The sequence below is a fragment of the Aegilops tauschii genome, chromosome 3, assembly GCF_002575655.3.
Source record: "Aegilops tauschii subsp. strangulata cultivar AL8/78 chromosome 3, Aet v6.0, whole genome shotgun sequence".
NCBI classification, from domain to species: Eukaryota; Viridiplantae; Streptophyta; class Magnoliopsida; order Poales; family Poaceae; genus Aegilops; species Aegilops tauschii.
Window position 1 is genome coordinate 300,240,628 of NC_053037.3, and position 72,089 is coordinate 300,312,716.

Here is a 72,089-nt window from a genome sequence, read left to right on the forward strand (position 1 = left end):
TTTTTCGCCACGTACCGCGCGCGCGACTGTTGTGGGATTTGATAGGATCGTTCGGGTCCACAGGTTAGTCACTCGGAAGCAACCTCATATAAGGCGTCGGACTGGGGTTTTTGAACAGTACGTTCCCATTCTTCCTCTTCCTTCACCGTTTTCTCCATCGCATCTGCTCCCGCCCCAGCGTTGCCGCTCTGTTCGAGCTCCGTCCACTGCGATGGGGAAGGAGAATATGGTGGCTTTGGAGCGCGTGAAGAAGGCGACGGCGAAGGCGAAGGGGAAGAAGTCCAGCCGGGGCGGATCTTCGTCGAGGTCCGGTCTGCCGCGTGGCTGGATCCAGGGCGATTGGATCCTGTCGACGATTTGTCAAGATGACATCGACAATCTGGCCGAGGAGGGATTGATCCCCCACGGATCCGCGCGGCTCCCGGAGGACGAGACTGAGCCCCGACCACAGGAGGGTGAGTGCGTCCTCCTCGCCACTCACGTCGACCGCGGGTATTCTTTGCCTCCTCATCCTTTTTTCCCAGCTTTCCTGAACTTCTTTGGAGCACAACTTCATCACTTTTCCCCCAACACCATCGTGTATCTTGCCGCTTTCGTGTCTATGTGCGAGAATTTCTTGGGTTGTCAACCACACTGGGCCCTCTTCAAGCACATTTTCACGTGTCGCTCTCAGTCGGTCAAAAAAGCTAATCCAAGTGATGAGAAGACAAAAGTGATTCAGATGTGTGGGGGTCTTGGGATCCAAATGAGGGGTAAGAGCTCTTTCCCAGCCATAATCCTTCCCGAGTCAGTCTGAGGATGGCAGTCGACCTAGTTTTACTACAAAGACCAGCTGACTCCAGGTCAGTCAACTGGACTCCCCTCCTTTTCCATGGCTCGAGTAGAGAAGCCCTCCACCTTGAAAGTGACCCCGGGGGAGAAAGCAGAGGTGAAGGTGCTGGTTGAGCGAGTGGACCAGCTCATCCGTGATGGCGTGACCGGCATGGATCTGTTGGAGGTCTTCCTCAGATGCCGTATTCAGCCGCTTCAAGCTCGTGACCATCCGATGTGGATGTATTCGGGCATTGATGATTCCACTCAGATCCACCTAGAAGAGGTCGACGAGGATACGGTGGAGAAGTGGTTGAAGGGTATCACTGGCAACAAAGATAACCCCAGGGGGGCAGAAGAGTCCCTCCACTTGACAATTCGTACGAAATAGACAAGGTCCAACTCTGAATTGCCGAGTGTTATCTTGATTTATCATGTAACTGCTTGTAGTCAACCGACTGACTTTTGTCTTGCTTGTTGTCTTCTAGGCTCTTACTGAGATGTATTCGATGCCCAACGGAGAGCAGGAGCAGGACCCGGAGGGGGAGGCGAGTGGAGGCGAGAGCGGCGAGTGGCATTCTGATGGTGAAGAGGACGAGGAGAGCGACGACCAGAATGATGAAGAAGAGGTCGACTCACCTCCCCGTAGGGAAAGGCGATCCAAGCTCACTCACGATCCGGCAAGCATCCGCGGCAAAGCGACCGCGTAAACCGGGCAATCGTCAAAGCGCCCTCGGACGTCTTCTCCAGCGCCGACTGAAAAGGCACCGAAGCAACCGAAAGCTGCGCCATCAAAACCGCTGAAAGCCTTGCCCAAGATCAAAGTGACCATTCCCACTGTTTCCGGGTAATAGTTGGACTTGAATTCCTTGTTTAGTATGAACTGGGTCATGGTCGACTCACTGTTATAGACATGACCGACTGAACCTTGAAATTTGCAGTGCCGCTACCTCCGAGACTTCCGCTTACAAGAATGAGGACGAAGAAATGGAAGATGCCGTCACCTCCAATCCAGGTATGATTCTCATAATATTGTCCTTATTTACTCAGTCGTTTTATTGGTCGGTTGAATTTCTGGCAATTGATTCTTTTTGCAGCTCCTCCCCATGTCATTGACCTTCCAGATGATGACGAAGACGTGCCACTGAGGTCCCAGGGGAGAAGAAACAGGAAGGCGTCAGGTGGAAAGACACCTCAGTCCGCGTCGGCGACCGAAACAGCGATCCAGAAGGTGTCAATGCCAATCAGACTTCTATAACTTTCGTCGTACCACTGACGAGTGCTGAGCCTTCAGCGTCGACTGCTCAAACTCCAGCCGATCCATCTTCGCTCTTTACCACACATCACGTCCCAGAGGACCAAGTGCGTGCTGCCAAGGAAGCCATACGCCAGGTGGGCATCATGATGGAGCAGATGAAGATGGTCCGGGAAGCCAGCCAAGCGGCTTACGACGCCAGCTCAGCCCTTCAGAGCAACGTCCAGGTTGGTTGATCACCGACTGACTCTTTAGCTTGCCACTTGTTCTGTTAGGATATGCTACCTGGAAACTTCCTTTTGAAAAATCTTTTCATCTGTCTGCGTTTCGCATTTGTACACCCAGTGGGTGTTTTTGATTTGTCACTGAGCAAACTTGTATCTTGAGCCGACTAAGTTGTGTCGATTGGATCTTTGAACTAGTGGGGGCACGCTGAGTGCACCCACCGGGTGTAGTCCCCGAGACTATAGTTGACTGCGGGCAGTCGACTGTAGTCTTAGAATTGGAATTTTCTCACTCGGCCTGGTCGGACCATGTCGAGTGGAACCTGAACCAGTGGGGGCACGCTTAGTGTACCCACTGGGTGTAGTCCCCGAGACCGTGGTCGACTGCGGGCAGTTGGCTATGGTCTGAGAACAACTTGCCTCTCTTTTTTTACACTCGGCCTGGACAGACCATGTCGAGTGGAAACTGGACTAGTGGGGGCACACTGAGTGCACCCACTGGGTGTAGTCCCCGAGACTACTGTTGGATGTTTGATTCGGCAGTAGTCTTAGAATTTGCTGAATTTATCAGACCATTGCTCTGAAGTAACCAGTCTTTCTATCTGTCGATTGACTGTCCTTTGATTACAGAAATCTTGTGAACTTGGAGCTCGTTTTGCTGACCTGGAGAAGAAACAGATTCAACTCAACCTCGATCTGGAGCTGGCCAAGACAAATCTGCAGAAAGCCAAGGATGAAGCTGCTGGTAAGAAAAAACTCGTCGACTGATTTGTCTTTGAACCGGATTTTATTCTGCTTTTTCTGAACCGAGCGTTGTTTCTTTCAGAGAAACTGAACCAAGCTCTGGCGAAAAAGGACCAAGATCTTGCGGCCGCACAGAAAACAGCTGATGAGAAAACTGCACTCGCTGAACAGAAGCTAGCTTCAGTCGACAAACTGGAGGAAGAAAACACCAAGCTGAAAGCTGCCCTTGATGAAGCCAATAAGGAAGCGACTTGCTTGAAGAAGGACAAGAACAATCTGAACAAGAAGATGGAAGGCATTGCTCGCAAGAGGGACGATCTGGACAATTATCTAGGAGGTCTTGCTAAGAAGTTGTTCATCATGCTTGAAGGTATTTTCTTCGACCCGGCTGACTTGTTACTGTTGACTCGACATACAACCATTGACTCATCTTTGAATTGTGCGTGCAGAATTTTGCCAGAACTTCGAGGAAGAGCCTGGGCGAGTTGAGACAAGCTTGGACCCCATCCGCTCTCTAGTGAAGGACGAAGCTACCATGAATGTACTCCGACTGGAATCTCGCATTGCTGGTGTTGTCGACTATCTTGCTCGACTGAAAGTCGCAATGTCGCGGATCAACACAGCTCTCTGGCCAAGGGCGACGCTCCAGAATGACCTCGAGTCTCTGATGACTCGGCTTAATGAGGTTTCTGGTCGAGTGCAGGAATGGAAGAAGTCTCCTGCTCGGTGTGGCGCTGACGTGGCTCTGTCCTTGGTTCGTGTCCACTGCAATGAAGCGCGAGAAGAGAAGCTGGCAGCGATCAAGGTTGCCAATACCAAGAAGCACGACTTCCAATCTTTCATGGAGACCTTCATTGCTTCTGCCACTCGGATTGCCGACGGAATCGACCTGGACGAATTCGTTGAGCCTGCTAGCCCTCCTCCTGCGGAGTGAACAAACTTTTATGCCTCACCTTAAATTTGCCTTGGAATGCCGAGTGATTTTGTAACCGTTAAACTCCTTCGGGCTTGATGCCCGAGTACTTTAATCCGTGGTCCGGAACCTTAGGATTTATCTGAATTTGGTTTATCTCCGAATATGCTTGTGATTGCTGTCGAGTGGAATTTGTCCTTCACTCAGAATAACTTTTGTACTTGAGATGCAGCTCTGAGGAGGAGATTCCAGTCGTCCTGCATCTCGACGACCTTGCAGATAAGGATGGAGCGTATGTTATACTTGTGGCGTAGCTCTGAAGAGAAGGTTGCAGTCGACATGCACCTCGTCGCCCTTGCGGATAGGGATGGAGCGTACATTATACTTGTGGCGTAGCTCCAAGGAGAAGGTTGCAGTCGACCTGCACCTCGTCGCCCTTGCGAATAGGGATGGAGCGCATGTTGTACTTGTGACGTAGCTCCGAGGAGAAGGTTGCAGTCGACCTGCACCTCGTCGCCCTTGCGGATAGGGATGGAGCGTACGTTGTACTTGTGACGTAGTTCCGAGGAGAAGGTTGCAGTTGACCTGCACCTCGTCGTCCTTGCGGATAGGGATGTTTTTCAAACTTAGGCAAGTACTGGACTGCAGCTAAGCCTCCGAGTAGGAGGGTTGCTCACCGCTCGGTAGGATTTTTCAAACTTAGGCGAGTACTGGACTGCAGCTAAGCCCCCGAGTGGGAGGGTTGCTCACTACTCGGTAGGATTTTTCAAACTTAGGCGAGTACTGGACTGCAGCTAAGCCCCCGAGTGGGAGGGTTGCTCACCATTCGGTAGGATTTTTCAAACTTAGGCGAGTACTGGACTGCAGCTAAGCCCCCGAGTGGGAGGGTTGCTCACCACTCGGTAGGATTTTTCAAACTTAGGCGAGTACTGGACTGCAGCTAAGCCCCCGAGTGGGAGGGTTGCTCACCACTCGGTAGGATTTTTCAAACTTAGGCGAGTACTGGACTGCAGCTAAGCCCCCTAGTGAGAGGCTTGCTCACCACTCGGTAGGATTTTTCAAACTTAGGCGAGTACTGGACTGCAGCTAAGCCCCCGAGTGAGAGGCTTGCTCACCACTCGGTAGGATTTTTCAAACTTAGGCGAGTACTGGACTGCAGCTAAGCTCCCGAGTGAGAGGCTTGCTCACCACTCGGTAGGATTTTTCAAACTTAGGCGAAACGGATTCGCAGCTAAGCCACCCACTGGGGGATTTAGAGAAATAAAAAGAAAGGAACAACAATCATTTATGAGATCGCAAAACTGTGTCTTTGATAATCAAACTAGAAGGTATTTCTTATTACAACTCAACAGTCTGAAAACTTAAGTGTAAAAGGGGCGGAGTAGCTCCGCATTCCAAGCGCGTGACTCGTCTTTCTTGTGCTCGACGTTGTAAAGGTGGTATGCTCCGTTGTGGAGCACTCTGGTGACGATGAAGGGACCTTCCCAAGCAGGAGCAAGCTTGTGTGATTTCTGCTGATCCACTCAAAGAACCAAGTCTCCCTCTTGAAATGCTCGACCCCTCACGTTTCTGGTGTGGAATCGACGTAGGTCTTGCTGATAGATGGTCGACCGGATCAAGGCCATCTCTCTTTCCTCTTCCAGGAGATCAACTGCATCTTGCTGTGCCTGTTCTGCTTCATCTTCTGAGAAAAGCTCGACTCGGGGTACGTTATGGAGCAAGTCACTCGGAAGTACAGCCTCAGCTCCATAGACTAGGAAGAATGGAGTTCGGCCAGTCGACCGATTGAGAGTCGTCCTCAATCCCCAAAGCACTGATGGAAGTTCATCGACCCAGGCGCCTGCTGCGTGCTTGAGATCACGCATTAGTCGGGGTTTCAGTCCTTTGAGAATCAATCCGTTTGCTCTTTTAGCTTGTCCATTCGACTGGGGGTGGGCGACTGAAGCATAGTTGACTCGAGTACCTTGGGAAGCACAGAAGGCTCTGAACTCATCAGAATCGAAGTTCGACCCATTGTCAGTGATGATGCTGTGCGGAATAGCATATCTGAATGTTAACTCTCTGATGAAGCTGACAGCAGTACTGGCTTCAAGGTTTTTGATAGGCTTGGCTTCAATCCATTTGGTGAACTTGTCGACTGCCACGAGCACATGAGTGAAGCCGCTCCTACCAGTCCTCAGAGGTCCAACCATATCCAATCCCCAAATAGCAAAGGGCCAGACAAGTGGAATGGTCTTCAGGGCTGATGCAGGCTTGTGAGACATGTTGGAGTAAAACTGGCAACCTTCACATTTGTCGACTATTTCTTTTGCCATCTCATTTGCTCGTGGCCAATAAAATCACGCTCTGTATGCTTTGGCCACAATGGTCTGAGAGGACGCATGGTGACCACAGGTCCCCGAGTGGATGTCAGTGAGGATCACTCGACCTTCTTCTGGTGTTATGCATTTCTGGCAGACTCCATTCACACTTTCTCTGAACAACTGTCCTCTTATCACAGTAAAGGCTTTAGATCGACGGACGATCTGCCGAGCCTCTTCTTCATCCTCTGGGAGTTCCTTTCTAAGAATGTACGCGATATACGGCACTGTCCAGTCGGGAGTGATGACCAAAACCTCCATGATCAAGTCGACCACGGCTGGGACTTCGACTTCAGTCGGATCAGTGGCACTCTTTGGTTGTGGGGGCTCTTCAGTGAAAGGATCTTCTTGAACTGAAGGTGAATGAATATGTTCCAAGAACACATTGCTGGGAATGGCTTCCCTCTTGGAACCTATCTTTGCCAGATCATCGGCTGCTTGATTTTTTAGTTGGGGTATGTGATGGAGCTCTAACCCCTCAAACTTCGTCTCTAACTTTCTCACTGCATTATAATAGCCAGTCATAGCTGGGCTTCTGACATCCCACTCCTTCATCACTTGATTGACCACTAAATCTGAGTCGCCATAGACCATGAGGCAACGGACGCCGAGTGAAATGGCCATACGCAACCCGTACAGAAGTGCTTCATATTCAGCTTCATTGTTGGAGGAGTCAAACTGAACCTGGAGAACATAGCTGAGTTTGTCACCTCGAGGGGATACCAATACCACCCCAGCACCGGAACCATTCAGCATCTTGGATCCATCAAAGAACATGGTCCAATGCTTCTGTCGGATGTGGGGTTCCGGCAAACCCTTGAGGTTCGAACACTGGGGTGCGCGCGAAGTCTTTCCCTCCTACCGATCTACGCCCTAGCTCGCAAAGATCTCGCGGACGAACTCGACGAACTCGCAACACAGAGAGACACGAGGTTTATACTGGTTTGGGCCATCGTTGTGGTGTAATACCCTACTCCAGTGTGGTGGTGGTGGATTGCCTCTTGGGCTGATGATGAACAGTACAAAGGAAGAACAGCCTCCTGAGGTTGAGGTGCTCTTGTGCTTGTCGAACTTGTGTGGGTGAGGATTCGATGCCTCCTACTGTGGTGGCTAGACCTATTTATAGAGGCCCTGGTCCTCTTCCCAAATATCGAGCGGGAAGGGAGCCAACAATGGCGGGCGAATTTGAAGGGGGACAGCTAGTACAAGTTATCCTGACAAAAGCAGTCTTCGCCTGCGAAAAGCTCTGGTGGTGACGCCGTCTTGGGCTCCACGATGACCTCCGTCTTGCCGTCCTCCTGGTCTTGGTCTCATTGCACCAATATAGCAACCTTTGCCTGATGCCTCGGTACTCTTCGCCTGCGCTGGCCTCCTTAGCACCAAAGAGGAAATAAGGACGCTGCGCGCGCTGGCGCCCGCCTGGTGCCGTTCGTCATGGCTCACGTCACGAGAGCCTCGTGAGGTTTTGCCCCGCCTTGATATCTCCGCTCCTCGCGAGCCTGCCTGGTTAGGCTACTCTAGGGGAGGTCTTGCATCGTCCGCCTCGCGAAGCTTGGACCCTCGCGAGGGTCTTGGATGCCTTGTTGATGAAGATGGGCCGTACGGCCTGCTGGCTTAGCCACGCTGTGGGCCGCAGGCAGGCAAGTCTGGGGGACCCCCGTTCCCAGAACACCGACAGTAGCCCCCGGGCCCAAGGTGCGCTCGGGCTTGGCTTCGCGGCGAAGCCAAGGGTCAAGTTCGGAGCACCGCGGGCCCCAAAAGCCTGCGGCCTCGGTTGACGCGTGGCGGTTTATTGGACGTGGGCGTCTCCATTTCCCCACGCTGCCTCGGCGACTACACGACTTGACAAGTCCCTGCGACATGCAAGGAAAACCATCATTACCTGCGATCGTGGGAGACGTCGGTTGGCCTTCCCTTACTATAAATGGGGAGTGGGGCGGAGCCCCCGCTGCTCATCTCTTCCTCGCTCGCTTGCTTCTTCCTCCTTGCTCCACTGCTGACAACAATGGTGCCCATCAGAAGGTTTTCTACTGAAGAGAAAGGAAAGGCTCCCCGTGATGATCCGGGGCCTCTTCAGCCAAAGAAGAGGTCGATTCATCGCCGTGATGAAGCGGCGATGCAGGTGGTGTCGAGGCCTTGGTGTGAGCGGCCTCCTCCGGGGTACCCGCTACCCTTGTACGCCCGAGCCGATGTCTCGGGAGGACGAAGCGACGAGCAGCGCTGCCCACGCCGTGTCCGGAGCGCCGTGCTCCGGCGACGCGCGCTGCCGTGCTCCGGCGACACGCGCCGCCGCCCCTGGGGTCCATGCCGCGGACTCCTCGCATGAGTTGGTGCTGTGGGCGACGATGCCTCCAAGCTCCTGGATCCGCTTCCCGCGGTTCTTCTCCGACGTGATGCCGCCGAGGGGGCCTCTTGAGCTCTGGCTGCAGCACGCCGACTACAGCGCTCCAGCAACTGGAGCGGAGATCGAAGCGGTTCCCGCCGGCAAGATCTTCATGACCCGCGGCTGGGGGGAGATCGCATGGGTCTGCCGCGCGAGGGGCGCCCTCGCGATCCACTTCGAGTACGACGGTGCTTCCACGCTCTTCTTCAAGGTCTTCGACGCCGAGGGCCGCCGCCTGGAGTGCTTCCCCAGAGAGGAGCACCAAACTGACGTCTGCTCCGCTCGCGGCTACTCCAGCAGCAGCAGCCCCCGGGAGTCCAGCAGCTCTCCTGAGCTTTACGAGACTCCGAAGACGAGCGACGACAGCTATGTGCCCTGAGCTCTCGCCGCGCCCGGAGCAAAGCTGCGGCGTCCGGCCGTCGCTGATCTGGATGGGGTTGGCGCCAGTCTCCCGTGGCCCACTGTTGATGATGGCGTCCGCCACGGAAGGATGTAGATAGGATTCCCCTTAGTGTAAGCTTTTGCTTCCTGCAAAGAACCATGAATCACCCCGTGGGGGCATGTAAGGATCTGTAATGTCTTTTGTGCTTATCTTCCTTGTTATGAAAACTTGGTGAACGCATGTCCCGTTAAGGCTCGGTCCCCCCTTTCTTTCCTCGTGATAGCTTGTTCCCCTACGCTGACAGGTCCCGGTCCCCAAGCAGGCTACAACCGTCGCTGGTATGCCAGGTCACGTGCCGTGGTCAAGGCCAGGAGGTGTGCGGCCCGAGGTCTAGTAAGAGCCCCTGAGGCGCGATGCTCAGGAGGTCCCCCTTAGCGCTCAAGCAGCCATGGTGAGGCGAGAAAGGGAGTCGACGTGGCCGCAATGGGGTTGCGGCAAGGCGCGAGTGACCGTTAGGCCCGGACATGTAGCCGATCCGAGTGCGGGACTTATCTCGTTGATTTCGCGGCGATTCCTGATGTTGCGCCAGGGATGCGCGCCTACTTGTGTGGCATAGCCAGACTGGCCCATACGAGTTCCCTCCCCTCATGCTCTCCTTAGTGCTCTACGTCCTCAGGTCCCGGCCCTCGAGCGAGCTCAGCCGCCGCTGGTATGCCAGGTCGTGATGCCGTGGTCAAGGCCAGGGGTGAGGGCTGGAGAGCCAGTAAGAGCTCCTGAGTCGCGATGCTCAGGAGCCCCCCTTTTAACGTGCAAGCGAATTGCACGAGAGAAAAGGAGACTCGTTGTGCCGCCTGCTATCCTTCTCACGGGATCCTTGTGAACTGGCACAAGAAGAAACACGGTTTGCTGTTACAGCTGTTTGCCTGCCGTTGGTTGCTCTGGATGGGATGAAGGCACTGAGGGCCTGGTGAGGTGACGTGTGCGGGGTGGGCCGTGAGCCAGAGCTCGACCGCTCAGGTTTATCGACGTGACAGGGACGGACCCATGCATCAGTGCCATGCCTGTGTGAAGGCCCCGGGGGAGGCGATGATTGGGCAGGTGGAAGCAGTTGGCAGGTTAAGCATGGAGAGCAGATCAACTTGGATAAATGCAGGAAGGTACATGCCACTGGGTCCGGCCCGAGCGGCCTGGGGATGATGCAGCCCGAGGGGCGCCCCCAGCAAGGTAAGCTAAAGACATAAGCAAAAGGGATACATGCCACAGGGACGGGCCCATGTGGCTTGGGAATAATGCAGCCTGAGGGGCGCTCCCAGCTTAAACAAACTTGGAAGATGTCACCTGGTTCTATAGACGAAGTAGAGTTGGTGCAGCTGAAGGCGTGCGCTGAAGAAAGGACCCCTCATGAGCCACCAGGACCCTGAGCCTCGGGAGGCTCTGGGGGCTCGGGAGGTTCCCTGAAGACCGTCTCCATCTCCTCCAGGATGGCATGGTACCTGGCCTCCTGAGCCGCCTGGACTCGCCGCATGTTGCGCTGATAGGCCGACGCCACGCTCGGGAAGCCGAAGGGCATGCGAACGCAGCTGTGTGGTGGACCTTCGTAGCGGCCCACACGCGATGGCCAGAAGCGCTCCTGAGATGCAGCCCTGTTGAGCCCGGGGACGTCGATGCAGACACACAGCCCAGCATCCTCGCCAGGATGCGGAGCTGCGCCTCGTGAGCGGCGGTCGCCGCGCATGGCCCTTGCATCTTGCAGTTCCTAAGTGGTCTTGGTGATGAACTCCTGGGTGGTGGGCACTCCTTGCCCTGTGCTCTCCTGAGGGACACGTGCCGTGAAGCACGCCTCCAAGTGGTTCCCAAGCGCCTCCCTTGAGAGGTTGGCAAGGTCTGAGGCCCTCCAGAAGAGAGCCCCCGAGCCCTGCCCGAGAGGGGCGCCGGGCGTGCCTTCCTATGCGATGGAGGGAGGCGCCCCTGGAACGGGCGCTGATCCTGACGAGGCTCCTGCCGCGACGCCATCTTCCTGAGGTCCTGCGCGGCGCGGCTGCTTCTTCTTGGGGATGGCCTCCGGAGGGCCTTCACTTCTTCTGTCGGGGTCGTCGATTGCTGCGGCTTGGAAGGCGCACTCAAGGGAGCACACCGCACCCCTCACTTCACACGGGACCGTGATGATTCCTCCACTTCCTGGCATCTTGAGAACGTTGTAGCCATGATGAGTGACTGCCATGAACTTGGCCAGGGCTGGATACCCGAGGATGGCATTGTACGGCAGGCGGATGTGCGCGACGTCGAAGTCGATGACCTCGGTGTGGTAGTTCTTGCGCTCCCCGAAGGTGACAGGCAGGCGGACTTGCCCTATCGGTGTGGTGGAACCGTCGGTCACTCCTGAGAAAGGTTTGGTAGGCTCGAGCTGTTCTTATGGCACTTGGAGGTTGTCGAACGTGTCGACGGACAGGACGTTGAGCCCTGCGCCACCGTCGATGAGGGTCTTGGTGACCTGCACATTGCTGATGACTGGGGAACACAGCATAGGGAGGGCGCCAATGGTGGCTGCGCACTTGAGCTGATCCGCCGAGTTGAAAGTGATGGCGCATTGGGACCACCTGAGTGGGTGCGTGGCTTTGAGCTTGGGGAGCACCGCGTTCACCTCGCGAGCGAACTGTTTGAAGATGCGCTGAGAGGCTGGGGCCTGGGCACCGCCCAAGATGCAGGCGATCGCACGCGGGTCCTGGAAGCCCCCAGCTCCCTCGTCCTAGTGGTGGTCGTCGTTCCTTCTTGGTGGCGGCAGCGGGGGAAGACCGGTGTTGCCCTGGGGGCGATCCTTACGAGGCGGGTCCCTCCAGGCGCCCTCGCGAGGTTGGTCCTGCCAGCGGTCCTCACGAGGCCGGTCACGCCACTCCTGGCGCGGGCCACGATCGTCCCAGCGTCCGCCTCCACGTCCTCCTCTGCGGCCGTAGCCCCGGTCATTGCGCTCGGGGCGTCGACCGTAGTGTCCTTCCCGTATAGCTCTGAGCTCTTGACAGTCGTTGGTGTTGTGCGTGTTCAGGTTGTGGAAGGCGCAGAACGGTCGTCCGTTCTTGGATGACTCGGGCTGATCTTTGCCCCGCTTGGTGTCGGTCTCCGCTGCGGGCACGACCGCCTCCTTGCGCTTCACGTCCTTGGCCTTGGCCTTCTTCTCCTCCACTCCTGCGGCTGGCAGCTCGAGGAGAGAAAGGCGCCCCTCCTCAACTCTTACGCACTTGGTCGCCAGGTTGAACAGCTCCTGAGAGGTGCAGAGCTCCTCGTGGATGGCGAGCTCTTCCTTCATCTTGACGTCACGGACACCGTCGGAAAATGCGGAGATGATGGCCTCGTCTGTGACCTTGGGGATCTTGAGGCGGGTGTTGTTGAAGCGCTGGATGTACTTCTGGAGGGTCTCTCCTGGTTGTTGCTTGATGCGGCGTAGATCACCCGCGGTCGGCGGGGGGTCGCGAGTGCCCTGGAAGTTGGCGACGAAGCGGTCGCGCATCTCGTCCCAAGAAGAGATTGAGCCGTGCTGCAGGTTCAGGAGCCAGGAGCGGGCTCCATCCTTGAGAGCCATGGGAAACCAGTTCGCCATGACTTTTTCGTCGTCGTTGGCCGCTTCGATGCTCAGCTCATAGAGCTACAGGAACTCCGCGGGGTCGGCGGTGCCGTCGTAGCGAGGAGGCAGATCCGGCTTGAACTTGCCTGGCCAGGCGACGCTACGCAGCTCGGGGGTGAAGGCGCGGCAGCCAGCCGTGGTTGCCGGGGCCCGCTTCGGAGGTGGAGCTTGGTCTTGGCGGGGTCCGCGCTACGCCACTGCGGGTGGTGCGCGGTCTTGACGAGGTGGCACGGGGAGCGCAGATGCAGCTTCTCGCGGCCGCGGAATTTCTTGGCAGATTCTCTCTTCGCGCGCGGGCGCCGGGCGTGGTGGATCACGCCGCAGATCCGCGCGCCTTGGTGCCAAGGCTCCATCTTGGGGCTGAGGCGGTGGAGGCATGCCATGAGCCCCGTCGCCCGCGGCTGGTTGAGGGGGAGGCAGAGAGTGGGACGGCGCCGGAGAGCCCCCTGCAGCACGGACGAGCTGGGCGACGCGGTCGAGCCACTCCTCGTAGAGGTCGTCGATGGCGCGGTAACGCAGGAGCTCGTTCGCCGCGAGGAGCGCGGTGCGTGTGGGACGAAGAACCGGCAGGGGTCAGTGATGGAGTAGCGGTGTGGCCGTCCTGCCGCACCGAACGACGAGGTGGCCCGCCGACGGGAGCCGTCTGAGCGACGCGGGCGGTGAGGGCAACCCGACGCTCAGCTCGAGCATGGCGAGCGTCCGCCATGGAGACGATGGAGCGACGGAGCGACGAACTGATGGAAGGGAAGCTACGGTGCACCCCTACCTGGCGCGCCAAATGTCGGATGTGGGGTTCCGGCAAACCCTTGAGGTTCGAACACTGGGGTGCGCGCGAAGTCTTTCCCTCCTACCGATCTACGCCCTAGCTCGCAAAGATCTCGCGGACGAACTCGACGAACTCGCAACACAGAGAGACACGAGGTTTATATTGGTTCGGGCCACCGTTCTGGTGTAATACCCTACTCCAGTGTGGTGGTGATGGATTGCCTCTTGGGCTGATGATGAACAGTACAAAGGAAGAACAACCTCCTGAGGTTGAGGTGCTCTTGTGCTTGTCGAACTTGTGTGGGTGAGGATTCGATGCCTCCTACTGTGGTGGCTAGACCTATTTATAGAGGCCCTGGTCCTCTTCCAAAATATCGAGCGAGAAGGGAGCCAACAATGGCGGGCGAATTTGAAGGGGGCAGCTAGTACAAGCTATCCTGACAAAAGCGGTATTCGCCTGCGAAAAGCTCTGGTGGTGACGCCGTCTTGGGCTCCACGATGACCTCCGTCTTGCCGTCCTCCTGGTCTTGGTCTCGTTGCACCAATATAGCAACCTTTTCCTGATGCCTCGGTACTCTTCGCCTGCGCTGGCCTCCTTAGCACCAAAGAGGAAATAAGGACGCTACGCGCGCTGGCGCCCGCCTGGTACCGTTCGTCATGGCTCACGTCACGAGAGCCTCGTGAGGTTTTGCCCCGCCTTGATATCTCTACTCCTTGCGAGCCTGCCTGGTTAGGCTACTCCAGAGGAGGTCTTGCATCGTCCATCTCGTGAAGCTTGGACCCTCGCGAGGGTCTTGGATGCCTTGTTGATGAAGATGGGCCGTACGGCCTGCTGGCTTAGCCACGCTATGGGCCGCAGGCAGGCAAGTCTGGGGACCCCCGTTCCCAGAACGCCGACAGCTTCGAGTGAATCTGAGTCGGAAGTTGCTGTTCGATCCATTCGGCAAGGAAATCTGCTATTGCTTGGGACTTGATAGCTTTCTTTGCCTCAAACTTGATATCCAAAGGAAGGAGTTCAATCGCCCACTTTGCCACTCGAACAGTCGCATCTCTGTTATTCAGGATCTCTGACAATGGTGCGTCGCTGACGATTGTAATGGAGTGATCAGAGAAATAGTGAGCAACGTTCTTCGTGGTCATGTAAATTCCATAAACAAGCTTCTGATAATGTGGATATCTTTGCTTGGATGGTGTCAGAACTTCAGAAACATAGTATACTGGGTGCTGAACTTTATAGGTTTTTCTTCTTATTCCCGCTCGACCGTGAGTACTGTATTGACAACTTGTCCTGTGGCTGCAATATAAAGCAGTAAAGGCTCTTTGCTGATTGGGGCAGCAAGCACCGGTTGGGTGGAAAGCAGAGCTTTGAGCTCTGCAAACGTTGCGTCAGCTTCATCTGTCCACTCGAACTTGTCAGACTTCCTCATCAGTCGGTAAAGAGGCAAGGCCTTTTCACCGAGACGAGATATGAATCGACTCAAGGCGGCCAAACAACCAGTAAGCTTCTGGACATCATGTACACGCACAGGGCGTTTCATCCGGAGTATAGCACCAACTTTCTCTGGGTTAGCATCGATCCCTCGTTCAGAAACGAGGAAGCCGAGTAACTTTCCGGCAGGAATCCGAATGTGCACTTTGATGGATTAATCTTGATATCATACCTTCTGAGGTTGGCAAAGGTTTCAGCAAGGTCAGCTAGCAGGTCGGAACCCTTACGTGACTTGACCACAATGTCATCCATGTATGCTTCCACATTCCGACTGATTTGAGTGAGCAGACACTTCTGAATCATCCTCATGAATATGGCTCCTACGTTCTTCAGGCCGAATGGCATGGTGACATAACAGAAGCATCCGAATGGAGTGATGAAAGCCGTTTTTATCTCATCGGGTCCACACAGTCGGAACTGATGATACCCGGAATAGGCGTCCAGAAAAGACAATCGCTCACATCCCGCAGTCGAGTCGATGATTTGGTCGATGCGGGGGAGAGGAAAATGATCTTTAGGACAGGCCCGATTGATATGCTTGAAGTCAATGCACATGCGAAGTGAGTCGTCCTTCTTGGGGACCATGACAACATTGGCGAGCCACTCGGAGTGGTAAATCTCACGGATGAACTCAGCTGCCAAGAGCCGAGCCACTTCCTCACCAACTGCTTTTCTCTTCTGTACGGTGGACCATCGAAGATGTTCCGTGACTGGTTTTACTTTCAGGTCGACTCGCAAACGATGCTCAGCCAGTCCCCTAGGTACACCCGGCATGTCAGAAGGCTCCATGCAAAGATGTCCCAGTTCTCACGGAGGAACTGGATGAGCGCTTCTTCCTATTTGCTGTCGAGTGAAGTGGAAATATGAGTAGGAGCAGCACTAGGATCGGTCGGGTGAATATGAATCGGCTTGGTTTCACCGGATGACTGGAATGCAGAATCAGTGGTAGGCTTCTTGGAGCACAACAAATCACTCGGATCTGCGTTCTTCCGGTATTCTTGCATTTCGACTGCTGCTATTTGTGCATCGACGATTTTTGAGCCCTTCTGGACGCACTCTTCTGCCTTCTGCCGATTGCCAGTGATAGTGATCACTCCTCTGGGACCAGGCATTTTCAACTTGAGGTACACGTAACATGGTCGAGCCATGAAACATGCATAGGCAGGCCTACCCAGAATAGAATGATAAGCACTCTAGAAATCCACTACTTCAAATGTCAACTTTTCTTTGCGGTAATTCTTGGAATCACCGAAAACCACATCAAGGGCGATTTGGCCAAGTGATTCAGCCTTCTTGCCAGGTATAACGCCATGGAAACTCATATTGCTTTCACTAAGCTTGGACATCGGAATGCCCATTCCCTTTAAGGTCTCAGCATACAGGATATTCAAGCCACTACCACCATCCATCAGCACTTTAGTCAGTCGAGTGCCTTCAACAACTGGGTCGACCACCAACGCTTGCCTCCCAGGGGTGGCTATACGTGCTGGATGGTCAGACTGGTCGAATGCGATGGCAGTCTGGGACCACTTCAAATAACTTGGTGTTGCCGAAGCAACCATGTTCACCTCTCTGTTGATAACTTCCAGTCGACTTTTGCTTTCAACATCAGCAAAAATCATCAGAGTGGAATTGACGTTGGGAAAACCATCATTATCTTCTTCCCTATCCTCACCCTTTTCCGGCTCCTTTTCCTTCTCCTTGGGTTGTTTCTCTCGGAACTGTTGGATCAGGAGCCGACACTGTCGAGTGGTGTGTTTAGGGTAAAGGAGATTACCCTCTTCATCTTTTTTGGTGTGAATGTGGCATGGTAAATCCAACACATCATTTCCATCTTGATCTTTCACTTTCTTGGGGTTCCACGGCCCTTTGGGCTTCCCCTTGAACTTTCCTTGAGCCACAACTAAAGCTTCACCAGGAGCCGCTGGTTCGGCCTTGCGTTTCTGTTTCCGATTGGAATTCCCTCCTCCGGTTTCTTGGGCGACTGTTTTGTGCTTGCCACTCCGGAGTCGGTCTTCCTCTTCACCATTAGCGTACTTGGTGGCAATCTCCATCATCTGACTCAGGGACATATCTCCTGTCCGACCGAACTTCAGATTCAATTCTCGATACTTAACACCCTCCTTGAAGGCACAAACTGCTTGGTGATCTGACACATTCTCCACTGTGTGGTGCAATGTGATCCATCTCTGGATATAATCTCTCAAGGTCTCATTCGGTTTTTGCACGCAGGACTGCAACTCTGTTAGCCCTGCTGGTCGTTTGCATGTACCTTCAAAGGTTCTAACAAACACTCGGGCAAGTTCCTCCCAACTATATATGCTGCCAGGTGCTAACTGATTCAACCACGCTCTGGCTGAGCCTTCCAACATCAGAGGAAGGTGCTTCATGGCCACTTCATCATTGCCACCACCGATCTGTACAACCACTCGGTAATCCTCAAGCCAAGTGTCAGGCATGGACTCACCAGTGAACTTGTTGACTCCAGTCGCCAACCTAAAGTTGGGAGAAATCACTGCAGCCCTGATTGCTCTGGTGAAACACTCTAGACCTGAAACGTGCACTCTGCTGCCAGTCGGATAATCTCTGTCATGGCCTTCTCTGTGTGCTCTGTTCCTGTCAACCAGACCTTGAACGAGGATAGATCTCGCATCAAAGCCCAGCTCTCTGGGGTCGACTGGAATTCTTCATCCACCACTGTGAGGGTGTCTGTCATCGTGCTGCCGTGGCACATATGACCCACTCCTCGGGGGAGGCGTGGGCACTTGATGACGGTCATCGTGGTCGAGTCGGTGATCATACTGCTCACGGTTTCTGTACTGATCTCGTCGGTCTCCACGTCCCTCACGCCGCAGGGGCGATCTTGGGCTATGAGCCGACTGAACTGTGTCTGCCATCATAGATCTGCTATGAATCCTATTCCGCGACTGAGATACTGCAGTGTTCTTCTCTCCCGCTGTCCGGAGTAAAGCCCGGATCTGCATCAAACCTCTGCCAGCTTTCGACTGGGAAGGCTGAATCGACTCTGCTATTTAGGCTGCAGCTGTGAGATTCTGAATCGGAGTTCGGTATACCTGAGTTGGAGGCGGAAAAAGCTGTCGTCGACTGGACTCAGGAATCCGCTGCCGAGCACGCTCGGCGAGTGTGTGCTGGAGGTTCTCCAGTCGAGTGCGCTCAGCCAAGTTGGCCAAGCGCACCTCCTCCAAGGCCCGGGCCTCGGGGGTTTCTCTAGCGATAGGAGTGTGAAGTGCATCCATATTGCGGCGGCGGAGCTCTTCCCTCTGCTGCGAAGAAAGAGGCTCGGGGCGGTACTCCTCGTGAGCGCGCGACGGATCGCCACCACCATCACCACCGTCGTTGCGGGTGAAGCCAGGAGGACTGCATGGTCCATTGACCATCAAAACTTTCACCGCGGGGTCACTGCTGTCGCACTCGGATGCAGTGTCGACGGAGCCAGTCGAACAGGCCGTAGAGAGTTTCGTCGGGCTCGATTGCCGCGACTTGTGGGGTGGCCGACTGGCGGGCCACCGCGTGCCTCACCCACCGCTGGAGCCGTGACCGATCGGAACGCTTGCGCCGGCGAACAGCGGGGAGCGAGGACGCCACAGGAGCCGACCGATACTGAGTCGACGGTTGCCGAAGAAGGACACCGCGGATGCACGCACGAAAGTGCGTCGCCCCGCGGACGGGGAGCGCCTCGACGTCGAGTGGAGCCTCTTGAAGCCAGGCGGAGTCGTCGGCGACGAAGACGAGCGCGCCGAGACGGATCTCACGGCCCTCAGCCAATCCACCGCCGGAAACCATGATGATGGGAATCAGAAAAATCGCAACTTCACCAGCAAGTCGCTAAGACACCTGCCCCAAGGTGGGCGCCAACTGTCGTGGATCTAAGACTGACAGTAGAATGGGGGGTAGGTATGAGGAGGCAAGATCCTATCCATGGCGAAGTTGTACACACGAGTTTTACGAGTTCAGGCCCTTCGCGGAGGAAGTAATAGCCCTACGTCTTGGTGCCCGGAGGCGGTCGACTGGATTATATGTGTGTGTGTTACAGGGGATGCGAACCCTTGTGCTAGTGGAGGGGGTGGCTTATATAGAGTGCGCCAGGACCCCAGCCAGCCGACGTTACAAGGAGTTCAATGTACATAAAGAAGGAGCGTTACAGGTAACGTCCGTAATAAAGTGCTATAAATGATCATTAAGTCTATGAGTAAACGCCCGACCGTTGCTGTGCAGACTGACTTTAGATCTTCTGTATGTCGAGTGGTTTCTGTTACGTTCGAGTGACGGTGATTCTTCCGAGTGGAATGTTTCTGGTCGAGTGGATGATGGTACCCTTCGAATGCTTCTGACTTTAGGGTGATGTCCTTGGGGAGGATGTCTAGGTCAGGCCTATAACCCTACCCTAGGTACATAGCTTCATCAGCCACCGCCAGGGCCTTCTAGTGATTTGTCCTCTGTAATGTTAATATGCAATCTGATATTCTGAAATGTAATGTTCAGTTAAGAGTTTGGTCCAACAATTGCTACATTTCGTAGTACTGTTCTCAAGCATTCTTGGTTTCGTTAACTGTCTTATCTTCTAGTATATGTTCTATTCTGCAATGTCGTGCTCAGTTAACTGTTTTGGTTCATTTGGTCTGTTGTCTAGACTGTTTGGTTCAATTCTGCAATTTGATTTTCATTTGTTGTGGGTACAATTTTGTATCGTTATGCATGCAAGAAATAAAATCAAATTTGGCTGTACTCAATACATATTCTACTGATAGTATGGCAACTCTTAGTTAACCTGATCAAGATCTTCCTTTTATGTGTTGCATGGAAACAATGGGAGGCATTGCGGTTTACCATCAAGGTTTCCTCATGCATGGTCCTTTCGCTAATAGCACATTATTGTGCAGTTGCAAGAATCATTCTAATATTTAGGTTTCTTACAATTTGGTCTTGCACATGTAGGTCATGTTGTCAAAGGCTTAGACCCATTGTCCGACCCATTTTTCATATGGGAAATGAGATGTCCATGAATATCAGTTAAGTCAAGAAACTCAGAAAGATTGTTAGGATAAAGAAACTTGCGACGAATAACAGCAAGATCTTTGTTTGCACAATGAAGAAGACATCAGTCACTATAGGATGGTACTAACTCTTTTACCTTGTTTTTACCACTTGTGTCATTTCAAAATTTATAACAGCGATTTATGCATATCTTTGTTTTCAGTACTTTTCAAAGCAGTTCACCGATGATTACCTCTCAAACCACCTGCATGGTCAAGAGGCGAGGAAGGTATTCATTCAACACCCACGATACAATATTGAAGTCTTCCTGAAGAGGATGAATGTTGGGCGGTCAATTATCCATAGCCACTGGCCTGAAGTTGCAAGGACATTCAACATCACTGAAGGCTCAATATTCGCCTTCCGCTTCTGCAGTTTCTCAAATGAGACTCATCTATCTATTTAGCGTGTATAGTGCTACTTTCCAAAGGTTTTCGATGTTGCATGTGAAACTTGGTGTTGTTGTGTAATGGCGTAGCTAGCTATATCCCTCTTTGGTGTAACTGAGTGCTGAAGCTATCTGATGTAATTTGATTATGAAATTTTGGTTGCCGTTATACGAATATGAAATATCGGGTGTGTTCTATAAGAAATGTCAATTTTATTACTACATGGATTATCAATAATAGGCTAATTACCCTACTTATTGGGGTTTTCTATTGCAGACGGTTACTCTGACAACACCATGGGCGATGAACTCAAACAACCTACACGGTTTCTAGAAAGTAGGCGTGTTGGATCAACTAACAATCACACACGGCTTCCGACAGAGAACTGTTTGTGTTAGGCCACCTTGCACAAACGTTTCTGCACAAAAAATTGTGTGTGATATATATACGAACGGAAACCTTTTTCTGGGATTCACTGTGTGGGATGTACATACGAACGGCAACGATTGGGCTTCGATGCCTCACCCGATCGCACACGAGCTCATTTTGCCCCGCGTGTGTGGCCGGAGGTCCTATCCCCGATGGTTTCTAGGTCGTGTGGGAAGGACCCCCGTATCGCACACACTCACTACGCGACGGTTTAAAACTCCGCCGCGGAAAGGGGGTAAAAACCGTTTGTATAGCATGTCTCTGTACTAGTGATGGACCAGAAGCCTCCAAATCTCGCTAGAACTAATAAATTGCATGGAATTGGATGAACCTATTTTTGTGGGTATTTAAAATTTTGAAAGAAGAAAACAAAATAAGATTATAAACATGAGAGGGGCTCCAAATTGTGGCAACCTTCTCATGCTACCTAATGGGCAAACTGTCGGCTGGCCAGCTCTTCATGATTTGGAGGTGGATTTAAGGTGAAACACGATGAATACGAAGAATAAAGAGAAACACTAAAGAGGAAAACACTGACAAGAACAAGGTTCAACCCCAATCTTGCCTAAATCAGAAGCCAAAGTAAGATACGTGAGATCCAACAAATATGACTGCTCCTCCTCCTCCTCCTCGTCTACCATTCCATCGTCTTTTGAGAAGGCTGGTGACATATCCCTGTTTCGTGTGTGCTCTGTGAGGATGAGCTCTAGCTGCTCCTATTTGTTGTGTCCACTGATGCCAAGCACAAGGTACCAGGATGTGGTGCGATCCGTCGGCTGCTCCTCTAGGCGATGGCTCGGGGGTGGGTTGGTGGTTTGGTCAGCAGCAGCAATGGTGTGGCGGGAACAAGGGCGACCAGTTGAAAAAGTGCGGCTATGGAGTGGGATGGTGCTATACGGCTTGACCCATCTTGGCGTCGTCGTCATTGTCACATCAATGGCTTGCAATCTATGGGCGACGACTTGACACAGAGGACATGGTTGTGCGGCGGCGGTGGTGCAATTTCTAGCCTAGCGCATGTAGCTGCTCGGGTCGTGAAAAAGTGGTGGCGATAATGCATGAGTGACTCCGATTTTGTGGTGCTTCTTGAGTACCTGGTCTCGAGCTATAGGGTGAAAACACTAGGTCTGACCCGAGTGGATTATACCTAGCAATGTTGATGTTTTTGCCCCATTACATTATTGAAGGCATTGTTGGGATATGTTCGGGCTTGTTCTTCAGGGTGAAAACCAAGAATAGCCTTTCATGGTTGGATCTGGTGACAACGACACTTGAGCGTCGATCCCTTCCCAAAGCGTTGTTGTTGAGGAACATCATTGTCCTTGTGGTGTCAAGAGATAGTTCATGCGGAGATGGTCGTTGTTGTAGTTTGTTGATCGCTGTCTTAGTCACTTTGGGGATTTTTCTTTTTCCTCGCTAAGGCATGGCTTTGGTCTTGTATGACTTTGCTTTTTGTCGATGCATCTCTCTCTGCGCACGCGCGTGTGTGTGTGTGTGTGTGTGTTGGTGTTAACTGTGTGCATCCTAACTATGAAAAAGCCATGTGTGTGCTCATGGTGTTTGTATTCACTTGATGTTTCATTTGAGTAAATAAAATCCACCCTTTGTCGAGAAAGGAAAATAGATTGTTGGGGGTAGTTTTTTCTCAAATCCATAAGGGGAGAGGTGGCCTTGAGAGGATAATTCTTCCCTGATCCACCAAAAGGAGGGCTTGAATTGAGAAATCTTCTCCCAAAAGAGGTCTTGATCTCTAAGGGAGATGTAAGCAAAGTTACCTAAAGGTATTTGTCTCAACTTTCCTTTTTTCGAGGGTACGCAAATTGCGTACCGTAGCTTTATAGAAGAGGAGAAAAACAATTTACAAGAGTGTTGAGGTGTTGCCAACAACCACAAGTTGGCCAAGGCCACACAAAACTCCAACTCCACACACTAAGCTAACTCCTCACAAAAGATCGCTAACTCCTCTCCCTCCGGCCATCACCCACATGTGAAGCTCATCGATTATCTTGTTGACTAGTTCTAGAACCGAAGATGGAGTGCCAGCCGGGCGAAAAACTCGATCATTTCTTTGTTTCCAAAGATGCCAACAGACTAGTATCACGAAAGAGTCGAAAGCTTTCCGGTTCTCCTTTGCTATCCTCTGCTGGGCGTTTCCCACCAATGCTCCAAAATGTCGTTGGCATTGGGAGCTAAACTAGGCCCAAGTCTTGTCCTGGACAACGCCATGTGCCAAACTTGTCTCGAGATGACGCATTTGACAAGGAGGTGGTCGACTGCGTCTTCATCCTGATCACAAAGGTAGCAGGGGGAGATGGCGTCTTGGAGCCCATGTCTTAGGCGCCGATCGGAGGTCCATATCCTATATTGGATAGCCAGCCACATGAAGATCTTGCAGGTGAGCGGCGCCCAGCACTTCCAAACCCATTTTGCAAATGTAACATTGATTGCACCCTTGAACAACATCCGATAGGCAGAAGCGGAGGTGTAGACTTGCTTCGAATTCCATGGACAAAATGCCTCGTCCTGTAAGCTGGGGTCCAACCGAGCGGCCAGCACATGATCCCAGAGCCTGATAAACTGAACCAATCCTTCCGTAGAAAGGTCACCCGAGATGTCAGACGTCCACCGATGGTTAAGCAAGCCCTCTTTCACAGTTCTTCTGTTGACCGTCTGCGTGCGAACTGCACCCCACACATCCGGTGCAACCTCCTTGGCCGACACAGCTCCCATCCATCTATCTTTCCAAAAGAGCGCGGTGGCCCCATCGCCAACTCTCCAGTGGACTAAGCTGTCAAAGACAGCATGAACTTGCGGGTCCTTGGCCATGGGAAGTCCATGCTAGGGGCGACTCGTATCAGTGCGCCGCAACCATTCCCACCTCAACCTTAACGCCAAGCCCTGACACTTTAGATCGATCAACCCGAGTCCACCCAGTTCCTTGGGCCTGCAAACTCTCTGCCAAGCAACCAAGCACTTCCCTCCATGTATCTCCTCAGAACCCTCCCAAAAGAATGCACGGCATCGTTTGTTCACTTGCTCAATTGCCCATTTTGGGGTGTCCGCAATGATTAGGTGGTGTGTCGGCCGCGCCATGACCACGTCGTGGACGAGAACCAGCCGCCCAGCTCTAGTAATGAGACCCTTCTGCCAGCCCGGCATGAAGTTAAGCACGTTGTCCACCACCGGCTGCCATTCCGAGCGCGTTAGTTGCCAAATGGACAGTTGGAGGCCCAGATACTTGCAGGGAAAGCTCTCCAAACACCAAGGCATCGCCCCTTGGACAAGATCCTTGTCTCCGTCTTCCTCTCTGATCAGGATTGCCACCAATTTCTCATAGTTGATATGCTAGCCCGAGGCATTTCCAAAGATGTGCAGAGCCTCTCTGACAAACCGAAGATCAGAGGTAGTGGGCCTGATAAACAGAACCACATCATCCGCATAGATAGAGAGCCTTTGCATCGGCGTGCAACCCGGCATATTACTCAGCACATTGCACTCCTGTGCTCTGGTGATGAGAGATGTGAGCACGTCCATAGCGATGACGAATAGGAGTGGTGAGACGGGGTCTCCCTGGCGTAAACCTTGAGCATGCAAGAATTTCTGACCGGCATTGCCGTTAACTACCACGCGGGAATGTGCCGTGGATAGGAGTGTAGATATCCAAGAGAGCCATGTTTCCAAAAAACCCTTGGCCCAGAGGACTTCGAACAAGAAAGGCCAAGATAAACTGTCGAAGGCCTTCGAGATGTCCAGTTTAAGCATGACTCCTTTAGCTTTACGTCGGTGAAGCGACCGAGCCACTTGCCTGACAAGCAAGAAGTTGTCATGCAAGTTCCTTCCTTTGATAAACGCCGACTGGTTGGATTGTACGAGCTCATTCATGTGCGGTCTTAGTCTGTTTGCTAACAACTTGGAGCCAATCTTTGGCAAGCTATGCACCAAGCTAATGGGCCTGAAATCTCCCACCTGACAAGCTCCCCGCTTCTTAGGGATTAGCGTGATAAGCGCTTGGTTGAGGCGCCCAAATCCGTCGCCATTGCCAAGAAACAAGTGGTGCAGAGCAGCCATCACATCTCCCTTGATAGTACTCCACGAATTTTGGAGGAACAAGCCAATGAATCCATCCGGACCGGGCGCCCAATCCGCGGGCATCTCTTTAATGGTGGCCCACACTTCCTCCTCCGTAAACAAAGCGTCCTGGTCATCCAAGTTGATGGGTTGGATCCCAAAAAAGTCCAAGTCCACGGTGTTGTCGCGCCTCCTCGCCGTTCCCAACAGATCTTTGTAAGCCTCATAGAAAAGCTGCTCTTTCCCAAGCTGATCTGTGATCAAGTTCCCATCATGCGATATCGCCGGTATGAAATTCTTCATCTTTCTCCCATTCGCCACGAGGTAGAACAGCTTGGTACTAGCATCGCCCTCTTGAAGCCAGCGTATCCTAGATCTTTGGCGTGCAATCGTGCGCTCAAGTGAGGCAAGACCTAGTGTGGTCAACTTCAACGTCCTCCTAAGCCACTGTTCACCATCCGAGAGCCGGCACTTTTCCTGCGCCACATCCAACTGGAAGATGATCCAGTTCGCGATCGCAATCTGCAGCTTGATATTGCCCATCTTTTTCTGCCCCCATGAGGTCAAGTATCGCGCCGTGTTCCTTAGCAAAATATCCAAGCCTTTGAAAGGGTCATGCACGGCTGGGTCGCACACCCAAGCCTCCCTCACCGCGTCCTCATAGCCCTCGAGCTTGGTCCAAAAAACCTCGAATCTAAAGCGCTTCTGCGGGTGCATTTTCTCCTGAAGGGTAAGATGCAAAGGGCAATGATCCGAGGAGGAAGTGGAGAGAGCTTGCAAGAGGCAGTCCGGATGCGCAAGCTCCCAATCCACAGAAACTAGGGCCTTCTCGATCTTCGTAAGGGTGGGGGAGTCTCTTTCATTGCTCCAAGTGAAGGCTCTCCCGTGCATGTACAGCTCCTTGAGACTGTTGCTGTCGACAAACTGGCGGAATTTATGCATCATGCGTCTATCAATGAGCGAGTTATTCTTATCTGTGGCTTGGAGGATCATGTTGAAGTCTCCAATAACCAGCCAAGCGCCCGAACAAAGCGATCTCCTAGCCTCTAATTCCTCGAGGAAAAGCATTTTGTCCTGATCCTCCCGGGGGCCGTAAACCGTGGTGAGCCACCAGGGCGTACCATCTGTGGGCTAAATGAAGCCAGTAATGAAGTTCATGTCCCGCACGCAATTCGTGATGCTCACCAACTCCGATTTCCAAGCTAATAGGACTCCTCCCCTAGTGTCAGAGGCTGGTAAGTAGTAAAACCCATCATACGCTGGGCCCAGGCATTGCATCACCGTGAAAGTATCGATACAGGCGAGTTTAGTCTCTTAGATACAAAAAAACGAATGGTGAGCCGTATCCGCAAACTCCCAAAGCGCCTTCCTCTTGACCGAACTGTTGAGTCCCCGCACGTTCCAACACACCAACTCCAAAGCGGGAGACGACATGATGTCGGTCTAGAAACTCCGTAGCAAACTGCTCAAGCGAGCAGAGTCACCCTCGAGGCTTCCTCCATCCCAAGATCAAACGGGATCACTTTCCCAAAGATCGCTGCCATTGCCCTGAGCTGCGGTTCCTGGATAGGGAATCAAACATCTGCCGCAACTGACCCAGATCCTCGTCCGTGACCGCCAGTCCATCCGGTGTGATACCAAGTGCCTTCAGGAGCACAGTCTCCGCTGTCGTCGTGCTGGTTTTTTTGGGTGCGCAAGAAGACGAGGATCGCGTGTTCCGACGTGGTGTTTCCTGTGCAACACCCTTGCCACGGACAGCTTCAAGTTCTTTGAGGAGCGGAGGGGCGAGTTTCTTCAGCAGCCCAGTGCAGAACGCTTTGATATTCGCAACCGCAATTTGCTCCTTAAGAGGCAGCAAAAGATCAGCATGGACGTGCATGGGAATCTCACCATCCATGCAGCTGTCACGTTCCACCAGGCGAGGCGCCTCCATGCAGCCAACCAGCACCCGGCCCATCTCTGGCTCAGGATCGGTGCCAGCCCCATCCGGTCGGTCCGGCCCTACCACAGCACGCAGCGGCGCATCGGACGAAATTTCCTCCACCGGGGCCCACCCGGGCGGAGGCACACCTTCCTGGACCGAAGCCCCCAATAGCCCCTCCTGACGAGGCACATAGCACTGCCCCTGCGCAGGAACCATGACTTGACCGGTCTCCTCCGGAGTCATAGGGACAACCGGGCCAGTCCCCTCGGTCGCAGTGGCACCAACCTCGGGATTCGCCGCTTCCACCAGGACCAAATCAGTCGTTTTGTCCTCATTGCCAACCTCGGGATTCGCCGCTTCCACCAGGACCGAATCAGCCGCTTTGTCCTCTTTGCCAACTGTAGGGGGCAGCTCCTTGCCCAGCGCAGGGGATAACGTACGAACGGCCTCTGCCACTACCAACTCCTGGCCCGCGGTCCCTCCACTGTGATCTTCTGTGGCCAATCCTGTCGTTGGTGCGATCTCCACCGCGGGCACAACTCCAGGGCCAGGATCTGTTGCGGCCACCATAGCAGGCGCCTGACTGGCCGCACGCATCGCCGGCGGTGCAGAACGCGGCGGCACACTAGCAACTCCCATGGTCATCGGAGGAATGCTCTAGTCGGACGGACCAACACGTCCCAAGAGAGCCTGTCGATATGAGCCGCCCGGAGCGCCACTCACCGGAGCGCCACTCGCTGGAGCGCCACCGCGAGCATCAATGTAACACCCCGCATGTAACTTGCCATATTTGTAACTCCGACTCTTGCCATTTTCGGCTATGTGTTATGATATTCCCTTCGTGGTCGGGTTTTGTTTTTCGTTTTGTATTTTTTTCATGTCATGCATTTCATATCATGTCATCATGCGCATTGCATTTGCATACGTGTTCGTCTCATGCATCCGAGCTTTTTCCCCGTTGTCCGTTTTGCAATCCGGCGCTCCTATCTCCTCCGGTGCACCCCTCTTGTTTTCTTTCGTGAGCGGGTGGCAAACATTCTCGGAATGGACCGAGGCTTGTCAAGTGGCCTTATTATACCACCCGGAGACCACCGGTCAAGTTTCGTTCCATTTGGAGGTCGTTTGGTACTCCAACGGTTAACCGGGCATCCGCAAAGTCCATTTGTGTGTTGCAGCAAAACCCCCTCTCAAACCAGCCCAAAACCCACCAAACTCTCTTCCATGCTGTAGGTCGTTCGATCACGATCGTGTGGGCGAAAACCGCACCTCATTTGGAGCCTCCTAGCTCCCTCTACCTATAAATATGTGAGACCCCCCGTATGCAAACACAGTCCAAACCCTAACCCTCGTCCCTCTCCGCCGCCGGACACGTCCGGGCGGAGCCGGACGCGTCCACCTCCACCGCCGCTGCCACGTGGCACGTCTCCGTACGCCGCCGCCGCCGAGGCCCACGGGCCCGCCCGCGGCCCTCCCGGCCCGTCGCCGCGCCTCCGCGCCGCCGCCTCGCCTCCCGTCCGCCGGCCCCGGCCACCCGCGCCGCCGCCGGCCGTGCCCCTCGCCGCCGCCCAAGGCGCCGCGCCGCTCCTCCCGTCGGTGGCGACCGACGTCGGCGCCGTCGCCCCTCCGGCCGCCGACCTCCCCCACCGTCTCCTTCCTCCTCGTCGCGCCCCGCCGGCCACCTCTCCTCCTCCGGCGCCCGCTCCGGCCGAGCTCGAGCTCCGACTCCGGCCAGATCTGGACGAGGCACTGTAGCGGTTGACTTTCCCCGACCCCCCTAATTTTCCCTAAGTCTTTTGATTTTGATGATAGTGCCCATGTTCATCAGTGCATAACTCCTTGTATGTAGCTCCGTTTCGCGCGTGTAATATGTCAAATTATTTGCCTCGTGATGTTATCTTTCCAAGGGTGTATGCCATGTATTTTTGTGATCTCTATGGTGACTAGCACAAGCATGCAAAGTAGGCTCCGTAATATTTCCGATTTCAGGGACTTAGTAATTTCTCTAAGTCCTTGTCTGCTGTTATTTTGTTGCCATGTAAACTTGATGCTACAGAGAGATCCATGCATATTTTGGAGATGTTCAGTAAGGATGTTTTGTATATATAGTTGTAATTGATCCATTCCTGCAATTGTTTGCAATTATGGAGTGCCATAGCATGACTCAATCTTGCTCTACGTTTGCTGTAAAATATTTCTGGCAGATTCTTAACATGATATGCAATTTTGCCAAGCTTATTGTAGTTGATCCATACATGCTATGCTTTTTTTCTTGCCATGGATAGCTTCATAAACATGCCATCTTGCTGTAGGTATGCTTGTTTTGTCATGCATTGCCTTGTGGTGAGTGCATCAAGCTCACCAAGAGGCCTTCATATTATTGTTTTCTGCCATGCTCTGTTTTCTGCTAAGTCTGAAACCTGTTAACGAAACTTGCTATGTTTACATGCTTGCCATCATATCTTCTGGTCCTTTTTGGCTTATGGTCAGTAAGGGACTTTTGTCATATGCATTTATTAGAACACTGCCATGCCTTGCTTTGCTATGTTAACTTCCTGTAGCATGTTGATTTCGTGCTCTGAACATTGCTACCTGATGCTGTTTTCTGCCATGTCCAGTAATTTCACAAAGTCTGTGAACCTGTTATCTTTTGCACTTTTGCCATGCCTTTTTGAGCTTGATATGTTGTGATCTAGCCGTAGCTCAGTGTTCATCTTTTGTCAAGCATCTCCTGTAGATTACTGTCATATTCTTTGTTGCTGTGTTGGAGTGCTGTAGCATTGTTGCTTGTTGCATTTTAAGTGCTATCATGCTGTTAATCGCTGATTCGTGTCATTCTTGTTTTGCTTGCCATTTGCAAACCGTGCATCCGTTTCCGGTGATCTTTATATCGATTTCGACCGAAATCATCTCATCTTTCTAGTGGCATGCTTGGTTTGCCAAGTTACTGCCTTGTTCATCATTTTCCTTCCGGAGCACGCATATGCACCGCATACCATATCTTGCATATCATACATGTTTTGCATCATGTTGCTTGTACATTTCTCGTGGTTGATTGTGGTTCCGTTGCTTGTGTTCTTGTCTTGGGTAGAGCCGGGAGACGAGTTCGTGAACGAGGAACCTGTTGAGTACGCTTACGAGGATCAAGCTTTCGACAACTCTCAGAACCTTACAGGCAAGATGACCACCCCTCGAAATCACTTCTATCTTTGCTTTGCTAGTTGTTCGCTCTATAGCCGTGCTGCGCTACCTATCACTTGCTATATCATGCCTCCCATTTTTCCATGTCAGCCTCTAACCATCCTTCCCTAGCAAACCGTTGTTTGGCTATGTTACCGCTTTTGCTCAGCCCCTCTTATAGCGTTGCTAGTTGCAGGTGAAGTTGAAGTTTGTTCCATGTCGGAACATGGATATGTTGGGATATCACAATATCTCTTATTTAATTAATGCATCTATATATTTGGTAAAGGGTGGAAGGCTCGGCCTTATGCCTGGTGTTTTGTTCCACTCTTGCCGCCCTAGTTACTGTTATACCGGTATTATGTTCCTTGAGTTTGCGTTCCTTACGCGGTCGGGTGATTTATGGGACCCCCTTGACAGTTCGCCTTGAATAAAACTCCTCCAGCAAGGCCCAACTTTGGTTTTACCATTTGCTACCTAAGCCTTTCCCCCGGGTTTTCGCGAGCCCGAGGGTCATCTTATTTTAACCCCCCCGGGCCAGTGCTCCTTCGAGTGTTGGTCCGAACTGAGTAGACTGCGGGGCCCCCTCCTGGAAACTCGAGGTCTGGTTTTACTCGTAGGATGTCTCATCCGGTGTGCCCTGAGAACGAGATATGTGCAGCTCCTATCGGGATTTGTTGGCCCATCGGGCGGCTTTGCTGGTCTTGTTTTACCATTGTTGAAATGTCTTGTAAACCGGGATTCCGAGACTGATCGGGTCTTTCCGGGAGAAGGTTTATCCTTCGTTGACCGTGAGAGCTTATGATGGGCTAAGTTGGGACACCCCTGCAGGGTATTATCTTTCGAAAGCCGTGCCCGCGGTTATGAGGCAGATGGGAATTTGTTAATGTCCGGTTGTAGAGAACTTGTCACTTGACCCAGTCAAAATACATCAACTGTGTGTGTAGCCGTGATGGTCTCTTCTCGGCGGAGTCCGGGAAGTGAACACGGTCTGAGTTATGTATGACGTAAGTAGGAGTTCAGGATCACTTCTTGGTCATTGCTAGATGACGACCGTTCCGTTGCTTCTCTTCTCGCTCTCTTTTGCGTATGTTAGCCACCATATATGCTAATTGCCGCTGCAGCTCCACCTCATTACACCATCCTTTCCTATAAGCTTAAATAGTCTTGATCTCGCGGGTGTGAGATTGCTGAGTCCTCGTGACTCACAGATTCTACCAAAACAGTTGCAGGTGCCGACGATGCCAGTGCAGATGATGGGATCGATCTCAAGTGGCAGTTCGATGAGGAACGTGGTCGTTACTATGTGTCTTTTCCTGATGATCAGTAGTGGAGCCCAGTTGGGACGATCGGGGATCTAGCATTTGGGGTTGTCTTATTTTCATCTGGATTTTGACCGTAGTTGGTCTATATGTTTGTATTTTGGATGATGTATGAATTATATTCATGTATTGTGTGAAGTGGCGATTGTAAGCCAACTCTTTATCCCATTCTTGTTCATTACATCGGATTGTGTGAAGATGACCCTTCTTGCGAGAAAACCACTATGCGGTTATGCCTCTAAGTCGTGCCTCGACACGTGGGAGATATAGCCGCATCGTGGGCGTTACAATCAAGAACACCACGCGACCACGGGAGAACTCGCCATTCACCACTCCCCGAGAAGCTGCCGGAGTCCTCTGGCAGGCCGCTCTGGCCGCTGCCATCAGAGCTAGGAGGGCGAAGCCAACCCTCCGGACCCGCATGCTCCCTGACTCTGTCAATGTGGATGAGAGTCTTGTACTCCAGAAGCTGGCGGGACGACGGCCGGCGATCCGCGGGGTTGCCAACCACCTCAGGCTCCGGCACCCACAGCCGCTTGGCCGCCGGCACCTCATCTGGATTGACGCACCATGCCCGCAGCTTGAACAGCGAGAGATCGTCCCTGTTGGTTGTCTCTGGTCCTAGACTGTCCAACAGGCAGCCAGTGCTGAGGAGCTCTGCTGCCGTGTCCCACGTCCAGACGTGGGAAGGGACGCCCTCAATCATCAGATCCACCTGGGAACGCATCACCTTGGTCATCACCAGCGCCTGTCGAAGCCATGGCCTGAAGAAGATCTTGAAGAAGCCATGCTCCACCGAGTCGGCTGTTAGCGCCTTGTTGCGAAGATCCGACACCGCGAAGACCACGAGGAAGTCTTCCGGATGGTACTTGTGCACAGAGAACGTGTGCCTGGGAATGTCTAACTGATCAGCGATGGCTTCTGCCGCATCTACACAAGAAAGCGCCGGCCGCGAGCCACCGACGTAGGCCACGACTGCCAGACGGAGGCGCCGCTCCATGTCGTCCATCTCCGGTGAGTGCGAGATGACACAGACATCACCGGCCGCAGCTGACTGCGCCAGCCAAGACCCCATAGGTACGGTGTCCACCGCGACTGACGAGGGCCGCCCCTGAGGGGAGACCTGCCTAGTCGCCGGCGACAACCTGCGCGCAAGTCGTGCTGGCGGCAGTTGCTGGCCGTAGCGCGCCACCTTGGCCATGGCATCACGCCGAAGCTCCTCCTCCGGGCGCGGACTCCTTGGGCGCATGCACTCCGAAGAGATGTGCCCTTCCAACCCGCAGCGGATGCAGAGTGGCTTAAAGGTGCAATCTTCCCGGCGATGTCCTTCCCTGAAGCACTTAAAGAACAGGCCGAACAGAACTGGCGGGATTTCGCGCCGCTCCTGAGAGGACGCCGGAGAGCGCGACCTGGGACGGGCCGCCACCGCGAGCTGCCGCATCTCCAACTTCCTTCGGCGCCAGAGGGCCTTGCGCGAGGGGCCAGGCTTCCTCCATGGAATAGCAGGGCCCGTGCCAGCGGCCGGATCCGGAACCTCCCCACCAGCCGCAGGGCGCGCGCCGGCGGAGGAACCCGCGGAGATCGGCGAGGCGGAGAGGCCAAGGCCGGAGACCACGGGCTGCAGCCGAAACGAAACCGAGGCCGGGCTAAAGGCACCAGAGGCCATGCGCGAGCGAGGAGAGGGCACCGCCTTGGCGGAGGGGGTGGGCGCCGGGACCGGAGTGGTCGCCGGGGCCGGAGTGGCCGGTGGTCCCTTTCCTAACCTTAGATATGAGAAGGAGTATAGTGTGTATATATATAGGGCCTGATGAGGTGTTCCCGAACCGCCGAGCCAGCAGCGACAAAAAAAACCCACGACCACGAACTGCCAGAACTTCCCCCGATCCCCGCCGACGGCCGCACCCACCTCTTCCCACCAGCCTCCGCCAGCGCCGGCGACGCGACCGCCGCCCACCCGCAGTATGTCGCACCGCCGCCACACCACCCCCGCCTCCAGGTCCGGCACCACCTGGCTCGCCGCCAAGCTCTCACCCGACCCCGACCGGCCCCTCCCCCCCGTGGCGCGACCTACCCAGCACCCCCCCCCCCCCCCCCCCCCCGCCGCCGCGGCGACCTCCCTGATCTGTGCCGCCGCGCGACCTCCCGGACCTCCCGCCGCCGCGACCAGACCCCCGACCTCCCTACAACCGCCACGGCCGCACCCCACCTCCAACCGCATCGCCGGCAACCACCGCCCCTCTTCCAACCGGCCTCCAACCACCTCGCTCCCCCTCCACCGCCGGCAAGGCTTCTCCTCCCCCTTGCTTCTCGGCCGGATCCAGTGGGAATGAGGCGCCGATCGACCAAGCAGACGCGGCCTCCTCTGCTTCCAACACGGGGACGCCCTCCCGCCCGCGCGCTGTTGTCAAATCACCGGTCGTCACCTGCTGCTGCTCCTGGGTGGTGGTGCGGTCTCCCTGCTTGGCCGCCGTGGGGAGCCTGCTGGATGGCTCACGCGCCTCCCCAACTGCAGCGTCAAGGCCGTTCAACACCGCAACCCAAGGCCGTTCAACGTCACAACCCAATGTCGTTCCACTCCCATGATCTCCCTCTTCTCTGACCCTGCCGAGGACTGGAGTGCAGCGCCACTGCCTCTGGTGCTTTTCCACCTCCTCTGAATCCCACTGGTGGAGTTCCCCTTTGAACAATGCCGCAAATTCCGGAGGAATTTGTTCCATTTAGCAATTTGTGTTATGATGTTTTTGTACTTGCTGTTGTAGCTCAACCCTGCCCAATGACGTTGCCGGCGGCCTCCTCCCGCGACGAGCTGGCTCTGATCGCACGGCCATGGCAGGCTCCCTTGCAGAGAGTTGGCTCTGGTCGTGGTCGAGGCCGCTGTCGCTTTTGGACGTTGTACACCAAGTGCAAAGATGTTTTGTGAAAGTTCTAGTACAGCTATACGGCGGCCGCCCTGAAGTTCTACTATGGATGTATGCCAAGTTCTACGACGGCTATACGCCGGCTATCACGCCAGTTTGCATGACTTGCTGCTGCTGGTTATATACTTTCAACCTTTTAGCTTGCTGTTTTGAAGTCTCCCTAGAACATTCTTCTAAACTTGTGATATGAAGCTGCTACTTTTGTGATCGATTGGATATATACATTCGATTTCTCTTCTCCCAGGCATGTGTAGCTGTTTGCTTGTGCGGACACAACTCACATAGTCTCCCAAATCTCCAAAAGAACCAAAGTTCAGTTTCTATCAAGTTACAAGTTCAGAGTTTATTTCTTTAATATCTGAAGAAGACTTGTAAACGATTATACCGTTCACTGCTCAAAAAGAAGACTTGTACTTCTCTCTGCTCGTCTCTCCCCGTGAACCATGATGTCTAGTAGTTTGTGAAGAATGATGTTAACTACAAATGTATAGTAGTTTATGAACCATGATGTTAACTGAATTTCTTTGCAGCTCGGCGTATTGCTGCTGGAGCTGGTGTCCATGCAACAGCGTGCGTCAGGGACTCCTTCCTCGTTGACACAGACGGAGGAGCGCACAACCTTGGCGCTGCAGAGCATTATACGTTGTTGTAAAGTTGGCTCACTTATATTTGGAATAAGGAAAAACGGCTGAAGGTCAAAAGAAATTTTTCGAGAAGGTCAAAAGTATGTTAAAGTATATTTTCTGGAACACCAACACTCTCTCGACATCAATGTTGGCAAGTTTTTGCACTTGCGTTCTGCAGAACAAAAGAAAAGTTGTGGCTTTGTTGTTCCATGCCGAATTATTAAGCTAATTGATGGACGCAATGTGCCGAGAACAAAATTTGAAGAAATTAACTGAAGATCGCGTTGACTCTTAATGGATCCATGTATGCGTGTGCGCCACCGAAGTTCAACTATGGACTGGAGAGCCGGAGGAGATGGCGAGCGTCAGCGTGATGGAGGATTGTGGGCCAACTCAAATGCCATGCACGGTCTTGCGTTAGTGTGCTTTGGTGTGTGCGTTCTTAGTGTGGTGTGACCGCTTGAGTGTGTGTTTGTGTGTGCATTATAGCAAGCGTACTTGCTGTGTGGTACCCCTTGTGTCCTTGCTGGGTGTGTGATCCCACGTGTGTGATTTTAAATAGAAACTTTGTCCTTGAAAAAAAGCAGAAATTTTAAAACAGAGTCTACTTTTAACATGTACAATTTCAATTTGAAAAAAAGCCACACCTAACAAAGTCCACGATTCAAAATTTTGGAAGTTCATATATAACAATTAGGTCAGTGTGTACACACACACACACACACACACACACACACACACACACACACACACACACACACACATATATATATATATATATATATATATATTAGGATTTTGAATAAAAAACACTATTAGTTCACGAATAAAGAACAGAGAAGAGAAGGAAGAACAAAGAAGAGAAGGAAGTTCGATGTTTACGACAAATTATCGAGATTTTTTTCATTACTAAAAGGAAAATAAAACCTAAAAAGGTGACTTTCTCGTTAAAAAACTAGAAGTTCAAATACAAATAGTGGAGAGGTTCAATGCTTATTACTACATTAGGATTTTTCCGTTACTAACAAATAACCCAAGAAGGCCAAATTAAAAAATAGAGCAACTCAAAAATTATAGAGAAAATGTAATTTCCCCGTTCTACAAAAAAACCTAGAGGTTCAGATTTTAATAATGGGGAAGTTCAATGCTTATTATAATATCAAGAAGGTCAAATTGAAAAAACCAAGCAATTCAAAAAAATTATAAAAAAAGATTTTCCTTCTTTTAAAAATAAGACCTAGAACTTCAACTTCAAATAATTGAGGAGTTCGATATTTATTACATAGCTAGTACTTTTCCTGTTACTAATGAATAACATCAAGAAGTCCAAAGCTAAAAAAAATGTGAAGTTGTTTAATGTTTATAAAAACTGAGATTTTCCTCAATGCTAAAATATTAAAACCAAGAAGTTCAATTTCAAAAAACGAAGTAGTTCAATGTATATAAAAAAACTAAGGTTTTCACGTTACTAGAGAATAAAACCAACAAGTTCAATTGGAAAAAGCGGAGCAGTTTCATATTTATTTGAAAATAGAATTTTCTAATTACTAAAGAATAAAACTAATAATTTCAATTTCAAATGATGAAGAAGTTTGATGTTTATAAAAATACACAATGAAGTTCAAATAAAAAAGGTGTGATTTTAGGTGAGCCAAATTTTTGTGCGGATGTGCTTTGCATGTGCTTGTGCGTAGTACATTGAATAGAACAAAAAAACTATTTTGGGTGCCTTCTAAAATGTTTGTCCTATTGCTTATGAGAATTGACCCAAAATTTCCTATTGTTTTTGCACATGTTGGATTCAAGGGAAAATGTGTATAAAAAAGGTGTGATTTCAAAAGTTCAACTGTAAGGAACATCGAAGTTCAAACCAAAAAAATGTAAACAAAAAAACATGGAATTCAAAGAATAAAAACTATGGAGTTTTATGAAAAAACATTAATAGCATGCGAAGTTCATGTTTCAGAAATTTCGAAGTTCACGTGTACCACGTACAGAAGAAAAATGATCAAATGAAAAAAGTGACCGCCTAGGCATTTCACCGAAAAGCAAAAAAATGCATAAAATGTCGCGACAAAATTCTATAAGAGGTTCAAATTTAAAAACCGAAGCAGGTCCACGTTAAAAAATGAAGTTTCTAATATCTAAAAGACAAATTTGGAAGTTCAAATTTTTTGAGCGAGAAGTTAAAAAAAAGTTCAAAAATCTTTATAACGGATTTTCCCCGTTTGTAAAAAAATCAGAGAAGTTCAAATTAGAAAGAGAAGCATTTCAAAAAGATTGTATAAAAATTGATTTTTCCCATTCTATAAAAACTAGAAGTTCAAATTAAAATAACAGCGCGGTATCATTGTTTATATAAAAAAGCATTTTCCCCGTTACTAACCAATAAAACTAAGAAGTTCAAAACTTTTAAAATGGTGAAGTTCGATGTCTATAAAAAATTCAGAATTTTCATATTATTAAAAAATAAAACCAAGAAGTTCAAAATTTTAAAACAAAGAAGTTCAGAAAACTCGATTTTCCTCGTTACTAAAGAATAAAACTAAGAAGTTCAAATTAAAATAACAGAGAAGTTCAAGTACTGCTAGGAATGCATTTCAGGTGAGAATAAAAGTATAGAAAAATAAAAGCTTAAAAGGATTGTTGAAAAAAGTTCTAGTACTCTGTCCGGGGCATTTCAAAAATTCTTGCGAGAGAGATTCACTTTGTATTTCCATGTTCGAAAACACAACAAAATAAATTGTTTTTTGCGTTTTAAAATAATTCTCTCAATCCACAAGGAAGTTCAGTTATTATTTTGGAGCAATTTGATTTCAAAAAGAAAATAAAAATTCAAATTATAAAAATGGAAAAAGTTCATGTACTACATGGTGTGTGTTTAAATATGAGAAAAAATAATTAAAAGGCAAGGTCCAAATTTTTTTTGTTATAAGTTCAAGTCCTCGGTCGGAGAAAGTTGAAAAAAATATTGTGATAGAGGTTTGTACAAAAGGAATATCATTTGTGTAACACTGACGAATGGATGAGAAAAATTACAAACGAAAATACGTCACATAAGTTCAACGTGAAAACAACAGGAAGTTCAACTACTACGTTGAATGAATTTCAGATGAAAAACTTTTAAAACCGTCGCGAGTATGAAAAATGATCAACGCAGGAAAGTTGCGTAGTTACAGCAGCTTTCCATTTGTATATCACATGCTCAATTCCAGTGAGTGGATGGAGAACTACGAGAAAAAACACGTGAAAACAGAGTGAAGTTCAAGTAGACATGGCGAGAAGTTCAAGTTCTTCACACGGTGCATTTTCGAAGAATCTGTTTCGCGATGAAGGCAGAACGAATGATCTCGCCATTTTCAAAATTACTTGAAAATGGCTAGGAATCAGAGAAAACCATCAAAATGAAAAAGTTTCGCATTTTCAGTAGTTTTTCAACGGTATATTATTTTCCCCATTCCGATAAATTTTATAGAGATTACGTCGAAAATACGTTTTTAGCCATTTTCAAAATTGACTTAAAACCGTAAACAATTGAGAGAAACAATATACAACAAAAAGTTTCACATTTCCTCAGGCTTTCCAATGCCATATCATTTGCTGCATTCGGACATACGGTTACAAAATTAGCTCGAAAATACAAACTCGATGCAACTTGGACCGTTTTCTAAATTACTTTTAAGGGATAATTAGATTTATGCCCCTAGTTGTGTCCCACTCGTCTGTTTTACCCCTAATTTCCAAAAGTCACCGGTTCTGTCCAAGTCACTTTGCTCCTCTTACGCTTTTGCCCTTTGACCGTTTGACCATCAGTTTGAAAACTTCATAACTAATTCATACTAAATCAGAAAAATGCAAATAAGAAACCAAAATGTTCAAAAAAACATCACCTATATGTCAGTGTCATTTGCATTCATGAAAAAAGTGTTGGAAAGTGCACATCCAAGTTTTAGCTCTTTTGACACCACCGTGAATAGTAAAATCTAAAAAAATTCAAAAAAATCAAAAAAAAATATGGTGGCAAAGAACGACAAATGTTCTAAGTGCTTGTCAAGTTTCATCAGGGAACGACATTCGTGGAAGTCGTGGCAAAAAAATAATCTATTTTGGAGTGCTGATTGTTTTTTTTGCTGAGGCACCCACAAATCTCATTCCCTCATGAAACTTGGCAAGCACTTCAAACATTTGTCATTCTTTGCCACCAAATTTGTTTTTGATTTTTTTGAATTTTCTAGATTTTACTATTGATGGTGGTAGCAAAAGAGCTAAAACTCGGATGGGCACTTTCAAACACTTTTTTTCATGAATGCAAATGACACTGACATATAGGTGATGTTTTTCCGAACATTTTGGTATCTTATTTGCATTTTTTTGATTTAGTATGAATTAGTTATGAAGTTTTCAAACTGACGGTCAAACGGTCAAAGGGCAAAAGCATAAGAGGAGCGAAGTGACTTGGACAGAAGCGGTGACTTTTGGAAATTAGGGGTAAAACAGCCGAGTGGGACACAACTAGGGGCATAAATCTAATTATCCCTACTTTTAAACCATTCAAAATTAGAAAAAACTTTAAACATGGAAAAGTAGCAAAGTTTCATAAGCTTTCCAACACCGTATCATTTGCCTCAATTTGATTAGCAGTTTAGAAATGACATCAAAAATACGAACTCGACTGTTCGGTTTGCGGAATTTTACGATTTTCTAAATTACTCTTTAACCGTAGGGAATTAGAGAAAACTTTCAACATGTGGAAGGAGCGGTTTTGCAGTAGCTTTCCAACAAAATATTATTTTCCTCATTCCAACAAACAGTTTTGAAATGCAATCGAAAATACAATTCATGTTTTTTGTATGAAGAAAAAACAGTTTTCAAAACTGCTCTTAAACCGCTTATATTTTGCCAAAAATTTAACTTGGGTCATGATACTCGTGTCCATAGCTTTCCAACGGTATATCGCAAGCCCCATTTGGGAATGTTTGCGGAAGTTCAACCTAGCACTAGGGGAAGTTCAGGTCGAACAACTCAGGCAATAAAATTGCAACAGAGGCATGTCTCATCACGACCCGAGAGCAAATCCGCCAATAAGCGAGATTCATGTTTAATACGGGCATTTAGTTGCTAAAAACATTTGTAGATTAAACTTACATTACATAGAACATGACTGACCAAAAAAATTCACGCGGGGAGACACAGTTGAGAAGATAGCCCGAAGGTCGGGTTCCTACACAGGGAAGTTCACGCGTGTAACTCAGGAAGTTCATGTTGTGATCAGAATAATATTTTGATCCTGTGATCAGAATAGTGTTTATATATATATATGTATGTATGTATCTATATATATATATGTATGTATATATATACACACACACTAGAGCTGAACGGGTACATGGGAGGAGAGATACACGGGCACTTGCCCAAAAACTGTGCGCATATAGTACTACCGGACAGGGGGCAGGCAGTGTGGTGGTGCAAACTTCCAGGGCGCCCAGGTGTCTGGTTGTTGGCGACAGCGCCCGACCGGACAGTCTGGTCCAGACAATACAATAGTGGATTTTGTGATAGTCTTCCATACAAAATGACCGGACTGTCTGTTGGTCTGTCTGGTTGGAATATGCACATTTTGAGTTTCTTCTAGTGTTTTCTGGATTTTCTGGCAGGGTTCATTCGGTGGCATTTCTGCATTGCCGGATTGTTCACTATAGGGGACGGACTGGCCGGTAGTTAATTTGGCGCCGCACTTTCGGACAAAACATCCAAATTACCGGCTCTTCTGTCAGGTCATTTTAGGGTCGCCTAGTATTCACCGGACTGTCTGGTCAGCCGGTGGGACTGTCCGGTAGTGCAGTTTTTGCACATCTCTTCTTCCTTGAATTCTTCTCCGGGTCTCAACTCCTTGCTTGGGAGTTGGAATTCGTTCCTTGCATTTTTTGGTACCCAGGCATGCATCGAGTGTCTTCTTGAGGTAGAACCTATGTCTCATTCAAATATAAGGATAGATCAAACATGAGTGAAGTTAGCATGGTTCATATAGCTTATTCATAAGCTCTTATGAAGGTTTAGTTGGTCTTAGCAGCAAATCCATGGCGAAGTCGGTGGGATGCTCCACATCAATAGGTCAATGATATGTGAAGGAGGGAGAAGAATGTGTGTGTTGCAATAGGAAGAACAGTGCGACTGTGGCAGCAGTTAATAGTTGGGACGATGATACGCGGAGGAGTGAGAAAGTAGTTCAGCTTGCTCTCATAGACACATTCTTGTCATTTTTTTCTAGAATACGCACGAGTGTGTGTATCATATATTAAAGAAGGAGTGGGGGAAAGAGCCCCATCCACATAACTTTCTTACAACGTATTACATGCAATAACCCACACCCTGAGGGTCATCTACATAGCTAACTAACTACTCCCTCCTGCCCACCTAGCTAGGCCTCCGAGGAAGGTGGCGAAATCACCTTTGAGGAGGCTGATGTCTACTATGCAACCTTCTTCTTATAGACTCGTGTTGGGCCTCCAAGCGCAGAGTTTTGTAGGACAGTAGCAAATTTCCCTCAAGTGGATGACCAAAGGTTTATCAATCTGTGGGAGGCGCAGGATGAAGATGATCTCTCTCAAACAACACTGCAACCAAATAACAAAGAGTATCTTGTGTCCCCAACACACCCAATACAATGGTAAATTGTATAGGTGCACTAGTTTGGCGAAGAGATGGTGATACAAGTGCAATATGGATGGTAGATGTAGGTTTTTGTAATCTGAAAATATAAAAACAGCAAGGTAACTAATGATAAAAGTGAGCGAAAACGGTATTGCAATGCTTGGAAACAAGGCCTAGGGTTCATACTTTCACTAGTGCAAGTTCCCTCAACAATCATAATTAGATCATATAACAATCCCTCAACGTGTGCAACAAAGAGTCACTCCAAAGTCACTAACAGCGGAGAACAAACGAAGAGATTATTGTAGGGTACGAAACCACCTCAAAGTTATTCTTTCTGATCGATCTATTGGGCTATTCCTATAAGTGTCACAAACAGCCCTAGAGTTCATACTAAAATAACACATTAAGACACACATCAATCAAAACTCCAATGTCACCACAAGTATCCGCGGGTTTGATTATACGATATGCATCACACAATCTCAAATTCATCTATTCAAACCAACACAACGAACTTCAAAGAGTGCCCCAAAGTTTCTGCCGGAGAGTCAGGAAAAAAACGTGTGCCAACCCCTATGCATAAGTTCACAAGGTCAGAGAACCCGCAAGTTAATCACCAAAACATACATCAAGTAGATCACATGAATATCCCATTGTCACCACAGATAGGCACATGCAAGAAATACAACAAGTGTTCTCAAATCCTTAAAGACTCAATCCGATAAGACAACTTCAAAGGGAAAACTCAATCCATTACAATAAGGTAGAGGGGGAGAAACATCATAAGATCCAACTATAATAGCAAAGCTCGCGGTACATCAAGATCGTGCCAAATCAAGAACACGAGAGAGAGTGATCAAACACATAGCTACCAGTACATACCCTCAGCCCCGAGGGTGAACTACTCCAACCTCGTCATGGAGAGAGCCGGGATGATGAAGATGGCCACCGGTGATGATTTCCCCCTCTTGCAGGGTGCCGGAATAGGGTCCCGATTGGTTTTTGGTGGCTACAGAGGCTTGTGGCGGCGGAACTCCCGATCTAGGTTCTGTTCTGGGATTTTGGATTTATAAGAGGCGTTGGCGTCGGGAACAAGTCAGGGGGGCCCACGAGTCAACCACAAGGTCGGAGGGTGCGCCCTAGGGGGTGGAGGCGCCCTCCACCCTTGTGGATGCCTCGTGGCTCTTCTCTGATATCTTTTCGTTCCAGTATTTTTTATATTTTCCAAAAATATTCTCCGTAAATTTTCAGGTCAATTGGACACCGTTTGATATTCCTTTTCTATGAAACTCAAAAACAAGGAAAAAAACAGAAACTGGCACTAGGCTCTAGGTTAATAGGTTAGTCCCAAAAATCATATAAAAATAGCATATAAATGCAAAACATCCAAGATAGATAATATAATAGCATGGAACAATCAAAAGTTATAGATATGTTGGAGACGTATCAAGCATCCCCAAGCTTACTTCCTACTCTTCCTCGAGTAGGTGAAAGATAAAAACAGAAAATTTTGATGTGGAATGCTACCTAACATATTTATCCATGTAATCTTTCTTTATTGTGGCATGAATGTTCAGATCCATAAGATTCAAAACAAAAGTTTAATATTGACATAAAAACAATAATACTTCAAGTATACTAACAAAGCAATTATGTCTTCTCAAAATAATATGGCCAAAGAAAGCTTATCCCTACAAAATCATATAGTCTCGCTATGCTCCATCTTCATCACACAAAATATTTAAATCATGCACAACCCCAATGACAAGCCAAACAATTGTTTCATACTTTTGATGTTCTCGAACTTTTTCAACTTTCACGCAATACATGAGCGTGAGCCATGGACATAACACTATAGGTGGAATAGAATATATTGTGGTTGTGGAGAAGACAAAAAGAAGGAGATAGTCTCACATCAACTAGGCGTATCAACGGGCTATGGAGATGCCCATCAACAGATATCAATGTGAGTGAGTAGGGATTGCCATGCAACGGATGCACTAGAGCTATAAGTTTGTGAAAGCTCAAAGAAAAACTAAGTGGGTGTGCATCCAACTCGCTTGCTCACGAAGACCTAGGGCAATTTGAGGTGTTCCTGTGCTTGGTGGGTGTGAGGATGGAGTGGATCCAGTCCAAGATGAGTTGCCTCCTACTGTGGTGGCTAGTCCTATTTATAGAGGCCTTGGTACTCTTCCCAAATATTGAGTGGGAAGGGATGCCACAACGACCAATTTGAAGGGGGACAGCTAGTACAAGCTATCCTGACTAAAGGTGGTCTTCGCCTGCCAAAGGCTCTGGTGGTGACGCCGTCTTGGGCTCCACGGTGACCTCCGTCCTGCCGTCCTGCTGGTCTTGGCCTCGTTGCACCTTTGCCTGATGCCTCGGTACTCCTCGCCTGCGCTTGCCTCCTTAGCACCAAAGAGGAAACGAGGACACTGTGCGCGCTGGTGCCCGCCTGGTCTTGGTCGTCATGGCTTACGTCATTGGAACCTCGCAAGGTTCCCCTTGCCTTGATCTCTCCGCCCCTCGCGAGCCAGCTTCGTGAGGCTACCCCCGAGGAGGTCTTGTGTCGTCCGCCTCACGAGGCTTGGCCCCTCGCGAGTGTCTTGAGTGTTTGCTGGTGAAGACGGGCCGTACTGGGCCGCGAGTGGAGCCACGCCGTGGGCCGCAGGAAGGCAAGTCTGGGGAGCCCCCGTCGCCCATCTCTTCCTGCTCCGCTCGCTTCTTCTCCCCCCACTGCTAGTAGCGATACCATGGCGTCAATTCGAAGATTCTCGGCCGCGGAGAAGGGACAAACTCCCCGCGACGAGCCCGGGCCGCTTCCGCCGAAGAAGAGGCCGGTCAACCGCCGTGACGTAGTCGTGAGGCAGGAGGTGACAAGGCCTTGGTATGAGCGGCCACCTCGTGGGTATCCGCTGCCTTTATACGCCCAAGCCGAGGGCTCAGGAGGAAGAGGCGGCAAGCGGCGCCGCCCACGCCGCAGTTGTGGTCGCCGCGCCGCGGTGGCGCACGCCGTCGCCCCAGGGGCCCGCGCCGTGGATTCCTCGTGCGAGCTCGTGCTGTGGGCGGTGATGCCTCCGCGCACTTGGATCCGCTTCCCCCAGTTATTCTCCGCCGAGATGCCGCCGAGGGGGCCCCTCGAGCTATGGCTGCAGCACGCCGACTGCGACGCCCCAGCGACCGGAGCGGAGGTGGAAGCCGTCTCCTCGGGCAAGATCTTCATGACCCGCGGCTGGGGCGAGGTTGCCCGGGTTTGCCGCACGGAAGGCGCCCTCGCCATCCACTTCAGGTATGACAGCGCCTCCACGATGTTCTTCAAGGTCTTCGATGCGGAAGGCCGCCGCTTGGAGTGCTGCCCCGGAGAGGGCCGCCTGAACGGTGCCGCGGCAGAAGCGGGGCCTGCCGCCCACCTCACCAGCGACTCATCCAGCAGCAGTGGCGTCGCTTGGGAGTCCAACGACACTCCCGAGCTCTACGAGACTCCGGAGATGAGCTACGACAGCTACGTGCCTCCGAGCTCTCGCCGCGCCCGGAGCAAGGCCGCAGCGTCCGACCGCCGCCGTCACTGATCTGGATGGGGCTGGCGCCGGCCTCCCATGGCCCACTGTTGATGATGGCGTCGGCTGCGCTGGCGTGTGTAGATAGGGCTCCTTGAATTCCCTTTCTTTTGTTCCCTGCGAGGAATCAAAACGAACCCCGTGGGGGCGTGTAAAGAACCTGTAATGTCTTTTGTTAATATTATCCTTATTATGAAATTGTGCGAGCGTGTGTCCTGTTTTGGCTCAGTCTCCCCTTTCTACCCTCGCGACGGCTTGGTGCTCTATGCTGACAGGTCCTGGTTCCCAGGCAGGTTGCAGCCGTCGCTGGTATGCCAGGTCCCGATGCCGTGGTCAAGGCCAGGAGGTGAGTGGCCTGAGGTCCAGTAAGAGCTCCTGAGACGCGATGCTCAGGAGGTCCCCTTTAGCACGCAAGCGGCCACCGAGAGGTAAGAAAGGGAGGCGATGTTGCCGCGGCAGGGCTGCAGCAAGTGAGAATCCCATGTCGTAGTGATTGGTTGGTCCGAGCGCGAAACTTATCTTGGCAGTCTGGAGTCGCTTCCTTGCGTTGCGCCAGACTCGTGCGTTGGCGGCCGTGGTGCAGCTAGGTTAGGCCCGTGCGTGCTTCCCCTTCTTCCCCATGCTCTCCTTCGTGCTCTATGTCCTCAGGTCCCGGCCCTCGAGCGAGCTCAACCGCCGCTGGTATGCTAGGTCGCGATGCTGTGGTCAAGGCCAGGGGATGAGGGCTGGAGAGCCAGTAGGAGCTCCTGAATCGCGATGCTCAGGAACCCCCCTTTTAACGCGCAAGCAAAAGGCATGGGAGAAGAGGGAGCCCACGGTACCGCCCGCTGTTGTCCTCGGGAGGTTCCTGCAAGCCAGCGCGAGAAGGGGCACAGATTGCCATTATAATTGCCAGCCGGCCACTGGTCGCTCCGTAAGAGAATGAAGGCACTGAGGGCTTGGTGAGGTGATTCTCGCGGGGCGTGCTGCGGGTCAGAGCTCGACCGCTCAGATTTATCGACGTTGCAGGGACGGACCCAAGCACAAGCGCCGTGCCAGCGTGAACAACTCCCGTGGTAGGTGACAATCAAGAAGGTGATAATCATAGATAGATTATGCATGAAAAAGCAGACTAGCTTAGGTAAATGCACGAACGATACAGGCCACTGGGTCGGTCCCGAGCGGCTTGGGGATGATGCAGCCCGAGGGGTGCCCCCATCAAGGTAAGCTAAAGCCATAAAAAAAGGATACACGCCATAGGGACGGACCCACGCGGCCTGTGAATGATGTAGCCGGAGGGGCGCTCCCAGCTAAATAAACTTGGAAGATGTCACCTGGTTCTGTTGTCAAAGGGGTGTTGAGGCAGCTGAAAACGCGTGGTGAAGGGGTTGCTCCACACGAGCCACTAGGACCCTGAGCCTCAGGAGGCTCTGGGGGTCCAGGCGGTTCCTTGAGGACCGTCTCCATATCCGCCAGCACTGCGTGGTGCCTGGCCTCTTGAGCCGCCAGGATGCTCCGCAGGTTGCGCTGGAAGGCGGACGTCGCGCTTGGTAGGCCAAAAGGCATGTGAACGTAGCTGTGAGGCGGGCCCTTGCAGCGTCCCACGCGCGAAGGCCAGAAAACTCCTGAGATGCGGCCCTGTTGAGCCCTGGGACGTCGATGCAGATGCGCAGCCCGCCATCCTTGCCCGGATGGGGAGCCGCGCTAGGTGAGCAACGGTCGCCACGCATGGCTCTTGCATCCTGCAGTTCCTGAGTGGTCTTGGCAATGAACTCCTGAGCGCCAGGCGCTCCTCGTCCGGTGTCCTCCTGAGGGAAACGTGCTGTGAAGCACGCCTCCACGTGGTGCCCGGGCGCCTCCCTCGTGATGTTGGCAAGGTCGGAGGTCCTCTAGAAGAGAGCCCCCGAGCCCTGCCCGAGGAGGGCGCCGGGCGCGCCTTCCTATGCGAGGGAGGGAGGCGCCCCAGGCGCGGGCGCCGATCCTGACGTGGCACCACTTGCGGCGCCGCTCTCCTGAGGCCCTGTGCGGAGTAGCGGGTTCTTCTTCTTGGTGACGACCTCAGGAGGGTACTGGGCTGCGTTGCTGTCGGGGTCTTCGATTAATGCTGCTTGGAAGGCGCGCTCGAGGGAGCACACCGCATCTCTTTCTTTGTAGGGGACTGTGATGATCCCGCCGCTTCTTGGCATCTGGAGGACGTTGTAGCCGTGGTGTGTCACTGCCATGAACTTGGCCAGGGCCGGATACCCGAGGATGGCGTTGTACGGCAGACGGATGTGGGCGATGTCGAAGTCGATGTGCTCGGTGCGGTAGTTGTCACGCTGTCCGTAGGTGACAGGGAGGCGGACCTGCCCTATCGGCGTGGTGGAACCGTCGGTCACTCCTGAGAAGGGCTTGGTAGGCTGAAGCTGATCGTAGGGCACTTGAAGGCTGTCGAACGTCTCGACGGACAAGACATTAAGCACTGTGCCGCCGTCGATGAGGGTCTTGGTGAATTGTACGTTGCTGATGACGGGCGAGCAAAGCATCGGGAGGCCGCTAGCGGTGGCCGTGCACTTGAGCGGATCTGCCGAACTGAAGGTGATGGCGCACTTGGACCACCTAAGCGGGCGTGTGGCCTCGAGCCTGGGGAGGACTGCGTTCACCTCGCGAGCAAACTGCTTGAAGATTCGCTGAGAGGCTAGGGCTTGAGCTCCGCCCAAGATGCAGGCGATAGCTCATGGCTCCTGGAAGCCCCCAGCCCCCTCGTCCTGATGGTGGTCGTCGTTCCTTCTTGGTGGTGGCGGCAGCGGAGGAAGACCAGCGTTACCCTGGGGAGGTCCTCGCGAGGCTGATCCCTCCATGCGCCCTCGCGAGGCTGATCCTGCCAGCGATCCTCACGAGGCCGGTCACGCCACTCCTGGCGAGGGTCACGGTCGTCCCAACGTCCTCCACCACGTCCTCCTCCTGGGCCGTAGCCCCGATCGTTGCGCTCAGGGCGTCGACTGAGGCGTTCATCTCGAATGGCCCTGAGCTCTTGACAGTCGTTGGTGTTGTGGCTGTGAACATTGTGGAAGGCGCAGAATGGCCGGCTGCTCTTGGATGACTCGGGCTGGTCCCGGCCGCGCTTCGTGTTTGGCTCCGCCGCGAGCACGGCCACTCCCTTGCGCTTCACGTCCTTGGCTTTGGCTTTCTTCTCCTCCAGGTCGGCAGCTGGGAGCTCGAGGAGGGAAAGGCGCCCTTCCTCAGCCCTTGCGCGCTTGGTCGCCAGGTTGAACAACTCCAAGGACGTGCACAACTCCTCGTGGATGGTGAGCTCCTCCTTCATCTTGACGTCGCGGACGCCATCAGAAAACGCGAAGATGATGGCCTCGTCCGTCACCTTGGGGATCTTGAGGCAAACGTTGTTGAAGCGCTGGATGTACTTCTGGAGGGTCTCTCCTGGCTGCTGCTTGACGCGGCGCAGGTCACCCGCGGCCGGAGGGCGGTCGCGAGTGCCCTGGAAGTTGGCGACGAAGCAGTCGCGCATCTCGTTCCAGGAGGAGATGGAGCCCGGGGGCAGGTTCAGGAGCCACGAACGAGCGCCATCCTTGATAGCCATGGGGAACCAGTTCGCCATGACTTTTTCGTCGCCGTTGGGCGCCTCGATGCTCAGCTCGTAGAGCTGCAGGAATTCCGCGGGGTCGGGGGTGCCGTCGTAGCGTGGAGGCAGGTCTGGCTTGAGCTTGCCCGGCCACGCGACGCTACGCAGCTCAGGGGTGAAGGCGCGGCAGCCCGCGACGGCCACCGGGACCCTTTGCTGATGTGGAGTCTGCCCTTGATGCCCGCGCACCGCCACCGCAGGCGGCGCACGGTCTTGTCGTAGCGGTGCTGGGAGCGCGAGAGCGTTTTCTTGCGGACGAGGAACTTCTTGGCATCTTCCTTCTTCGCGCACGGGGCACCCGACGTGGTGGGTCGCGCCGGGGGGCCGCACGCCTTGGCGCCAGGACGCCGTCTTGGTGCGGAGGTGGTGGTGGTGGCGCTCCGTGAGCCACGTCGCATGCAGCTGGCGGAGGGCGAGGCAGTGAGAGGGATGGCGCAGGGGAGCCCCCTGCGGCGCTGACGAGCTCAGCGATGCGGTCCAGCCAGTCCTCGTAGAGGTCGTCGACGGGGCGGTAGCGCGGGAGTTCGCGTGCCATGAGCAGCGCGGCCTGCGCGTCCGTGGGAGCGCGATGAGCATGAGACGACAAGCCAGCCGGAGTCAGCGACAGGGTAGCGGTGCGGCCGTCCCGCCACACCGAGGGGTGCAGCGAGGACGCTTGATGCTCGTTTCCCGCCAGACTGGTGGTGGCGTTGGCGGCGGGTGACGGGGAACGACGGGGAGGCCCGCCGACAGGAGCGGACTGAGCGACGCGGGAGGCGAGGGCGGCCCGACGCTCGGCGCGGGCTCGACGAGCGTCCACCATGGAGACGACGAAGCAACGGGACGCGGATCGGCGGAAAGAAAGCTTCGGCGCACCCCTACCTGGCGCGCCAAATGTCGGATTTCGGGTTCCGGCAAAACCCTTGAGGTTCGAACACTGGGGTGCACACGAAGATTTCCTCCTACCTAATCACGCCCTCAGCCTCACCGCGATCTCAAAGCCTAGCTCGACGAACCCGCAACACAAGAGACACGAGATTTATACTAGTTCGGGCCACCGTTGTGGTGTAATACCCTACTCCAGGGTGGTGTGGATGGATTGCCTCTCGGGCTGAGGATGAACAGTACAAGGGGAAGAACAGCCTCCTGAGGAGAGGTGTTCTTGTGCTTGGTGGGTGTGAGGATGGAGTGGATCCAGTCCAAGATGAGTTGCCTCCTACTGTGGTGGCTAGTCCTATTTATAGAGGCCTTGGTCCTCTTCCCAAATATTGAGCGGGAAGGGATGCCACAATGGCCAATTTGAAGGGGCACAACTAGTACAAGCTATCCTGACTAAAGGTGGTCTTCGCCTGCCAAAGGCTCTGGTGGTGACGCCGTCTTGGGCTCCACGGTGACCTCCGTCCTGCCGTCCTGCTAGTCTTGGCCTCGTTGCACCGATATGGAAACCTTTGCCTGATGCCTCGGTACGCCTCGCCTGCGCTTGCCTCCTTAGCACCAAAGAGGAAACGAGGACACTGTGCGCGTTGGCGCCGCCTGGTCTTGGTCGTCATGGCTTACGTCATTGGAACCTCGCGAGGTTCGCCTTGCCTTGATCTCTCCGCCCCTCGCGAGCCAGCTTGGTGAGGCTGCCCCCGAGGAGGTCTTGTGTTGTCCGCCTTGCGAGGCTTGGCCCCTCGCGAGGGTCTTGAGTGTTTGCTGGTGAAGACGGGCCATACTGGGCCGCGAGTGGAGCCGCGCCGTGGGCCGCAGGCAGGCAAGTCTGGGGACCCCCATTCCCAGAACGCCGACAAAACGCCTCTGGGTACCGGAGCCGAAGATGAATGGCGGGCCGGATGCTCGAATGCCTACCTCCCGGGCATTGCTGGAGTACAAAACTCTCATACACATTGGGAGGATTCGAGATCACGAGGGACCAGAGCGCTGGTTGAGGCCGCCTAGCTCAGATGGAAGTGGCAAAAGTGGAATGTCGGACGACTCCGGGGACTTCTCTGGTCAGGGAGAATGGCGAGTCCTACCGTGGACAAGGGGAGTTCGCGATAACCGTGGTGGGGCACCTACCTGTGGAGCACCAGGTCGCTCATACCGACAGGCCATACTTGGGCGCATTGGGCCATCTGATTGGAGGATCTCGCCGATGGCTTCTGGCACGGCGGCGACGGCATGCGCGCTCGGGGGCAATTCCATGGTGACTGCGTCAGGTTTGAGGCTGGTGGTTGTGGTCGCTGATGCACGTGTTCCTCAAGTGCAGCAGCCGCAGCTGGCCACAGAAGATCCTGGGAGGAGTATGGGGGCCACACCAGCACGTGCAACGGTGGTGACCAATCCGATGCAGTTCACTGCGCTGGGGCCGGAAGAGGCTACTTTTGACCGGGAGGAGATAAGGATCCGAGCCAATCAGGGTGCAGATGTGGGCGCAGACAGCTCAGGCTCAGTGACCGAGAAAGGGATCCTACCTGATCCCAAGAACACATGCAAAACGCAGGCCGATGCCAGCCAGGTCGTGGCATTGGGGGATCCAATCCCAGCCAATCCATGCACGGGAGATGGGACAGAGGAACTGGTGCGTCCGGATGTGGGCTGTCCCGTGGGGGCTGCCACTACCCAATCCCACGCGGGAATAGAAGAGGAGGCCATGCGGCATGATATCCCACCAGCACAACTACCAGACAAAACCGCAGATGGGTGCGCCCCGGTGTCGGATGTGTTGCAGCTAGCGACAACAGAGGATATGGCTCGATCAGCAGAAGATACGGCAGATCAGGGACCCACGATACAGGAGTCCGGGGCAGTTATTGCGGAGGCTGATGTGACCATGAGCGTTGCATGCATGCAAGAGCGGTTGCATGGCGGCAACAGTTCGGACGCTGGTGCAATTGTAACGCTGCAGTAAGAGGGGCACCTAACTGCCAAGGAAATGGCGGCACTCGGGAACATCAAGGCGTTTTGCGCCGGACTGCTCAAAAAGCTAGCGCCACCGCTTCTTAAGGAGTTTGAAGGGCTGCGAGGGGTCAAAACAGGGCAAGACCCTTTCACACCACGTCGTGCAACGCGATCCGTCTGCGCAGGCAGCACAAGGAAGATGAAGGCCTCGGCAGCCGAAACGGTGCTACTCAGAACCCTGGGCTTTGACTGTGATGATCCGGCGGTCTCGGAGGATGCGCTAGGTCAGCTACGTATGGTCTTCGACTCACCACTTCAGGAGCCAGAATTGAGGGCCATCGCAGCTATCTTCGGCAAAGCGATACCGCTCAATCTTGTGGAGGAGACAGAGATGGCTGAGCCGATCCTGATGCAGTAGGTGTGCGGGCACCGGCGGTGTTGGAGGCATCTTTTCCGATGTCGCTCAACGCTCTGGAGTTAGTGTGCTAGAATGTTCGAGGTCTCAACAATCCGGCCAAAAGGAAGGCGCTTAGAGGTTTCGTGGACTCTATTCGCGCGGCGGTCGTTTGTATTCTAGAAATAAATTAGAGGTGGTGGACACTTTTGTAATCTTGCAATGCATGGGACCGAGCTATGATGGTTACACTTATTTACCGGCGTCGGACACTAGAGGCAGTATATTTGTGTCTTGGGACACCACGCGGGTGCTCTTGACAAATTTCGTCAATGATTCCCATAGCATCACTGGGTACATCTTGCCCATGGAGGGGACGCCATGGTGGCTAACTGTAGTCTATGGACCGCAGGAGGATGAGCACAAGACCAACTTCCTCAATAAACTTTTGGAGCGTAGATCAATATGCCCAGGGCCATGGCTAGTTATGGGAGATTTTAACCTTATCCTATACGCGGCAGACAAAAGTAACTCCAACTTAGACAGGAGAATGATGGGGAAGTTCAAGTGTTTCGTCGATGATAACGCGCTCAAGGAGCTCTTTTTTCATGGACGTAAATACACATGGAGCAATGAAAGGGAAACGCCCACGCTCACAAAGATTGACCGCGCTTTTGTCTCCGTTGATTGGGAGCTTGAACATCCGGAGTGCTTGTTGCAAGCACTATCTACTGAGTACTCCAACCACTGCCCGCTTCACCTTGCACTCCATGAACACATGCATGCCAGGAGGAGGTTTCGCTTTGAAAAGTTCTAGGTCAAGATGGATGGATTTTTGGACGTCGTCAAGGAGACTTGGGTTTGTGACCCGGATATTACTGATCCTTTCATGCGCCTAGACATCATGCTCCGAAACACAGCCCGAGCGCTTGCAACATGGGGACAAAGGGAGATAGGAAACATAAAACTGCAAATTGCAATTGCCAACATAGTCATCTTGCGGTTTGACTACGCTCAGGAGAGTCGAGCACTAACGGAGGGAGGGAGATGGCTTAGAAGGACTCTCAAGCGGCTTGTACTAGGGTTGGCATCCCTAGAGAGGACTATTGCGAGACAGAGATTGAGAATCACATGGCTGCGAGAAGTTGACGCAAACACACAGTTGTTTCACTTGGTTGCGAATGGGAGACGCATGAAAAACTACATACCCTCCTTGATCATGGATGGGCACATCATCACAGATCAGAAAGGCAAGGAGGAAGCTTTCTACAAGGCGTACAAAGATTTGCTAGGCAAGGACGGAGCCTGAGATTTCACGCTTGATTTGGAGGGCCTTGGTGTCACGCGGGTTGATCTCTCGGAGCAGGATCGTGTGTTCTCTAAAGAAGGGATTTGGGCAGTAATAAAGGATTTGCCTTCGGATAGGGCACCTGGGCCAGACGGGTTCATTGGCCTTTTCTTTCAAAAAGCTTGGGAGGTAATCAAGGAGGATCTAGTTGCGGTGGTCCATAAACTTTTCCTTGGTAATGGAAGGGGGTTTGGAAGACTTAACCAAGCTTTGATCACACTTATACCAAAGTATCCGAAAGCATGTGATGTGTTTGAGTTCTGACCTATATGCCTTGTGCACAGTATGCCCAAAATAGCATCCAAGCTGTTGACTGCCAGGCTAAGGCCATGCATGGGAGAGCTTGTTCAGACAAACCAGTCCGCATTCATTAGGGGCAGATGCTTACACGACAACTTCCTCTTGGTTCGGCAAATGGCGCGCACGATGCATAGGAGGAAAGCCAAGGGAGTGTTGCTCAAGATTGACATTCCCAAAGCCTTTGACTCCCTGGCGTGGCTGTTTCTGTTTGAGGTGTTAAGGGCTAAAGGCTTCTCGGAGCATTGGATCTCTTGGATTGCAATCTTTGTTACTACTGCCAGCTCGAGAGTTCTGGTGAATGGTAGCGCTGGGTACAAGTTCATGCTTGCAAAAGGACTTAGGCAAGGGGACTCGATATCCCCCTTGCTCTTTGTTATTTCCATGGACGTACTAACGGCTATCATCATCAAGGCGCACGAGGCCCACGTGCTGAGTAACATCAATGGATGTAGCCCTATGCATCGCCTGTCCCTGTACACGGATGATGTGGTGCTCTTCATTAAGCCAACTTGGCCAGATCTCATGTTCGTTAAGGAAATTCTTACCATATTCGGAGTGGCATCAGGGCTCAAGGTAAACTATGCCAAATCAGCGGCAATCGTGATCAGGGCCGAGAGTGAGGATGAGGAGCTTGTCAAGTCTGCGCTGCCATGGAAGATTGACACCTTTTCGTGCGAATACCTTGGGCTCTAGCTGAGCATAAAACAGATAAAAAGATCCGAGTGGCAGCCCATTGTTTATACAACACTACACGTATTGCCAGGATGGCAAAGGGGTCTAGTGACGAGGTCTGGGAGACTCATACTTGTTAACCAAGTCATGAGGGCGCGTGCTACTCATCACCTCATGATCACGGAGGCACCAAAATGGGCTCTGGAAAGAGTGGACAAAGGTTGTCGGGCTTTTTTCTGGACTGGGACTGAGGCGGTGAATGGGGGCAAATGTGTTGTCTCATGGACTAGGGTGTGTAGGCCAAAGCACATGGGAGGGCTGGGAGTCATTGACCTGTCTAAGCACGGCATCGCATTAATACTGAGATGGGAATGGCTCCGACGCACGGATGAATCTAGGCCTTGGCAAGGCCTCAACTTGACCGCGGACAAAAAAGTGGATCAAGCCTTTGGGAGCCTGGTGAAATGGAAAGTTGGCTCAGGAGGCAAGACCTTGTTTTGGAAAGACCGATGGATACATGGTGCAACTATCAAAGAGATTGCCCCATTGGTGGTGGCAAAGGTGCAGACGCAAGTGGTAAACATGAGACTCGCACGGGATGCGTTGTACATGCATACATGGATGAACGACGTTGTAGGAGATCTATGTACAGAGGGCCTCACCCAGTTCATCGGACTTTGGGAGATCCTCTTGGAGGTTCAACTGGATGATCAGGTTGAGGACTGTCCCATCTGGGCGTGGAATGCATAGGGAGTATGTATAGCATCATCGGCGTATAAGATGTTGTGTGAGGGAGGAGTCAGATTCCACTCCTTTGGGGCCATATGGAAGTGTTGGGAACCTCTTGCGTGCAAGATTTTCATGTGGCTCGCAGTGCAATACTGACTGTGGACATCGGACAGGAGAGCCAGGCACGGATTGCAAGACCAAACTTCAAAATGCTACATGTGTGACCAAGAGGAGGACACAGTTGACCATATACTGCTGCAGTGCGTGTTCTCGTGGCAAGTGTGGTTCCATTGCATCGATAGAATGGGTTTGACGGTGGACCTATGCCCATCTAACGACTCAAGATTGGTGCAGTGGTGGACGGAAGCTAGAAAACGAATAGATAAGCAATCTCGGAAAGGTTTTGACACTTTCGTGATGCTAAAATGTTGGACGCTATGGAAGCAATGGAATGCGAGGGTATTCGGCACAGGGACGATCAAGAACGAGTGGGATACGGTGGACATGATCTTTGATGATCTGAGGACCTGGGCCAAAGCAGGAGCGTTTGGAGGACAACTAGTTATAGAGTAGTCAAGTATCGCTAGGGAGTGGTGTGGAGGCTTGGTTAGGGTCGACTTGTGACACCTAACTAGCGCATTTGTAACCTCTTGTACATATTTTTCTCCCTTCTATAAAGCTAAGGTACGCCATTAAAAAAACAAAGTTGTGCAGCACAGGAGAGGCTAGCAATGGTGAAAGGGTGAGAGTGCGTATAATCCATGGACTCAACATTAGTCATAAAGAACTCACATACTTATTGCAAAAATCTATTAGTTATCAAAACGAAGTACTACGCACATGATCCTAGGGGGATAGATTGGTAGGAAAAGACCATCGCTCGTCCCCGACCGCCACTCATAAGGAAGACAATCAATAAATATATCATGCTCTGACTTCATCACATAACGGTTCACCATATGTGCATGCTATGGGAATCACAAACTTTAGCACACGTATTTCTACAATCCACAATTACTCACTAGCATGACTCTAATATCACCATCTTTATATCTCAAAACAATCATAAGGAATCAAACTTCTCATAGTATTCAATGCACTTTATATGAAAGTTTTTATTATATCCCTCTTGGATGCCCATCATATTAGGACTAAATTCATAACCAAAGAAAATTACCATGTTGTTTCAATACTCTCAAAATAATATAAGTGAAGCATGAGAGTTCATAAATTTCTTCAAAATAAAACTACCGTCATGCTCTAAAAAGATATAAGTGAAGCACTAGAGCAAATGACAAACTACTCCAAAAGTTATAAGTGAAGATCAATGAGTAGTTGAATAATTATGTAACTATGTGAAGACTCCTTCTCATAAATAAAATTTCATATCCTAAGTACTTTATTCAAACAGCAAGAAAAACAAAATAAAATGACATTGCAAGGATATCACATATCATGTGAAGAAGCAAAAACTTAGGCTCAACAACTGACCGATCATTGTTGAACAAGAAAGGTGGGATGCCAACCGGGGCATCCCCAAGCTTAGATGCTTGAGACTTCTTGAAATATTATTTAGGGATGCCTTGGGCATCCCCAAGCTTGAGCTTTCGTGTCTCCTTAATTCCTTTCATATCGCAGTCTCTCTAAATCTTAAAAACTCCATCCACACAAAACTCAACAAGAACTCATGAGATAAGTTAGTATAAATCAACGCATAAACCTTATCATTCTCTACTATAGCAAATCACTAAAATTATTATTTGACATTGCATACTAAATCCCTGTGCATATTTAATAGTCATATCCTCAAATAGAATCATTAAACAAGCAAACATCTACAAACAATGCAAACATAACAGCAATCTGTCTAAACAAAACAGTCTGTAAAGAATGCAAGAGGAATCATACTTCCCTAACTCCAAACATTCTGAAAAATTACCACACTGTAAAGAATTTGTTGTTACTCATTGTGTAAAAATTTCAAGATTTTATCATGTTCTAACTATTCACAAATATTCAAAACATAACAGCAAACTTTCTGTTTTCAACCAGTAACATATAGACTTGAAAAATAAGCATGGTAAAGGCTATAATTCACCTTTTTATTGAACTAAAAGATGCAAAACATTACTCTAAATAACAGCAAGCAAATCCTAATAAAATAAAATGACGCTCCAAGCAAAACACATATCATGTGGTGAATAAAAATATAGCTCCATGTAAGGTTACCGATGAACTAAGACGAAAGAGGGGATGCCATCCGGGGCATCCCCAAGCTTAGGCTCTTGGTTGTCCGTGAATATTACCTTGGGGTGCCTTGGGCATCCCCAAGCTTAGGTTCTTGCCACTCATTATTCCCTAATCCATCGAAACTTTACCCAAAACTTGAAAACTTCACAACACAAAACTTAACGGAACTTCGTGAGATGGGTTAGTATGATAAAGACAAATCATTCACTTTGGTACTGTCAAGACAAGATTCAAAATTGTTCTCGCACAATGCCTACTGTGCCATATCATTTCTACAATTTATATTGACCAATATAAGCCATAGAAACTAGAAAACAAGCAAACTATGCATTGAAAACAGAATCTGTCAGAAACAGAACACTCTGTAGTGATCTGAACAACAACCATACTTCTGTTACTCCAAAAATTCAGAAAAATTAGGACAACCTGGGCAATTTGTATATCAATAAATTGTAAAAAAAAAATCAGAATTGTTCGACGCTCCAGCGATTTTTCACAATTCTGTGACTGGGCGCAAAAGTTTATGTTTTTGGACAGAATTGAATCAACTATCATCCACACTATCTCCCAAAGGCTTTACTTGGAACTTTATTGAAACAAAAACTATAAAACATGATTACTACAGTAGCTTAATAATGTGAACATACCAAAACAGTAGGTATAAATGTTGGATTGTCTCCCAACAAGCGCTTTTCTTTAATGCCTTTTTAGCTAGGCATGATCATTTCAAAGATGCTCACATAGAAGATAGGAATTGAAACATAATGGGAACATCATGAAGCATATGACAAGCACATTTAAGTCTAACCCACTTCCTATGCATAGGGATTTTGTGAGAAAACAACTTATGGGAGCAAGAATAAACTAGCATAGGAAGGTAAAACAAGCATAACTTTGAAACTTTCAACACATAGAGAGGGAACTTGATATTATTGAGATATGTAAGAGCACATGTTCTTCTCTCATAGTAATTTCAGTAGCATCATGAATGAATTCAACAATATAACTATCACACAAAGCATTATTCTCATGATGCACAAGCATAGAAATTTTACTACTCACTACATAAGCAAAATTCTTCTCATTCATAGTAGTGGGAGCAAACTCAACAAAATAACTATCATGTGAGGCATAATCCAATTGAAAATTAAAATTATGATGACAAGTTTCATGGTTATCATTACTCTTTATGGCATACATGTCATCGCAATAATCATCATAGATAGCAACTTTGTTCTCATAATCAATTGGAACCTCTTCCGAAATAGTGGATTCATCACTAAATAAAGTCATTACCTCTCCAAATCCACTTTTATAAATATTATGAAAAGATTCAACATCCCCGAAAATAGTAGGATCATTAGTACCAAGATTTGACACTCTTCCAAACCCACATTCATCAATATAATCATCATAAATAAGAGGCATGCTATCATCATAATAAATTTGCTCATCAAAACTTAGGGGACAAAAAATATCATCTTCATCAAACATAGCATCCCCAAGCTTGTGGCTTTGCATATCATTAGCATCATGGGTATTCAAAGAATTCATACTAACAACATTGCAATCATGCTCATCATTTAAAATTTAGTGCCAAACATTTTATAAACTTCTTCTTCTAACACTTGAGCACAATTTTCCTTTCCATCATTTTCATGAAATATATTAAAAAGATGAAGCATATGAGGCAATCTCAATTCCATTTTTTTGTAGTTTTCTTTTATAGACTAAACTAGTGATAAAACAAGAAACTAAAAGATTTGATTGCAAGATCTAAAGATATACCTTCAAGCACTAACCTCCCCGGCAACGGCGCCCGAAAAGAGCTTAGTTGATGGGGTGTGAGTGTCGCTTACCTAGCCTCCCTGGCAAGGGCGCCAGAAAAGAGCTTGATGTCTACTATGCAGCCTTCTCCTTGTAGACTCGTGTTGGCACTCCAAGCGTAGAGTTTTGTAGGACAGTAGCAAATTTCCCTCAAGTGGATGACCTAAGGTTTATCAATCCGTGGGAGGCGTAGGATGAAGATGGTCTCTCTCAAACAACCCTACAACCAAATACCAAAGAGTCTCTTGTGTCCCCAACACACCCAATACTATGGTAAATTGTATAGGTGCACTAGTTTGGCGAAGAGATGGTGATACAAGTGCAATATGGATGGTAGATATAGGTTTTTGTTATCTGAAGATATAAAAACAGCAAGGTAACTAATGATAAAAGTGAGCGAAAACGGTATTGCAATGCTTGGAAACAAGGCCTAGGGTTCATACTTTCACTAGTGCAAGTTCTCTCAACAGTGATAACATAATTAGATCATATAACAATCCCTCAACGTGCAACAAAGAGTCACTCCAAAGTCACTAATAGCGGAGAACAAACGAAGAGATTATTGTAGGGTACGAAACTACCTCAAAGTTATTCTTTCTGATTGATCTATTGGGCTATTCCTATAAGTGTCACAAACAGCCCTAGAGTTCGTACTAAAATAACACCTTAAGACACACATCAAACAAAACCCTAATGTCAGCACAAGTATCCGTGGGTTTGATTATACGATATGCATCACACAATCTCAAATTCATCTATCCAAACCAACACAAAGAACTTCAAAGAGTTCCCCAAAGTTTCTACCGGAGAGTCAAGACGAAAACGTGTGACAACCCCTATTCATAACTTCACAAGGTCACAGAACCCGCAAGTTGATCACCAAAACATACATCAAGTAGATCACGTGAATATCCCATTGTCACCACAGATAAGCACATACAAGACATACATCAAGTGTTCTCAAATCCTTAAAGACTCAATCCGGTAAGATAACTTCAAAGGGAAAACTCAACCAATTACAAGAAGGTAGAGGGGGAGAAACATCATAAGATCCAACTATAATAGCAAAGCTCGCGGTACATCAAGATCATGCCAAATCAAGAACACGAGAGAGAGAGAGAGATCAAACACATAGCTACTGGTACATACCCTTAGCCTCGAGGGTGAACTACTCCCTCCTCATCATGGAGAGCGCCGGGATGATGAGGATGGCCACTGGTGATGATTTCCCCCTCCTGCAGGGTGCCGTAACAGGGTCCCGATTGGTTTTTGGTGGCTACAGAGGCTTGCGGCGGCGGAACTCCCTATCTAGGTTCTGTTCTGGGGTTTTTGGGATTTATAAGAGGCGTTGGCGTCGGGAACAAGTCAGGGGGCCCACGAGTCAACCACAAGGTCGAAGGGCGCGCCCTAAGGGTGTGGGGGCGCCCCACCCTTGTGGATGCCTCATGGCTCTTCTACGATATCTTTTAGTTCCAGTATTTTTTATATTTTCCAAAAATATTCTTCGTAAATTTTCAGGTCAATTGGACTCCATTCGATATTCCTTTTCCGTGAAACTCGGAAAAAAGGAAAAAAGAGAAACTGGCACTGGGCTCTAGGTTAATAGGTTAGTCCCAAAAATCATACAAAATAGCATATAAATGCATATAGAACATCCAAGATAGATAATATAATAGCATGGAAAAATCAAAAATTATAGATACGTTGGAGACGTATCAGAGGCCAGCTGTACTCCACGCTCTACCTTCTTTCTCCATGTTGGCAATCACGACCATAGCACAAGGAGTCGCTCCATCGAAGACGATGGCGTTTCGATGCTTCCATAGTTCCCGCAGCCCTAGAGAGAGAATGGTGCGGCTATCCTTGGCTTTGATATATGTCACCTTGCAAGAATTGCACCAAGGTATCAACTCCTCATCAGGTGTCGGCATCCACTGAGGCTTGCCTAGGGCCTCCAGAACCATATGCCACACTGACGTCGCAAAGACGCAAGACAGTAAAATGTGGTTGATCGTCTCCATGTCCTCGTCGCAAAAAGGACATGCCGGCTGATGTGGAAGGCCGCGCTGCGCCAAGCGATATGAGGTCCAACATCTATTCCGCGAGGCAAGCCAAGTGAAGAACCTGCACTGCAATGGGGCTTTAGATTTCCATGCCATACCCGCATATGCAGCCACCTCAAGGCCCCAAAACTTGGAGGCGTACGTCGATCGCACCGAGTAGTTGCTGTCGTCCTCCCAAGCCCATCGAACCTGGTCTCGTGTATCCGTGGTGAGCATGATTGTCGGTGTCCTGTCCCAAAGGAGGAGAAACTCCTGCAGTGTCTCCTCATCCATGTCCGGGCCTACCTCAAGCGCCCAATATCCACCTTGTATTGCGTCAGAGACTGTTCTGACCTCCCGAACACATCACGGGATCCTCGCATATAATCTTGGGGCCAACTCTTGAACCCTAAAACCTTGAAGCCATCAGTCCTCCCAAAACTGCGCAACTTTGTCGTCGCCCACATGCGTGATTGTGGTTATTCTAAAGATTGATCGCGCTTCATCTGAAATTCTGATCTTGAAACCTCTCCATGGCCGTGAGCTGTCGGTACATTGTAACCATGACCAGCGGGCCTGGGGCGCAAAGTTGAGCCAGTGTAGGTCCGGAGTGCCTAGGCCTCCAGCCCATTTGGGCGTGAAAACACTCTTCCAAGCCACCTTGCATTGTCCACCATTGGCCTCATCCTTCCCGCACCAGAGAAAACCCCTATAGATCTTGATGATGGCCTTAATTGTCTTCGAGGAAAGGCTCAGAGCTAGCATGGCATGGATCGGGATTGCGCATAGCACAGACTTTACACGGATGAGCCTGCTACTGATCGGAAGTGATGCTCCCCTCCGGTTGGCAATTTGACGGCCACATGGTTGACCAGATCGTGAAGTTGAGCTGCAGTGAGTCATCGCAGGCTTAGCGGCAGGCTGAGATAGCGACAAGGGAACGCTCCAGTCCGGTAGCCCAAAATCATCGTGATCCGCTCCGTCAGTTCATCTGAGCATCTAACTGGCATGGCAGCAGTCTTTGCCATGTTAATCCGCAGGCCAGATCCTCCACCGAACAGCTCAAAGATTGACTTGCATATGTGGGGAATAGTGGCCTCTGGTTTGACGAAGAGTACGACATCATCCGCGAAGAATGACACCCGCTGGCTTGAGCCCTGACTGGTGAGAGGTGTGAGTAGTCCCCTTCTGTCCGCCAAGGAGAACAAGCAGTGGAGTGGTTCCATCATCATGATGGATAGCATGGGAGAGAGGGATCCACCTTGTCACAATCCCCTACGGTTGCCAATTGGCGCTCCTGGGATGTCGTTTATTAGTACTCTGGTGGATGCAGTAGATAACAGGCCAGCAATCCAGGACATCCACCTCTGGCCAAAGCCCAGTTTCCTCAAACCTCCATGATAAAAGCCCATTGGATCGTGTCGAAGGCTTTCGATATGTCAAGTTTAATCAGTGCAGTCGGCTGCTTCAACGCATATAGCTTCTTGGCCATACATTGGATGAGCATATAGTTGTCATGGAGTGATGCCCACATATGAATGCGCTCTGGTGCATCCCCGCTAGCTTTGGCAAATCAGTGGTGGCTGAAAGTGCAACTAATCCCTGGGTGGTTTAGGTAATTCTTAACAACATATAGCTCATTGAACTAATATTCTTTCAAGATAATCATTTCAGAAAGTTCAATGATTGGCATGACATGGACTAAGAGATGTGGACCCCTCAAAATGCTAAGGACACATATTGGCAAAAGCTCAAGACTCTTCATTTCTATTTTAGTGATCCAAGATCACATTGAGTCCTTAGGAAAGCCAATACTATTAAAAGGGGATGAGGTGTTGCTTAATGGCTTGCTTGCTCAAAGTGCTTAGTGATATGCTCCAAAAGCCCTCAACCACTTTCTCATTTCCACATATGTCCTAAACATAAAGTCAAACTCAGCCCCACCGATTTGATCTATCCGGCGCCACCGAGTTCACTTGACATAGCCACTGCCAGAAACCCTAATCAGTTCGGTCTTACCGATAGGGGACTTGGTCTCACCGAGGTGGGATTGCAAACTCTATGTTTCCCTTCATAACGTTTCGGTCTAACCGAGATGAGTGATCGGTCCCACCGAGTTGGCAATGCAAACTCTCTGTTTCCTTTTCGTAACATTTTGGTCTCACCGAAATGAGCGATCGGTCCCACCGAGTTTGCCTGACCAACTCTCTGTTTGCTTGTTACTGAAATCGGTCTCACCGAGTTGAAGTAATCGGTCAAACCAAGATCAAGTTTTTCCCTAACCCTAGCGCATCGGTATCACCGAGTTGTTCATGTCGGTCCCACCAAAAATCCTAACATTCAAATTTGGAACTAAATCGGTCTCACCGAGTTTCACTATTTGGTCCCACCGAGTTTGGTAAATTGTGTGTAATGGTTAGATTTTATGTGGAGGCTATATATATATACCCCTCCACCCTCCTCTCCATTTGAGAGAGAGCCATCAGAACGTGCCTACACTTCCAGCATTCATTTTCTAAGAGAGAACCACCTACTCATGTGTTGAGACTGATAACCCACAAGTATAGGGGATCGCAACAGTTTTCGAGGGTAGAGTATTCAACCCAAATTTACTGATTCGACACAAGGGGAGCCAAAGAATATTCTCAAGTATTGGCAGTTGAGTTGTCAATTCAACCACACCTGGAAAACTTAATATCTGCAGCAAAGTATTTAGTAGCAAAGTAGTATGGAAGTAACGGTAACGGTGGCAAAGGTAACAGTAGCAGTTTTGTAGTAATTGTAATAGTGGCAAGGGAAAAGTAACTAAGCAAAGATCAATATGTGAAAAGCTCGTAGGCATTGGATCAATGATGGATAATTATGTCGGATGCGATTCCTCATGCAACAGTTATAACATAGGGTGACACAGAACTAGCTTCAGTTCATCAAATGTAATGTAGGCATGTATTCCGAATATAGTCATACGTGCTTATGAAAAGAACTTGCATGACATCTTTTGTCCTACCCTCCCGTGGCAGCGGGTCCTATTGGAAACTAAGGGATATTAAGGCCTCCTTTTAATAGAGTACCAGACAAAAGCATTAACACTTAGTGAATACATGAACTCCTCAAACTACGGTCATCACCGGGAGTGGTCGCGATTATTGTCACTTCGGGGTTACCGGATCATAACACATAGTAGGTGACTATTGACTTGCAAGATAGGATCAAGAACTCACATATATTCATGAAAACATAAAAGGTTCAGATCTGAAATCATGGCACTCGGGCCCTAGTGACAAGCATTAAGCATAGCAAAGTCATAGCAACATCAATCTCGGAACAAAATGGATACTAGGGATCTAACCCTAACAAAACTAACTCGATTACATGATAAATCTCATCCAATCCATCACCGTCCAACAAGCCTACGATGGAATTACTCACACACGACGGTGAGCATCATGAAATTGGTGATGCAGGATGGTTGATGATGACGACGGCGATGGATTCCCCTCTCCGGAGCCCCAAACGGACTCCAGATCAGCCCTCCCGAGAGAGATTAGGGCTTTTTGGCGGCTCTGTATCATAAAACGCGATGAATCCTTCTCTCTGATTTTTTTCTCCCCGAACGTGAATATATAGATTTGGAGTTGAGGTCGGTGGAGCCTCAGGGGGCCCACGAGGCAGGGGGCGTGCCCTAGGGGGGTGGGCATGCCCTCCACCCTCGTGGACAGGGTGTGGGCCCCTTGGTGTTGATTCTTTCACCAGTATTTTTTATTAATTCCAAAAGTATTCTCCGTGAAGTTTCAGGTCATTCCGAGAACTTGTATTTCTGCACAAAAATAACACCATAGCAATTCTGCTGAAAACAGCGTCCGTCCGGGTTAGTTCCATTCAAATCATGCAAGTTACAGTCCAAAACAAGGGCCAAAGTGTTTGGAAAAGTAGATACGTTGGAGAAGTATCAACTCCCCCAAGCTTAAACCTTTGCTTGTCCTCAAGCAATTCAGTTGACAAACTGAAAGTGATAAAGAAAAACTTTTACGAACTCTGTTTGCTCTTGTTGTTGTAAATATGTAAAGCCAGCATTCAAGTTTTCAGCAAATATTATGAACTAACCATATTCACAATAACACTTAGGTCTCATGTTTACTCATATCAATGGCACAATCAACTAGCGAGCAATAATAATAAATCTCGGATGACAACACTTTCTCAAAACAAACATAATATGATATAACAAGATGGTATCTCGCTAGCCCTTTCTGAGACCGCAAAACATAAATGCAGAGCACCTCTGAAGATGAAGGACTGACTGTACATTGTAATTCATGGTAAAAGAGATCTAGTCATACTCAATGTAAACTAATAGTAATGCATGCAATGACAGCAGTGCTCTCCAACTGGTGCTTTTAAATAAGAGGATGATGACTCAACATAAAAGTAAATAGATAGGCCCTTCGCAGAGGGAAGCAGGGATTTGTAGAGGTGCCAGAGCTCGATTTTTGAAATAGAGACTAATAATATTTTGAGTGGCATACTTTCATTGTCAACATAACAACCAAGAGATCTCGATATCTTCCATGCTACACACATTATAGGCGGTTCCCAAACAGAATGGTAAAGTTTATACTCCCCCACCACCAACAAGCATCAATCCATGGCTCGCCCGAAACAACGGGTGCCTCCAACTAACAACAGTCCTGGGGGAGTTTTGTCTGCAATTATTTTGATTTGGTTTGAGCATGGGACTGGGCATCCCGGTTACCGGCCATTTTTCTCGTGAGTGAGGAGCGGAGTCCACTCCTCGTGAGAATAACCCACCTAGCATGGAATATATAGACAACCCTAGTTGATACATGAGCTATTCGAGCATAAAAAACAGAATTTCATTTGAAGGTTTAGAGTTTGGCACATACAAATTTACTTGGAACGGCAGGTAGATACCGCATATAGGAAGGTATGGTGGATTCATATGGAATAACTTTGGGGTTTATGGAAGTGGATGCACAAGCAGTATTCCCGCTTAGTACAAGTGAAGGCTAGAAATAGACTGGGCAGCGACCAACTAGAGAGCGACAACAGTCATGAACATGCATTAAAATTAATCAACACTGAGTGCAAGCATGAGTAGGATATAATTCACCATGAACATAAATATCATGGAGGCTATGTTGATTTTGTTTCAACTACATGCGTGAACATGTGGCAAGTCAAGCCACTCGAATCGTTTAAAGGAGGATACCACCCTATCATACCACATCACAACCATTTTAATAGCATGTTGGCACGCAAGGTAAACCATTATAAACTCCTAGCAAATTAAGCATGGCATGAGCAAATATAATCTCTAATTGTCATTGCAAACATGTTTCATTCATAATAGGCTGAATCAGGAACGATGAACTAATCATATTTACAAAAACAAGATAGGCCGAGTTCATACCAGCTTCTCTCATCTCAATCAGTTCATCATATATCGTCATTATTGCCTTTCACTTGCACGACCGAACGGTGTGGATAATAATAATAGTGCACGTGCATTGGACTAAGCTGGAATCTGCAAGCATTCAATACAAGGGAGAAGACAAGGTAATATGGGCTCTTGGTTAAATCAACAATAATGCATATGAGAGCCACTTCAACATTTTCATCATGGTCTTCTCCTCTCGACCCCCAAAGAAAAGAAATAAAATAAAACTATTTACACGGGAAATCTCCCAACAAGCAAAAGAAGAACGAGAAATCTTTTTTGGGGTTTCTTTTAATTATTACTACTACACGCATGGAAAGTAAACTAGCTGAAAGCTACAACTAATTTTTTTTGGTTTTTCTTAAGGTTTTTCAAACACACAAGAAGAAGGCTTAAAACAGAAAATAAACTAGCTTGGATAGTACAATGAAAAAGTATGAGCACCGACAACTAGAATGAGTGTGTGAACATGAATGTAATGTCGGTGAGAAATACGTACTCCCCCAAGCTTAGGCTTTTGGCCTAAGTTGGTCTATGGCCACGGCTCAAAGCTTCCCTCTCCGGTGTACGGAGGAGTGTCCTCTGGGTGCCATTGGTTGGCGATCTCTTCTGGATCCCACTGATAAACAAACTGTCGATAAGGGTCCAGGGGTGGCTCCGGCTCGGGCTCTGGAACTGGTGTCAGACTCCGGTATGCATAAACAGCCTCCGGAAAGATAAGGTACATGCTGTTCGCGCTGGTCGTGGAGGAAGTCGGTGAGGCCTCCGCAGTGCGAGGAAGATTATATTTGGGCTTCTTATTCTCTTCACTTTGCTTATCCTTCGAGCTTCGGCTCGAAGAGCCTCTCAACAATCTCTTCAACATTTTCTCCCTCTGAAAAATTTCTAAAATTTTTAGTGACTCAAAATAAAAGTGAATCAAACTCAACAAGATTGATAGCAACTACTCCCACAAGTGCCTAGAGGCTATATCATGCATTAGAACTACTTGGGACCATATAAATTTGACATGCAAGCTCAAGAACAGGGTCACCTAAGCAGCAAAAATTTGCAATAAATAAAGCACTAAAACAAAAACTAATTGGACCATTGGAGGAGTCACATACCGAAGAATAATCCCCCAAAGCAGTTTTGCGAATGGAGCTTTGAGCAAGGAGATCGAAAATCACAGCAAGATGAGCTAGAACACGGGTTTGAGCCATGGGAGGATTTTTTCTGGAGGAAGAAGAAGTGTGTGGGTGCTGGAATAAGTGGAGGGGGCCACGTGGGGCCCACGAGGCAGGGGGCGCGCCCCAGGGGGTGGGCGCGCCCTGTGCCCTCGTGGCCAGGTGGTGGCTCCCTCTGGTGTGTTCTTAGTGCCAAATATTCTTAAATATTCTACAAAAATCATATTTTATTTTTGGGACATTTGGAGAATTTTTATTTTCGGGGCATTTTTTATTGCAAGGATAATTCAGAAAACAGACAGAAAATACTATTTTAGCTTTATTTAATCTAAATAACAGAAAGTAAAAGGAGGGAACAGAGAGTTTTGCTTTCTAACTTCATCCATCTCATGCTCATCAAAAGGAATCCACTAACAAGGTTGGTCAAGTCTTGTTAACAAACTCTTTCTGAATCGCATGAAACCGGAAAATTTTCGAATAACACTAGGTTACCTCAACGGGGATATGAATGTCCCCAACAATAAGAATATCATATTTCTTCTTGACAGTAGGAAGAGGAAATTCAAAACCTCCAATAGTAATCGTTGGAATTTTTCCAATAGAATTTATACTGTGGACTTGAGGTTGTTTCCTCGGAAAGTGTACCATATGCTCATTACCATTAACATGAAAAGTGACATTGCCTTTGTTGCAATCAATAAAAGGGTCTACCAAGGATAATCGACATACTACCGTCCTCGGGAGTATCAAGAATAACAAAGTCCGTTAAAATAGTAACGTTTGCAACCACAACAGGCACATCCTCACAAAACCGACAGGTATAGCAGTTGATTTATCGGCCATTTGCAAAGATATTTCAGTAGGTGTCAACTTATTCAAATCAAGTCTACGATATAAAGAGAGAGGCATAACACTAACACCAGCTCCAAGATCACATAAAGCAGTTTTAACATAGTTTCTTTTAATGGAGCATGGTATAGTTGGTACTCCTGGATCTCCAAGTTTCTTTGGTATTCCACCCTTAAAAGTATAATTAGCAAGCATGGTGGAAATTTCAGCTTCCGGTATCTTTCTTTCATTTGTAACAATATCTTTCATATACTTAGCATAAGGATTCATTTTGAGCATATCAGTCAAACGCATACGCAAAAAGATAGGTCTAATCATTTCAGCAAAGCGCTCAAAATCCTCATCATCCTTTTTCTTGGATGGTTTAGGAGGAAAATGCATGGGTTTCTGAACCCATGGTTCTATTTCTTTACCATGCTTCCTAGCAACAAAGTCTCTTTTATCATAATGTTGATTCTTTGATTGTGGGTTATCAAGATCAACAGCAGGTTCAATCTCTACATCATTGTTATTGCTAGGTTGAGCATCAACATGAACATAATCATTAATATTATCACTAGGTTCATGTTCATTACCGGATTGTGTTTCAGCATCAGAAATAGAAATATCATTGGGATTCTCAGGTGTGTCAACAATAGGTTCACTAGAAGCCTGCAAAGTCCTATCATTTTTATTTTTCTTCTTTTTAGAAGGACTAGGTGCATCAACATTAGTTCTCTGAGAATCTTGCTCAACTCTCTTAGGGTGGCCCTCGGGATACAAAGGTTCCTGAGTCATTTTACCCCCTCTAGTCATAACTCTAACAACATTATCATTTTTCTTATTATTTAATTCACTGAGCAAATCATTTTGAGCCTTAAGCACCTGTTCTACTTGAGTGGTAACCATAGAAGCATGTTTACTAATAAGTTTAAGTTCACCTTTAACTCTAGACATATAATCACTCAAGTGTTCAATCATATAAGCATTACGTTTCAATTGTCTACCAACATAAGCATTGAAGTTTTCTTGTTTAACAATAAAATTATCAAACTCATCCAAGCATTGGCTAGCAAACTTAGTAGATGGGATTTCACCCTTATCAAATCTATAGAGAGAATTTACCTCTACTACCTGTGTCGGGTTATCAAGACCATGTATTTCTTCAATAGGTCGTAAATTCTTAACATCTTCAGCTTTAATACCCTTTTCTTTCATAGATTTCTTTGCCTCTTGCATATCTTCAGGACTGAGAAATAGAATACCCCTTTTCTTCGGAGTTGGTTTAGGAGTTGGTTCAGGAAGTGTCCAATTATTATCATTACTCAACATATTATTCAATAGCAATTCAGCTTGATCAATAGTTCTTTCCCTGAAAACACAACCAGCACAACTATCCAGGTGGTCTCTGGAAGCATCAGTTAGTCCATTATAAAAGATATCAAGTATTTCATTTTTCTTGAGAGGATGATCGGGCAAAGCATTAAGTAATCGGAGAAGCCTCCCCCAAGCTTGTGGGAGACTCTCTGTTGGGAATCGTAGCATAATTTTAAAATTTTCCTACGCTCACCAAGATCCATCTATGGAGTATACTAGCAACGAGGGGAAAGGAGTGCATCTACATACCCTTGTAGATCGCGAGTGGAAGCGTTCCAATGAACGTTGTTGACGGAGTCATACTCGCCGTGATTCAAATCACCGATGACCGAGTGCCGAACGGACGGCACCTCCGCATTCAACACACGTACGGTGCAGCAACGTCTCCTCCTTCTTGATCCAGCAAGGGGGAAGGAGAGGTTGATAGAGATCCAGCAGCACGACGGCGTGGTGGTGGATGTAGCGGGATGTCGGCAGGGCTTCGCCAAGCTTCTGTGAGAGAGAGAGGTGTAGCAGGGGAGGAGGGAGGCGCCCAAGGCTGTAATGTTGCTGCCCTCCCTCCCCCCCTTTATATAGGCCCCCTGGGAGGGGGGGGGGGGCGCCGGCCAAGATCCCATCAAGGGAGGGGGCGGCGGCCAAGGGGGGAGACTTGCCCCCCAAGGCAAGTGGGGCGCCCCCCCACCCTAGGGTTTCCAACCCTAGGCGCAGGGGGGAGGCCCATGGGGGGCGCCCCAGCCCACTAGGGGCTGGTTCCCTTCCCACTTCAGCCCATGGGGCCCTCCGGGATAGGTGGCCCCACCCGGTGGACCCCCGGGACCCTTCCGGTGGTCCCGGTACAATACCGATAACCCCCGAAACTTTCCCGGTGGCCGAAACTTGACTTCCTATATATAATTCTTCACCTCCGGACCATTCCGGAACTCCTCGTGACGTCCGGGATCTCATCCGGGACTCCGAAAAACTTTCGGGTTTCCGCATACTCATATCTCTACAACCCTAGCGTCACCGAACCTTAAGTGTGTAGACCCTACGGGTTCGGGAGACATGCAAACATGACCGAGACGCCTCTCCGGTCAATAACCAACAGCGGGATCTGGATACCCATGTTGGCTCCCACATGTTCCACGATGATCTCATCGGATGAACCACGATGTCGAGGATTCAATCAATCCCGTATACAATTCCTTTGTCAATCGGTATGTTACTTGCCCGAGATTCGATCGTCGGTATCCCAATACCTTGTTCAATCTCGTTACCGGCAAGTCTCTTTACTCGTACCGCAATGCATGATCCCGTGACTAACGCCTTAGTCACATTGAGCTCATTATGATGATGCATTACCGAGTGGGCCCAGAGAAACCTCTCCATCACACGGAGTGACAAATCCCAGTCTCGATCCGTGCCAACCCAACAGACACTTTCAGAGATACCCGTAGTGTACCTTTATAGTCACCCAGTTATGTTGTGACGTTTGGTGCACCCAAAGCACTCCTACGGTATCCGGGAGTTGCACGATCTCATGGTCTAAGGAAAAGATACTTGACATTGGAAAAGCTCTAGCAAACGAAACTACACGATCTTTTATGCTATGCTTAGGATTGGGTCTTGTCCATCACATCATTCTCCTAATGATGTGATTCCGTTATCAATGACATCCAATGTCCATAGTCAGGAAACCATGACTATCTGTTGATCAACGAGCTAGTCAACTAGAGGCTTACTAGGGACACGTTGTGGTCTATGTATTCACACATGTATTATGATTTCCGGATAACACAATTATAGCATGAACAATAGACAATTATCATGAACAAAGAAATATAATAATAACCATTTATTATTGCCTCTAGGGCATATTTCCAACAGTCTCCCACTTGCACTAGAGTCAATAATCTAGTTACGTTGTGATGAATCGAACACCCATTGCGTCCTGGTGTTGATCATGTTTTGCCCTAGGGAGAGGTTTAGTCAACGGATCTGCTACATTCAGGTCCGTATGTACTTTACAAATATCTATGTCTCCATTTTGAACACTTTCACGAATGGAGTTGAAGCGTCGCTTGATATGCCTGGTCTTCCTGTGAAACCTGGGCTCCTTTGCAAGGGCAATAGCTCCAGTGTTGTCACAGAACAGAGTCATCGGGCCCGACGCATTGGGAATCACCCCTAGGTCGGTAA

The 72,089-nt window shown here is 49.7% G+C and overlaps 1 protein-coding gene and 1 long non-coding RNA gene across 2 annotated transcripts; one reads left to right on the top strand and one right to left on the bottom strand.

Moving 5' to 3' along the window:
* Window positions 1–22,947: 22,947 nt before the first annotated feature.
* On the bottom strand, window positions 22,948–23,640 carry LOC141042914 (uncharacterized). Its single transcript, XM_073511829.1, has one exon. It carries the CDS (start codon window positions 23,638–23,640, stop codon window positions 22,948–22,950), a length of 693 nt encoding a protein of 230 aa, XP_073367930.1.
* Window positions 23,641–33,130: 9,490 nt separating this feature from the next.
* Window positions 33,131–35,107, top strand: LOC123497856 (uncharacterized). Its single transcript, XR_006672163.2, has 2 exons — window positions 33,131–33,941; window positions 34,065–35,107. It is a non-coding gene; the product is annotated as an uncharacterized lncRNA (long non-coding RNA).
* Window positions 35,108–72,089: the final 36,982 nt, after the last annotated feature.

What these genes read in the sequence shown, in the direction of transcription:
- LOC141042914 (XM_073511829.1), bottom strand. Translation starts at nt 23,640, where the DNA reads ATGGCCAAGGACCCGCAAGTTCATGCTGTCTTTGACAGCTTAGTCCAC.